Consider the following 61663-nt stretch of genomic DNA (forward strand, 5'->3'; position numbering starts at 1 on the left):
CGGTGAAGGTGAATCGAAGCGTCGATTCCCAACAGAACTCAAGGATGAAAATATTGTAAACACTACCTTTGAGGAGGACAAAATGCGTCAAGCTCAATGCCTAAATGTACGAGTTACTGGGCTCAAGGAATGGGTATCTCCCGACAAAAATGCACAAACATTAGGGAAAATGTTGGGGTACGAAGCCCTACCAATCACTAAAACTTGGAGGGTAGGACGTGACACCATTAGGAAAAGAGCTTTAGTCCTTCAGTTTAAGGACTCGGAATCTAGAATTGTCTTTTTTAAAAAGAGACCAATTCTTCGAGGATTGGGTGGGGACCCTATCTACCTTGATGAAGACCTGACCAAGATGCAAATTCAGTATCGTAAAACTTGTATGCCACGAGTCATACAAGCTCGTAAAGAGGGGCATCGTGCTTTTTACCCAGACGGATGTGTGATAATAAATTATCATGCCGCCAATTGACGGCGTGTGGCTCATGTGACAAATAATAAACTTAGGATGAATTTATGGAACTGTAACGGAGCACTTTGGACACACCCTGGCCATCTAGAGGAGATTTTGAAGGTATCTGATATACTCTTTTTAGTAGAAACACATCACAGTCCAAATCGAGGACTGCCACGAGTTGACGGTTTTCGTTGGGAATCTATCTTTAGACAAACCTCACGTCAACACACTACTAGAGGGTTTGGAGGGGTTGCGATATTATTTTGGAGAGAGATACGTAATAGCATAGAAATACTAAAGACAAACCTCGAAGCCCATTTTAAGTGGGTGAAAGTCCTCACTAGCAAGGATCAAGTGATATTTATCGTCGTTTGTTACTTCCCCCCGAAAGGATCCCGATATAATATGGCTGGAGAGGCGAGTATAGTTGATGAAGGAATGCCACATGGGCCTTCTCCATACGAACCTTTATAGGATGACAGAATCCGATATTCTTCTCAAGGGGAAGTCTTCCTTGTAGGAGATTTCAATGCGAGAACCCAATCCCGACAATGTACAATATTTCAGATGGATAGAAACCTAGAAATGGTGAATGTCGACCCTTAAGCCTTAGGCATAACACGTACATCAAAGGATCAAGGTGCGTATGCCACAAGCTTTGTGTTAGGAAACAGGTCCCTCCGAATGGGAAGTGAGAAAAACCAGATGACGAGTACCCGGCAAGGAAGACCCAATGAAAACTGGATGTGGAGTACCCGGCAACGGAAGACCCGGTGAGAACCGGATGACGAGTACCCGGCAATGGAAGACCCGGTGAGAATCGGATGACGAGTACCCGGCAAGGAAGACCCGGTGAGAACCGGATGTTGCAGGCTTGGTGAGAACCTCTCATCGCATGGAAGGGACATATATGTAAATATGTTCCAGAGAGCCCACTAGGGCTATATTTGTAAATAGCCCGAAAGTCATATTAGTATAAATATGACCTAGGACAAACTTAATATGATGATGATAGAGTTATTGGTGTAACTTCTCTACAATGCGTAAAAGAGAGAGAGAGAGAGAGAGAGAGAGAGAGAGCGATATACAGAGATTGTGTCTCTGTTGTAACCGCCGCAAGGCGAAGATTCTGAGCAAGAGGTCGTTGCCTCTGTGCTCCCTATTGTATTACTTTACATAGTGATAGTTTGGAGTCTGTGGACTCCCGTGGTTTTTCCCTTTTAGGGGTTTCCACGTTAATATCCTGCGTATTCTCTTTTTGTTTTGTGTACTTACCTCCATTCCCATTTCGTCTGTGTTTTTTTTATTATCATCAAGTGATCTATGCTTCAGTTGTGGCCGGAGATTAATCCGCATATTTCGCGTCAAACTGGTATCAGAGCGAAACGACACAAAAAAATGGACAATTCGTTGGGAGGCATGTTCAAGCTCACCGGCTCCAACTATTCCGTGTGGAAGTCGAAGATGAGGGATATGCTCGTGGTTAAAGATCTTTGGTTGCCGGTTCAGTTCGAGGACAAGAGACCGACAAAATCGATGCCACGATATGGGAGGTGATGCACATGAAGACAACAGCGCACATACGGTGCTTCATTGACATGAGTCTATACAACAACTTCAATGAAGAGAGCAAGGCTCATGAGCTCTGGGAGAAGATCGACATTATGTTTCAGAACAAAAATATTGTTAATCAGGTTTCGGTATTTCGGAAGCTAGTAACACTCTGGTACCAAGATGGCTCCAGCTGTTGAAGACAAGGTCGTCTATGCGGAAGATCAAGAAGCATTCGATTAGGTTTGAATACCTGCGTATGACAGTTTCTAGGTCGTTGCACAGAGAGAGAGAGAGAGAGAGAGAGAGAGAGAGAGAGAGAGAGACAAAAATACTTTCTATTTCCCAAAGCAATAATACAACACCCAACCTTACAAAAAGGTTACAAGGTCACTATATATAGTGACCGACTTAGGGCAACTACCCTTTATGCTAATTACACAAATGCCCCAAACTTGGGCTATACAAAGGGATAGTGTGAATACGTCCATTATACACTTGTATTCGACACTCCCCCGTAATGGGCGTATACATGGGTTATCTAAGATTACAGGTATAAACCTAGGTTCTCGGACATATCAGTTTTTGTTCGAGTCGGCAGGGTCCGAAGGCAGAAGACCGAACTGGTCGAGTCCGAAGAGTTGAAGCCGATCATTAAGGAACTGATGTTGGTTGTCCGAAACCATCCTGTGCTGTGTCCGGCTCTAACCGGACTGGTTTGTCGTTACGCCCATCTGATGCCGAAGGGACCGAAAGCGGTCTGCCGAAAGACACTTGGTCATTCCATCTGCGACATTGTCGGTTGTGGATATTTTCTCTAGACCGATTTTCCCTGAAATGACGCAGTCCCGAACGAAGTGATATCGAACGTCGATATGTTTGGAGGCGTTGTGGTGAACCGGATTTTTCGACAAGGCAACAGCACCTTGACTGTCGCTGTAGACAACTGGGGCCGAGTCATGGTTGACTTGTCGAAACGTGTGCGCCAGCCGACCGAGCCACAAAGCTTCTTTTGCTGCGTCGGACGCAGCTACATATTCTGCTTCGGTCGTTGAGGTTGCTGTGCACTCCTGAAGTTTCGACTTCCACGAGATTGCTCCATTGCCGAATTTGAAGCAGTATCCGGTTGTTGATTTCCGACTGTATATACAGCCGGCGAAGTCCGAGTCGGTGTAACCGACTACGCCTGAGGTTCGGTTCGGACCGAAAAGAATGTCGTGGTCTTTTGTGCCAGCCAGATATCTGAACACATGCTTGACTGCGTTCCAATGCGATCGGCCAGGATTGTGCATAAATCTGCTAACGACTCCTACGGCATGAGAGATATCAGGCCGTGTCACGACCATCAGGTACATAAGGGAGCCGACTGCCGGTGCATACGGTACCGACTTCATATCTTCCCCCTCCGGACCGGATGTCGGGCAGTCTCGCTGAGAGAGCCGAAGATTCATGGGGAGCGGGGTTGAAGCAGATTTGGCTGATTGCATGTTGAAGCGTTCCAAGACACGTCCGATATAGTCGGTCTGAGACAAAAAAAGATGTCGTTTATCGCGATGCCGACTAATCTTCATGCCAAGGATGTGTCGTGCCGGACCGAGGTCCTTCATGGCAAACTTCAACCGCAGTTGCCGAATGAGATCGGCAAGTTCGCCCGCGTGGCGTCCAGAAATTAGCATGTCGTCCACGTAAATGATGAGGAAGATGGGTGATCCATCTTGAGCTGTGTTGGTGAAAAGACAATGGTCCTCATCGCTTTTTGAGAAGCCGATCGATTGGATGAAGTCGTCGAACTTCTTGTACCATTGTCGCGGTGCCTGTTTGAGGCCGTATAGACTCTTCCTGAGTCGGCAGACTAGATGTTCTTGGCCAGTTGCCACGAAGCCTTTGGGCTGCTCCATATAAATTTCCTCTTCAAGATCACCATGGAGGAAGGCTGTTTTGACATCTAGCTGAATCAACTCCAAGTTGTCGGCTGCCACTACGCCGAGTAGAAAACGAAGGGTTGTCATTTTCACCACTGGTGAAAAAATCTCGTCGAAGTCGACGCCATATTCTTGTCGGAAGCCCTTCGCAACTAATCTGGCCTTGTACTTTGGGGTGGTCGAATCAGACGTCTCTTTTAGTCGATAAACCCACTTGCAAGGAAGAGCACGTCGGTTCCTAGGTAATTCGACCAGATCCCAAGTCTTGTTTGCCCGAATGGAGTGCATTTCCGACTCCATCGCCAGATGCCAGGTGGCTGAATCGACAGAAGTCGATGCTTCTTCGTAAGACGTCGGTTCGCCGGCGTCGGTGAAGAAAATTCCAGGAGAATACCTCTCCGGAGGTTGCGACAGTCTCTCGGATCGTCGAGGTATGATTGGACTGGTCGCATCGGGTATCGTGGTCGGATGGTCCGAAAGCGGATTGTTCTGTTGTGCCGAGTCGGGGTTGTCCGAGTCGGTAGTGTAAGGTTCAGCTACCCGTGAAGCTGACCGTGTGTTGAGAGCGGGGCCTTCTTGAAGGGTCGGCACATCGGAAAATGTTACCCTTCGGACTTCGATCGGTTTTTCGACTGATGGATTCATAGCCGACTCGTTGAACACAACGTCCGAACTTCGAACGATTTGTCTGCGTTCGGGGTCCCAGAGTCGGTATCCCATTTCGCCGTCGGATCCATATCCAAGGAAGATGCATTTCCTGGACCGAGGTGCAAGTTTTCGGCGATCATCTTTCGGAATGAGGGCGTACGCCTCGCATCCGAAGATCCTCAGCTTGTCGTAATTCGGCTTATTGCCGATCCATAGTTCCTGAGGAATTTGAAGTCCTAGAGGTCTACTTGGCGACATATTGATTATGTGTACTGCCGTGAGTAGAGCCTCTGCCCAGAAGCCATCCGACAGTCCGGAGTGTTGGAGCATGGAAACTATCCGTTCTTGGATTGTCCGATTCATTCGTTCTGCAATCCCGTTTTGCTCCGGACTGTGTGGTGCCGTAAATTCACGTCGGATGCCGCGTTGTCGGCAGAATTTGACGAATTCTTCTGATTTGAACTCTCCCCCATTGTCTGTCCGAAAGCATTTCAGTTTTTGGTCGGTTTGATTTTCTACCATAGCGAGCCAATCGGAGAAGATCGAGAAGACACGATCTTTGGTGCGAATTGGATACGCCCACACCTTTCGAGTCGAATCGTCAATAAAACTGACGAAGTAAGAGGCACCACCAAGAGACTGATGCGGCATTGGGCCACAGACGTCCGAGTGGACTAAATCGAGGGGTCTCGTTTCTTTTGGTGCTGATGTCGGGTGTGATGTGGCTGCTTGTTTGCCATACTGGCAATGTTCGCAGAATTGATGGTCGGAGAAGGAGAGTTTAGGGATGTATCCGGCTCTAGATAGGTGCGTGATGCCGGCCTTGCTGAGGTGTCCTAATCTTCTGTGCCATAGTGATGACACAGGAATATCCACCAAAAACAGGTTACCCTCTCTGAGCGTAACATGTAACGGATACAGGGAGTGTATCTTGGGTCCTCTAGCAAGCAGAAGGTTCCCCATGTGGAGTGTCCACCCTCCCGAAGAAAAACCGGCACGAATGCCGTCTTCATCTAGTTGTCCGACTGAGATCAATGGCCTTGAGAGCTCGGGTACATGTCGGACATTGTGGAGTACAAGTGTAGAGCCACCTGCAAGGTTGAGCTCTACTGTGCCGATTCCGATGATGTCACAGTGTTGTGAGTTGCCGACTCGAACTGAGTCGGAGTGACGGATCGTATATTGCCGAAATTGGGATCGATGAGGAGTCACGTGAAATGACGCGCCCGAATCTAAGAGCCATGTGCTCGATTCTTCAGTCGTGAGTAGAACTTCTGATCCGACTGGATTTTCGATTGATAGTATATTCGGGTCGTCTGGTAGCACATCAGCTGAGAAGCTGACGTAATTGATCTCCTCATGCCGGCCACTCTTCTTGTTGTTCTTGTTCTTGAGTGCGCGGCAGTCGGCTTTGATGTGTCCGGGTTTCTTGCAATAGTTGCAGATTCGGTTATCCCGTGACTGGCTCCGTCTTCGCTGATTGTTCGGCGGCCGTGAGGAATCTCTTCCTCGTATGTTCGATCGGTCTGTCGAACCTTGTACTACATAAGCGTCGTCTGTTGAGTCTTTGGCGAAAGACTTTCTCCGAGCTGCTTCGGTCAGGATTGCGCTCGTGACTTCGGAGTATTTAACAGCTGTGGTTGACGCGTTGCACACGGTTGTGACGAAAGTTTCCCATGATGAGGGAAGGCTGCTCATGAGTATCATTGCTCTGAGCTCATCCTCGATTGCCGTCCCCTGTGACGAGATTTGGGAGCTTATGCTTTCGTACTCATTGAGGTGTGCTTGAACCGAGTCGGATTCTTTCATCCGCAAGTTGTAGAGGCGCCGGATCAGAAACATCTTCGTTGCGGCGACCTTCTTTTCGTAAGTGTCCGACAGTGTTTTCCACAGTTCGAATGCTGTCGTACACGATTGCACCGTAAAGTATACCGATTCCGATAGGTGCATCCGAATCGTGGCGCGGACGATTCTGTCCAGCTTCTGCCACTCAGTTGGTTTGTATCCTTCTGGAGGTTCTTCATTTTCGATGGGATCGATTTGCCCCTTGACTATGAGATAGTCCTGCATTTGCTCCTTCCAGAAGTTGAAGTTCGATCCATCGAACTTTCGTAGACTCATTTCTGACGAGCCGGATGTTGATGCCATCAAATTCGGTTTCGGTTGGCGAAGCTCGGTTCGGAGTTGACTACGAACCTTGTTGGAGTGCAGCCGGTTGGCTCACCCGATATCGTTCTAGTCGGATTTGAACCCGAGTCGGTTCGGCTTCGGAACTTGCTCGAATTGACTCCGGTAGCTTGAGGGACAGAACCGACTGGTCTTCCCGAATGTTGCCGAGTCGGAGTGAGCCCGGTTCGCTTCGGATATATATGCCGAATACCGATTATTGAAACCGATTATCTGGACCGATTCTGCTTCGGTTGACTGCAGCAACGAGAGAGACGGATCCAACTGATCCTCCCGAATGTCGATCAGCCAGATGAAGCACGAATTTGGGTTGTTGTCTTGAGACCGATCTGCACCGAGTGGTTACAATGAGCGGCGAGCAGCGTTTGATGACCTCTTCGGATGCCGTTTAACCGAATGGAGCACGATCGTGTCAATGTTGCACAAGGGGATTTCACCTCGAGCGGTTACGATCACAAGGGACAGAGTACAACCTGCTGGCTTACTCCAAGCGAAGATGATCTAATGCGATGAGATGCAAACCTCGTTTTTCTTCTTCTTCTCTCTTCTTCGAATGACGCAAGAAACCGAATGCTGTGCAGGCTGAGACGACGGCCGACAGCGGGATGAAGGACCGAATACTGTGCAGGCTCTGATACCAGATGTTGAAGACAAGGTCGTCTATGCGGAAGATCAAGAAGCATTCGATTAGGTTTGAATACCTGCGTATGACAGTTTCTAGGTCGTTGCACAGAGAGAGAGAGAGAGAGAGAGAGAGAGAGAGAGACACAAAAATACTTTCTATTTCCCAAAGCAATAATACAACACCCAACCTTACAAAAAGGTTACAAGGTCACTATATATAGTGACCGACTTAGGGCAACTACCCTTTATGCTAATTACACAAATGCCCCAAACTTGGGCTATACAAAGGGATAGTGTGAATACGTCCATTATACACTTGTATTCGACACCAGCATGGCGGAGCACATGAATGCCTTCCACGGGCTGATACACCAGGCAACATCATTACAAGTACCTCTCGCCGATGAGGTACTAGCACTACTCTTGCTCGGTTCCCTCCCAGATAGTTGGGAGACGTCGGTTGTCACTTTGGGCAACGCCGGGCCGAAAGGGAAACAGTTATCCCTAGCCAGGGTGAAGTCGAGCTTGCTAAATGAGGAGGCTCGTCGGAAAGACAAGGAGACGAACTCCGACTCCAAAGCGCTCATTACCGAATCGGAACGCGGAAGACAAAGGAACCGTAGTCCCCAGAACCAGGAGAAGTCGGGGACACGGTCAAAGTCAAGGAGGAGGCCTACCTGCTTCTATTGCTGCAAGCCGGGACACTTCCAGAAGAACTGTCGGCACTTCCAAAAAGACAAGGAAACCGACGGTACCGATTCGAAGCGGACACCGGACCGGAACGGTAAAGACCGGAGGGGAACGGACCGAAAGGGAACGACGACAATCGTGGCAAGTGAAGAAGAGTTGATGCTCATCACTGAGGAGAGTGAGTTGAACCTTGCCGGTGACGAGACAACGTGGGTTGTTAATTTCGGAGCGTCATTCCACCTTACCCCGGACCGTAAATACTTCTCATCCTACACAGCCGGTGATCACGGTTGTGTCCGGATGTGGAATGAAGGTACATACCGAATTGTCGGCATAGGAGACGTGTGGTTGACAACACCAACCGGATGCAAGTTGCTGCTAAAGGATGTCCGACACGTTCCGGAGGTTCGACTGAACCTGATATCAGTCGGTCAGCTAGACGATGAAGGCTACACGGGTAGCATCGGGGACGGAGTCATGAAATTCAGCAAAGGGAGCTTGATAGTGGCTCGGGCCCGGAAGGTCAATACGTTGTACTTGATGAATGCCCGGTTATGCCCGGAAGAAGTGAACGTGGCTTCCGACACTGCCGGTGAGCTGTGGCACAAGAGGTTGTGTCACATGAGTGAGAAGGGGATGAAGAGGCTTTCAGACGACAACCTCATTCCAGTGAAGAACGTGCACTTGGAGAAGTGCACTGATTGTCTGGCCGGTAAGCAAAATCGGACCTCCTTCCGACCAAGGCCACCGATGAGACATAATGCACCACTGGAGTTGGTGCATACTGATGTGTGTCAAGTGGACACGAAGTCACATGCCGGATCGCAGTACTTCGTGACGTTCATAGATAACCACAACCGGAAGCTGTGGGCCACACTGTTGAAGACGAAGGATCAAGTGCTATCCGTCTTCAAAGAACTCCATGCGAGAGTGGAAAGAGAAACCGGCCAGAAGTTGAAGGCGGTTCGAGCAGATAACGGAGGAGAATACAGGGGGCAGTTCGCGGAGTACTATCGCTCGATGGAATCCGGCTCAAATTTACCATGCCGAAGACGCCGAAACTAAACGGGTTGGCCGAGAGGATGAACCGGACCATAATGGAGAGGGTCCGGAGTATGCTTGCACATGCAAAATTACCCAAGACGTTTTGGGCTGAGGCACTGTCAATGGCGACATATGTGATAAACAGATCACCCTCAGTACCCTTGGACGGAGACACGCCACAGAGAGTATGGACCGGTAAGGAAGTGTCCTACTGGCATTTGAAGGTGTTCGGGTGTCTCGTGTACGTGCATGTAGCTAAGGACCGGAGAGGAAAGTTGGATCCAAAGACCCGGCCATGCACATTCCTCGGTTACGGCGACGATGAGTTCGCCTACCGAGTGTGGGACCTGGCCGACAAGAAGGTATTCCGGAGTCGAGATATTATCTTCATGGAGGACAAGACGCTCGCCCACTGGGAGTCGGAGAAGAAGATAATGAACTCCAAGTCGACCAGTAAGGATCGATTCTACGATGAGCAGACCCAACCGGCAAGAGACCGGTTAGCACTCGATGAACCGGCCGGTGACGGTAAGGAGACAACACAGGCCGAAGAAGAAGGAATAGGTGAAATCGGAACTAGCCAAGACCCCGAATCGGATTCGGATGAAAAACAAATAGAGGAGCTGGTTGCGGAAAGCCAAAGACGGAGATATCCTCTCAAAGAGAGAAGGGCCCCCCAGAGATTTCCAGATGCAGAGCATGTGCTGCTAACCAATGCGGGGGAGCCAGAAAGCTTCGAGGAAGCTAAAAGTGACGCCCATAGCCGCAAATGGTTACGTGCCATGCACGATGAGATGGATTCCCTGCATGAGAACCATACGTACGAATTGGTGGAGTTGTCGAAAGGAAAGCGGGCACTCCGAAACAAGTGGGTGTACAAGTTGAAACCGGGAGATGCCGGCAACCCCCTAAGATACAAACCCAGGATCGTGGTGAAGGGGTTCCAGCAGAAGAAGGGCGTGGACTTCGACGAGATATTTGCCCCGATAGTAAAGATGACTTCCATCCGGACGGTGCTTATCATAGCGGCAAGCATGGACCTCGAGGTAGAGCAGCTAGACGTGACGACGGCATTCCTTCACGGTGACCTCGAAGAGGAGATCTACATGCAGCAACCGAAAGGATTCGTGAAGAAAGGGAAGGAGTACCTAATTTGTCGGTTGAAGAAGAGCCTGTACGAACTGAAGCAGGCTCCCCGACAATGGTACCGGAAGTTCGACTCCTTCATGACCGATCAAGGGTACCACAAGACACAGGCCAATCACTGCGTGTTTGTGAAGAAGTTCGAAGGAGGCGACTTCCTGATACTCCTCCTGTATGTGGACGACATGTTGATCGTCGGACGGGACCAAGCCAAAATACAGATGCTGAAGAAGGCTCTCAACCGAACTTTCTCAATGAAAGACTTGGGCCTAGCAAGACAGATACTGGGGATGCACATCATCCAGGACCGGTCAAAGAAGCAATTGTGGTTGTCACAGGAGAAATACGTGACAAAGGTGCTTCAGCGGTTCAAGATGTTAGAATCGAAACCAGTCGGATCGACACTCCCGGCAAACTGCAGACTATCCGGTAAGCAAAGCCCGAAGACGAAAGCAGAGAAGGCGGATATGATGAAGGTGTCATATGCCTCTACCGTCGGGAGCTTACTGTACACAATGGTGTGTACTCGACTGGATATTGGATACGCAGTCGAAGTGGTGAGCCGGTTTATGAGCAATCCCGGCAAGGAGCACTAGAACGCGGTCAAATGGATACTCTGGTACTTGAAGGGCACTTCGAATATATGTCTCCGATTCAGCTCCGGTAAACCTCAACTTGACGGTTTTACCGATTCGGACATGTCAGCTGATGTGGATACCAGCCGGTCTACATCTGGGTATGTAATGACATATGCAGGGGGAGCTGTTTCGTGGCAGTCAAGGCTGCAGAAGACGGTTGCGTTGTCAACCACGAAGGCGGAGTACATGGCGGCTGTGGAAGCTAGCAAGGAAATATTATGGATGAAGGACTTCATCGATGAGCTCGGTATTCAGCAAGATGAATATCGCTCTATTGCGACAGTCAAAGTGCCATCCACCTTGCTAAGAACGCAGCGTACCATTCCAGGACGAAGCACATCCAGCGTAGGTATCACTAGATCCGGGAGCGAGTAGAAGATCGAGAGTTCGCGCTGACGAAGATCCACACGGCCAAGAACGGGTCAGATATGCTGACCAAAGTACTGATACCCGACAAGCTGGATGCATGTCGGAAGCGGATCGGACTAGTAAGACATCCCATGCCGGAGTGAAGGGGGAGTTTGTTAGGAAACAGGTCCCTCCGGATGGGAAGTGAGAAAAATCGGATGACGAGTACCCGGTGAGAACCGGATGTGGAGTACCCAGCAATGGAAGACCCGGTGAGAACCAGATGACGAGTACCCTGCAACGGAAGAACCAGTGAGAACCGGATGACGAGTACCCGGTAAGGAAGACCCGGTGAGAACCGGATGTTGCAGGCCCAGTGAGAACCTCTCATCGCATGGAAGGGACATATATGTAAATATGTTCCAGAGAGCCCACTAGGGCTATATTTGTAAATAGCCCGAAAGTCATATTAGTATAAATATGACCTAGGGCAAACTTAATATGATGATGATAGAGTTATTGGTGTAACTTCCGTACAATGCGTAAAAGAGAGAGAGAGCGATATACAGCGATTGTGTCTCTGTTGTAACCATCGCGAGGCGAAAATTGTGAGCAAGAGGTCATTGCCTCTGTGCTCCCTATTGTATTACTTTACATAGTGATAGTTTGGAGTTTGTGGACTCCCATGGTTTTTCCCTCTTAGGGTTTTCCACGTTAATATCCTATGTATTCTCTTTCTGTTTTGTGTACTTACCTCCATTCCCATTTCGTCTGTGTTTTTTTTATTATCATCAAGTGATCTACGCTTCAGTTGTGGCCGGAGATTAATCCGCGTATTTCGCGTCACTTTGGCCATCATCTGCTTGAACTTGGAAGCCGATACCAGATGATCATATATAATGTTTTAGCCAAGTGGTCGGGCTCAGAAGAGTTCACATGTTTCCCACATGGAGGAGGGGAAAGCACAGTTGATTACCTAATAGGACACCATGAAGCCACCCACATGGTTATCTCCTTCCAAGTGGCCAGATGCCCCATTGGTGCAGACCATAGTTTCCTATACTTTGAGCTAAAATGTGACACCTCCCACTCCACCAACTCTAATCAACCAACCCATCACACCATAATACATTTCACGCATGGGCTCGTTGACATCTACTCTCGACATGTTCAAGCCCATCTCTCCTCTTTTGATTCTTCCTTGCCTTTAGAGAACCTCACTACAGAACTCACACACATCCTTCACTCAGCAACAATTAGTAGCTTCCCATACACGAAAGACTCCAATCATAGTAGAATAGGGTCTATGCCACATAACAAGTAGTATGATGAGGATTGTAGAGAGTTGTATAGACAACTTAAAGTGCCGCGACTTAGTGGTACTATTTCCTGAGTATAGGCTCGCAAAGAGATGCGCAAGATGACACGTCGTAAAAGACGAGCTTGGGAAGCATCTCAATATTGGGAAATCTACCATATGCTCATGAGTAGGGACTACGCCCTTGCATGGAAGAGACTACGGGAACAAAGACCAAAAACACCCATCGAGGATCCCAATATTTGGCACACATATATCGAGAGACTCTACCATGTCCCGAACCAACCACCCATTCCAATGCCTTCCACACCTCGACCTACCATGGGGACATTTTTCACGACCTCTAAGGTCACAAAGGTCATAAAAAAATTACAACATAGGAAATCCATGGACCACACAAGATTGCGAGCCAAGCACATCATATATGCTTGAGAGTGCCTAGCGCCTCTTCTCACTCTAATCTTCAACCACGCCCACGCCGAGGGTTTTCCACCACAATGGGCCATGAACACAGTGGCCCCTATCATAAAGGAGGGGACCCAATGGACCCAAATACATATAGGACCATTATGATAGGTCATACGCTCGCTAAACTATATGGTGTTGTAATGGAAGCGGAGCTCAGCGATTATATGGAAACATTATGTCTTCGAGCACCTGAGCAGGCTCGCTTTAGACGAGCCTTCTCCACTATTGACCATATTTTCACACTTAGGTGCTTAATTGACCAGACGAAGGCTCGTAAGAAGAAACTATATTGTTGCTTTGTGGACTTCTGCAAAGCCTTTGACACAATTCCTAGGGAGAGGTTGTTTGATAGACTTAAGAGCTTGGAGATACCAAATGACATCATCTGGGCCATTTATGCCCTATATGAGCAAGTCTTTGGGTGCATAAGATGCCCAGGTGGCCTATCTGATTGTTTCACTAGCACCATTGGTGTAAAACAAGGTTGCCCCCTATCACCGACTCTTTTTGGGATCTACATTGATGAGATCAATGATTTTATTGCTCGTAAGGAAGGCAAGGGAGTAGCTATTGGGGATATGCAAGTTAGTCTCTTACTCTACGCAGACGACATTGTCTTGCTCTCGGAGTCGGAACACAACCTACAAAAGCATCTTAATGCCCTAGATGACTTTTGTACACAACGAGGATTGGTAGTGAATCTGGCGAAAACTAAAGTCCTTATCTTTCATACATCGTCTCGAGTTAGGGGTAAATGTCACCTAATCCTCTCTCATAAACTAGTTGAGGTCGTGGGATCATATGTATACTTGGGAGTCACTTTTAGTGCCCGCTCAGGTAAATTCTCGATGACCCAAGCAGCCAAAGATAGGCTAACAAGAGATTATGCACCCCTCTCACTCTTAGAGAGGCAATGCCACCATGCATACTTTAAAGAGCCACGGACTAAGGGATGGCTCTTCGACTCATTAGTGACCCCTTCCCTCATGTCTGCATCAGTAGTATGGGCTCCAGGTCTACCATCTTTCATGTGGACGCAATTAGAGAGACATTTGGTGACGATGTTATCGCGTCAATTCCGAAGCAAATCGACAGTACCACATGACATTATTAGTGCAACGTCACACATGTACATGGTAAAAATGTAAATAGAAATAAACTGGATATCTGCTCCAACCAGTCAAAGAGACGAGTGCAAGGACCGAATCTGATGGATCGGGTGGAGTCGGTGGTTCAGCGAGTCTGGTGGATCAGGTGGAGCCGGTGGTTCCGTTGGAGAGGTTGGGCGAGCTCGAAGTGGAACGACAATGGAGACGAGATCCCCGACCAAGGATGTGGTCAGCCTGGGAGTTGACGGTTTAGAACTGGCAGCGACCAACGCGGAAGTCGACTGTCGATTCGGTAGGAGACCCGGTTGATCACCGTCGCCAAAATCCTTAATCTTCTTTTCCCTTTCTTGGCATATTCCAGTGGATGTGCAGTTTGGTGGGGGTAGATGTCGTGAGGATTTCCGGAAACGGTGAGAAAACCAAGTGGATGTGCAACGTCGCACATGCTAAATCCAGCATGATGTCGTGGATATCCACGTGGATGTGTAGAAACGGGGTGGGACCGCCGGGTTCTTGGACCAAGGAGTCAGTAAGGGGAGGAAGAGTATCTGGATCAGTCTCTGGATAACTTCACCGGATCGCGGTCCAAACACGTATCCGATCCGAACCAATCTCTAGATGTCGGATCATGAGCACAATGGCTCAGACGTTGTTGTGCCTTTCGGCGCCGGATCGTTTGCATGAGTCGGGTGGGAACCGCTGGGAGGAAGAAGAATTTGAGGTTAATTTAGTTATGAATGGATTTTAAGAGATATAAAAAACCTCGTGATTCCCACGAGTATAATGTATTTTATTAGATCAATATTAAGATAAGAATATGAATTTGGATTGAAAGAGAGAATATAGAAACCTCGTGAATCCTACGAGTATAAATTATTAACTGGTGTTTTAGAAATATATCCAATTTCCAAAAGATTTCACACTTATTACATTGTGCTCCCCATCCTTATATACTGATGAGAGAGTCTTAGCAATCCATGCTTTTTCTCTAACTATAGACTATATGCTTTCTCTAACATGCTTTTTCTAAAAGTGATCATGTTTTTTTTTCTAACCTCATGTGTTTTTATCGACTATAGTGTTCATGCACACTAGATGTGCATGTGTAGCTTTTTTCTATCATGCATTTTTCTTCTAACTAAAGCTTTTTCCAAGAAAATATGCGCAAAATAACCTTTCTATGTGGGATACTTTTTTAACATTCATGATGTATTAGTGTAATGGTAAGCCTTCAAATTATTAACATGGAGGTACAAGGTTTGAATCTTGCCCTATGCATGTAACACGTATTATCATTGTTTCTTCGTTTTCTTCATATTTATTAAATCGGGTACTTTATACATTTTTCACGTAGTGTACGAAATACACTACGACACTCGCCCCCTCCGAACCCACACATCCTCCGATATGTGCCGAAATTGTCAGAGCTCGTTATTCTCCATCCGTAATACCCTCTGTTTCTCTCGCTATGTCGACTTTGTCTCTCCATTTTGAGCACATCCATTCTTTCCACCTGAACCATTATCGCCATCCGATCCACCATATTCTTCGTTCACTCTTTGCATGGCCATGACCAGTTGTCATGACTCCTTGTCCTCTTTTTGAGCTTAGCCCTTCATGTCTCGTGCATGTGGCACCTTCGTTCCGACTATCTCCTTGGTCAAGACACTTCGCACTTTGTCCACCTTCATCGTACAATCTCGCATTAGAGTTGACAATCTTCATGTTAGAGCCCTCTTTCTTTTTCGAGATCTCATCCTTAGTAACACCCTTCAAATCCTCTTGGCCCGCTTGGTCCTTGCCATCCATGGTAGTGTCTTTTCTTGGCCTCTTCTTTGTCTTCATCAATCTCGACTTCTTTCCTGATTGGTCTCGTCCGATCGGCTTCCGATCGGATTCGTATTCGGCCGAATCGGACTCGGTTGATCGGTTTCGACTGAGTCGGCCCCCTTCTGGTTCGGGTTCGACCCATCAGTTTCGATCTGGGTTGACTTTCTTTTCTTCCATATTCGACCAGTTCGACTTTCATTTAGATCGGAATTTCGGACGGATCATCTTCCATCTGAATCGGCTTCTGACTTTACCTTCCTTACCATCACCTCCCGTCTCTTCGGTCTCACATTGGTTCTCGGACACAACCGCCGAAGTCTCTAGAATTAGTGGGCAAGAATCCTCAGTATTATCGTCCTCCATCGTTTCATGCAAAGCCGCCTTCGTTTTCTCTCCGCCACCTTCAGCAACTACCAAAATCTCTGGAATTAGTGCTGGGAGAGTCTTGCCTCGGCCATCCGCCATTGACTCATCCATAGCCACCTCCGATTCGATGTCATCTTTCGTGACTACCTCCTCAATCACGTCCGCCTCGCACTCTTTATCTCCCTCGATCATGCAAGCATCGATTATGCTTACCCCTTTTTCACTCGATGTTTCGGACACTTGTGTCCCGAAACCTTCTTCCACCCTTGAAGTAGCATTCGCCACTCTCAAGTCATTGACCTTATCCTTGGTCGTTGTTCTTTTGCAAGAAGAGAGGATAGCTTGTTCCACACCCTCTCCCGTAGTACTATCATATTGTATTTCGGCCTTCATATCGGCCACATCATTCATTCTCAATCGATCATCCCTCATGGACCATGTTGATGCCAACGAGATTCTCGTCTTCCTCTTATCATGTCTTCGGCTTTCGACTTCGACTTCGACCCAATCCTCGGTGAGGCCATTTGCACCATCATCGTCTTCAAGTTCAATCTTGATGGTCATCCTTTCTTTCTGATCAATCGATCTTACAAACATTAGGACTTTATCCATCCCCACCAATCATTGTTCCCGCTCCGAGAGTTGAGCAAAATGATGCTCGAACTCTAGGAATGCTTTGTGTCATGCTTTGGTGGTTCTTCATCGATGCCACCCACAGGTCAAACTCGTGTCGATTTCGTCCCTTCAGTTTCTCATAGTCATATGCCTCTCGTAAAGCTTCTTCAAAGGACCCCCATGTCGGTTTTTGTTGTCGTATCTTGTGGATTCTCTCTTGTAGCTCATCCGTGGCCACCCAACTGAAGGATATCACTTGCAATCCTTCTGGTATCCCACATCGCATCATCTCCGCCTTGTAGTCACATAGATAGCGTGACGCATCCTTTCCGTTGAATTGTTTGTTTCGTTGTACGAGCCGCTTTACTACCGTCGTGATCTCCGACATTGCTCGTTGTTCTTGTAGCATCCGCTCGAACATCATCATCATTCGTTTTCACCGCCTCTTGTTGATTCTCCATCTCCTTGCCACCCGTCTTCATGTCGGGTTCACCAACTATGTTGTGCCTTTCGGCGCCAGATCGTTTGCGTGAGTCGGGTGGGAACCGCTAGGGTTTTGGACTAGGAGGCAGAAGAATTTGAGGTTAATCTAGTTATGAATAGATTTTAAGAGATATAAAAAACCTTGTGATTCCCACGAGTATAATGTATTTTATTAGATCAATATTAAGATAAGAATATGAATTTGGATTGAAAGAGAGAATATAGAAACCTCGTGAATCCCACAAGTATAAATTATTAACTGGTGTTTTAGAAATATATCCAATTTCCAAAAGATTTCACACCTATTACATTGTGCTCCCCATCCTTATATAGTGATGAGAGAGCCTTAGTAAATCCACGCTTTTTCTCTAAGTATAGACTATATGCTTTCTCTAACATGCTTTTTCTAAAAGTGATCGTGCTTTTTTTTCTAACCTCATGCGTTTTTATCGACTATAGTGTTCATGCACGCTAGATGTGCATGTGTAGCTTTTTTCTATCATGCGTTTTTCTTCTAACTAAAGCTTTTTCCTAGAAAATATGCGCGAAATAACTTTTCTATGTGGGATACTTTTTTAACACTCATGATGTGTTAGTGTAATGGTAAGCCTTCAAATTATTAACATGGAGGTACAAGGTTTGAATCTTGTCCTATGCACGTAACATGTATTCTCATATTTTCTTCGTTTTCTTCATATTTATTAAATCGGGTACTTTATACATTTTTCACGTAGTGTACGAAATACACTACGACAATGCGCACACTATTCCGGACTGGTCACTGGGTGTCAGACGATGAGCACACTGGTTCAAACACGATGAGCACACTGGTTCAGACACGCACACTATTCCAGAATGGTGGCCGGATAGTAGATGAAGAGCTCATGGGCTTACAAACACGGACAACGCGCGAGGTGGATGAAAATAGAAAGGGAAATATGGGCTCAACACCGAGAAAAGAATTGAACACAATAGACAAATGGATTAAATACCCAAGGAATTGCAACAGGACTGAACTGGCAATAGAGCTATGCGCTCCCAAAAACACACACACACACACACACACCGACTCTAGTGGACCTCTGATTGGGAGCACACAGGCTTCCTACGCGAAACAAAGGCCTCACTACCACTCAACGGATACAAAGATTACGACACAAAAATCTGCAAAGCTCGGTTCGGCAGCACTTCGTTCTCCCAAATCGTGGATCCCCCCAAAAAGAGTTCAAATCTCCCCTTTTTATAGTACAAAGGGGAGGCCGTTAGATCATACATCAAGACATCTGATTCTGCCTGCGATTCCTATGGTCGTTCACATGCTCTCAGCCCCCTTTTCTTCCTATGTCCGGAATCCTTCATGTTACGAGCATGACCATACTTTAACCACGTGTATCCAAGATCCCTTTGCTCATGTTCCTCTCTTTCGGGAACAATTGTCGGTGTTGTTTGCAAAATTGACAGGCCTCACAAACACCTACAATCTCCTTTTTGGTGAATGTCGAGAATCCGATTACAACTCCTTTAAGCTTTTGGCGATTGATGTGGCCAATTCGCTTGTGCCACAGTTTCAAGTCAGTTTCGACTTTGAAGCCTTTGGCGAACATAGCCGACTTCACCTCGTTCGATTCGAGGATGAACATTCAGCCTTCTCTTCGACCGTGAGCGACTAATCGGCCTTCTTTCTCAATAAAGCACCCTTCATTATTGAATCGTACTTGCATGCCTTGTTTGACAATTTGGCCTATCGAGACCAGATATTTCGTGATGGTTGGGACATGTAGCACGTTCTTTACGTAGGTTTGTTTGTCATCCTTCCCGAATAGGACATTTCCGATATGCCGAATCCGGTGAGTTGTGTCGTCTCCGGTTTTGACATAGCTGGATCGATCGGGCTTTCTCAACTCTCGGAACCAGTCTTCATGAGATGTCATGTGATTGGATGTTCCTGAGTCCACAAACCATACATCTTTTGAGGATGAGGTGCTAGTCAGGTCCTGTGCTGACATCGAATGAGCTTTGTGCCTCATTACGAACATTCCGCCATGATCTTCATAATCAAAATTCGTGGTGTAATTTGTGAGTTGTCTTCTGATCAAAGCTGCCTCTTGCTTCTTCTTTCGGCACTCCTCTTCATAGTGGCCAAGTTTTCCACAATATCCACATTCGATCGGGTTGTACCCGGCTACGGAGAGCCGAATGGTGCATACCCGGTGAGAACCGGATGAGGAGTACCCGGCTACAAACCATACATCTTTTGAGGATGAGGTGCTAGTCAGGTCCTGTGCTGACATCGAATGAGCTTTGTGCCTCATTACGAACATTCCGCCATGATCTTCATAATCAAAATTCGTGGTGTAATTTGTGAGTTGTCTTCTGATCAAAGCTGCCTCTTGCTTCTTCTTTCGGCACTCCTCTTCATAGTGGCCAAGTTTTCCACAATATCCACATTCGATCGGGTTGTACCCGGCTACGGAGAGCCGAATGGTGCAGACCCGGTGAGAACCGGATGAGGAGTACCCGGCTACGGAGAGCCGGATGGTGCAGACCCGGTGAGAACCGGATGAGGAGTACCCGGCTACGGAGAGCCGGATGGTGCAGACCCGGTGAGAACCGGATGAGGAGTACCCGGCTACGGAGAGCCGGATAGTGTAGACCCGGTGAGAACCGGATGAGGAGTACCCGGCTACGGAGAGCCGGATGGTGTAGACCCGGTGAGAACCGGATGAGGAGTACCCGGCTACGGAGAGCCGGATGGTGCAGACCCGGTGAGGAGTGCTCACCGGACGAAGAGACATATTCGTAAATATGTTTCTGAGAGTCCATCATGGCTATATTTGTAAAAAGCCGAAAAGTCATATTAGTATAAATATGACTTAGGGCAAACTTTTGTTGTGGTCATTCTCGTTGGTGCGAGAAGAGAGAGAGCGTGTAACCGTGTACAGAGAGAGAGAGAGAAAGAGGTTGTTGCCTCTGTTGTAACCGCCGCCTATGGCGAGGATAGTGAGCACGAGGTCGTTGCCTCCGTGAACTCACTGTTGTACATTCTAACATAGTGATAGTTTGCAGCCTGTGGGCTGCCATGGTTTTTCCCTTAGTTTGGGTTTTCCATGTAAACATCCTGCGTACTCTTCTCTTCTTCGTGTCGTGCTTTATTTCCCGTTTTCTGTGTATGATTCTAAGCTCGGTTGTGGCCGAGCGTTGCGTATACGGAGTGTGCAGTTCTTGTCAAGTGGTATCACAGCGAAACGACACAAAAAATGGACGAATCGTTTGGCGGCATGTTCAATCTCACCGGCTCCAACTATTCAGTGTGGTAGTCGAAGATGAGGGACATGCTCGTGGTTAAAGATCTTTGGTTACCGGTTCAGTTCGGGGACAAGAGACCGGACAAGATCGACGCCACAATATGGGAGGTGATGCACATGAAGACAACGGCGTACATACGGTGCTTCATCGACATGATCCTATACAACAACTTCAATGAAGAGAGCAAGGCTCATGAGCTCTGGGAGAAGATCGGCATTATGTTTCAAAACAAAAATGCTGTTAATCAGGTTTCGGTATTCCAGAAGCTAGTAAGACTCCGGTACCAAGATGGCTCCAGCATGGCGGAGCACATGAATGCCTTCCAGCGGCTGATTCACCAGGCAGCTTCATTGGAAGTACCTCTCGCCAATGTGTTACAAGCACTACTCAATGGTGAGCCGGTTTATGAGCAATCCCGGCAAGGAGCACTAGAACGCGGTCAAATGGATACTCCGGTACTTGAAGGGCACTTCGAATATGTGTCTCCAATTCAGCTCCGGTAAACCTCAACTTGACGGTTTCACCGATTCGGACATGTCGGCTGATGTGGATACCAGCCGGTCTACATCCGGGTATGTAATGACATATGCAGGGGGAGCTGTTTCGTGGCAGTCGAGGCTACAGAAGACGGTTGCACTGTCAACCACGGAGGCGAAGTACATGGCGGTTGTGGAAGCCGGCAAGGAAATATTATGGATGAAGGACTTCATCAGAGAGCTCGGTATCCGGCAAGATGAGTACCGGCTCTATTGCGACAGTCAAAGTGCCATCCACCTTGCTAAGAATGCGGCCTACCATTCCCGGACGAAGCATATCCAGCGAAGGTACCACTGAATCCAGGAAAGAGTAGATGACCAGGAGTTCGCGCTGACGAAGATCCACACAGCCGAGAACAGGTCAGATATGTTGACCAAAGTGTTGATACCCGACAAGCTGGATGCATGCCGGAAGCAGATCGGACTAGTAAGACACCCCATGCCGAAGTGAAGGGGGAGTTTGTTGGGAGACAGGTCCCTCCGGATGGGAAGGGAGACGAACAATGCCGCAACCGTATGAGGAGTACCCGACTACGGAGAGCCGGATGGTGCAGACCCGGTGAGAACCGGATGAGGAGTACCCGGCTACGGAGAGCCGGATGGTGCAGACCTGTTGAGAACCGGATGAGGAGTACCCGGCTACGGAGAGCAGGATGGTGCAGACCCGGTGAGAACTGGATGAGGAGTACCCGGCTACGGAGAGCCGGATGGTGTAGACCCGGTGAGAACCGGATGAGGAGTACCCGGCTACGGAGAGCCGGATGGTGCAGACCCGGTGAGGAGTGCTCACCGGACGAAGAGACATATTCGTAAATATGTTTCTAAGAGTCCATCATGGCTATATTTGTAAAAAGCCGAAAAGTCATATTAGTATAAATATGACTTAGGGCAAACTTTTGTTGTGGTCATTCTCGTTGGTGCGAGAAGAGAGAGAGCGTGTAACCGTGTACAGAGAGAGAGAGAAACAGGTCGTTGCCTCTGTTGTAACCGCCGCCTGTGGCGAGGATCGTGAGCACGAGGTCGTTGCCTCCGTGAACTCACTGTTGTACATTCTAACATAGTGATACTTTACAGCCTATGGGCTGCCGTGGTTTTTCCCTTAGTTTGGGTTTTCCACATAAACATCATGCGTACTCTTCTCTTCTTCGTGTCGTGCTTTATTTCCTGTTTTCTATGTATGATTCTGAGCTCGGTTGCGGCCGAGCGTTGCGTATAGGGAGCGTGCAGTTCCTGTCACTCCCTAGGATTGTTCCTATCGTCTTGCCATTGGTGGGAGCTGCGTTCTCGGGTCGGTTGACCATGTCGTCCTTGGCCGAGTCCCCCTCTATTTCCTTGGCCGAATCCTCCTCTATAATCCGACTAGGAGTAGAGCATCTGACCGTCTGGTGTGTTGCTCCTTTGTCAAGCATGATTTTCCTCCACCAATAGTATAGATTGAAGGTCGAAAAAGCAAGGAGGATCTCCCTTACGAGAATGGCTGATTTGATCATGTTGCATCATGGTGCTAAACCGTTGAGGCATATTTGCATCATTTCGTCATCGTTGATGATGACATTGATTGGAGGGCATCACATAGCTCCTTGATTTTCAAGGTATAGCCGGTGATCGACACATCCCTTTGTTGTATGTTGTTAACTCCTATCAGAGTTGGAGCTTTCGTGCAGTTGTGTTGGCTGCAAAAATCTTCTTCTACTTGTTTCTCAACGTGCACAGTGTGTACCATTAGACAATATGACTATCTTAAAAGGAACTCAAGGTGATCAATTCCAACATTTGGTATCAGAGCCAGGTTCACTTCCGTCATCAACCACCTCACGTTTCTTTGTTTTCTAAGAGAATAAAGTGCCCAAATTTTATGAAGACTTCACCATTATGATCTCCTTGTTCTCACAAACCCATAGCACTTTCCTATTAAACATTTGGATCGACACAATGAGATGCAAGTGTTGTAGACACAAGAAGTCCTAGCCATGAGGGAAGCAAATAAGTTTTGTCGAAAGAAGAAATATGACTTTGACATCTGGATCATTAGAGATGAGCCTCAGGAAGTTCGATGGCATGAACTTCAATTTTTGGAAGGAGCAAATGCAAGCCTATTTGATCGTAAAAGGTGAGATAGATCCAATTGAGAATGATTTGATGGCAATTGGATATCAGTCCACAGAGTGGACAAAGCTAGATCACGTAGTGAGAGCTACAATTTGCATGCATCTCTCAGAGTCTGTGTACTACACGTTTTAGGCGTGCTGCACATACAAATTGTGGCAAACCCTATCCAACACCTGTGAGAAGAAGGTTGCGGCAACGAAAATTTATCTTATACGGTCTTTACAACCTTCGAATGGAAGAATTTTACTTGGTAACCGCACACCTAAATGCTTATGAAAGCATCATTTCCCGATTCTCATCACAGGGAATGATGATCGATGAAGAGGCACACGAACTATTATTAATGAGCACTCTGCCACCTTCATGGGAAACCTTTGTTACAACAGTGTGTAATTTGTCTACGTCAAACATCTTGTACGCCGTGACCACTAGTTCCATACTATCTGAAGACATTCGACGAAAATCGTTTGTGTAGACTTCAATAGGTGTAGCCTTCACCGTACAAGCTACAACTGATTGGTCATACAACCAAAGCCGCAGTTCATCTCAAGGACCAAATAACTCGAGGAACCAAAGTAAGTCTGGGACACGAGAATATGCAACTATTGCAAGAAGCCAAGACACATAAAAGTCGAATGTCGAGCCTTGAAGGCCAAGAATGATAAAGCTCAATGACTTGAGCAAAGAAATCGGACTGAAGAAGTCAATTATTGTGGCTCAACTTCTATGATTGGAAGGACTGTAGAGGATATGAACATTCTCGGCATAGAAAGCACAATCGAAGTAGAGGTTCTGCTGACAACCGAAGAAGCCACTAGCTAGCCCCCTAATTCTGGTGCCTCCTACCATGTCACTCCATTCTTATCTCAGTTCCGACAATACGTAGAACAAGACCTCAAACTAGTTCATGTCGAAAACTCACAGCATTGCGTTGTGATTGGCATTGGCACAGTAGAGCTCAATATTCTCGGAGACTCTACTCTTGTACTAGTGTTCATGATGTACGACATGTTCCCGAACTTAGCCGATCACTGATCTCAGTTGGACAACTCAACAAAGCTGGTAGTCATGCTAGCTTCTCAACCATAGGGTTGACATTTCCATAGAGGGAACCTCCTACTTGCCCGTGGACCGAAGGTATATTCCTTGTACTCGTTATACATCACCCTTAGAGAGAGATGGATTGTTTTTGGTAGACCTTCCAGTATCATCATTGTGGCACAGAAGACTTGGGCATTTGAGTAAATTCGGCATCACGCACCTATCCAAGGCCGGCTATATTCCCAAGCACTCTTTCTCAGATCATCAATTCTACGAACATTGCCAATACAGAAAGGCGGTTGCCGCAACACACCCAATTAGTGCACCAAGAGAGTTGAGCCCTCTCGACTTGGTCCATTCAGATGTCTGTGGTCCCATGCCACATCGGTCGCTTGGTGGTGTGTCGTACTTTTTCACGTTCATTAATGACGTGACTTAGACGGTGTGGGCATATCCGATTCGGACAAAAGATCCCATTTTCACGGACTTCACAAAATGGCTCGCAATGGTCGAAAATTAGACAGATTGTAAGCTTAAGTGTCTACGATCGGATAACGGGAGAGAATACAAATGTGAAGAGTTCGTCTGGTTCTGTTGACAACACGACATCAAATGTGAATACATGGATCCGTACATTCCAAAACAGAATGGTATTGCCAAAAGAATGAATCGTACAATTCAAGAACGAATTGTTGCCATGTTGCACCCTTCTAGACATACAAATGGCTTCTGGGCCGAAGCACTACATATGATTGTGCATATTATCAACATGTCGCCGAGTAGGCCTCTCAAATTCAAAATTCCACAAGAATTCTATACTGGCAGGAAACCAGATTACGAAAGCTACAAATTTTCGGATGTGAAGCATACACACTTATACCAAGAAATGAACACCGAAAACTCGAGCACGGTCATGGAAATGTATTTTCCTCAGATATGGACCTGACGGAAATTTCGGCCACATACTTTGGGATCAGACACTCGACTAGTTGTTCGAAGTTCAGACTTAGTCTTCAACAAGTCCACGATGCACAAGGAAGCCGAACGCCAGATCCCATTACGGAGAATTACATTCTCGGATGTGACTACTCCTTCGGATAGCCCAACACAACACACAAGATCGGCTTCATGGTTAGCTGAAACTTTAGTTCTTAATATGTCTTTGACCAATACTACAAAGAGAGTTGAACCTTCAAGACATCCGAGTAGTACGACTACTACGGATTCAGCTAGTACACCCGCAAGAAATACGAAAGTACCGAGTACAACTACATTAGAACTGGCTAGTCTAGTCTTACCCCATCGATTTGAAAGACCGTCACAACCACTTGAGAGGTTCTCTCATAGACTCTTTTTTACGGACATCGGTGAAGCGACTACATTCGAAGAAAGTACGGCATGTGCCGACTATGCTAATTGGCAACTTGCGATGAAATCTGAGATGAATTCCCTCGAAGAGAACAAAAGTTGGAACCTTGTCAAACTTCTGAAGAATCGACGAGCATTACAGTGTAGATGGGTATTCCAACTCAAAGAGATATTTGATTCGGCAAGTCGGAAGTACAAGGTTAGATTCGTTGCAACGGGATTTCGACAAGAATACAATGTGGATTTTGGCGAAATTTTCTCACTTATAGTCAAAATGACAACTCTTCAATTCTCGTCGGAGTCATTACGATAGAGCATCTGGAGCTTCTTCAACTTGATGTTAAAACAACCTTCGTCCACGGTGATCTAGAGACGAGGAAATATACATGGAGCAACTGAAAGGCTCCGCATTGCCCGACCAAGAACATCTAATATGTCGACTCATGAAGAGTCTTTATGGCCTCAAGCAGGCACCACGACAATGGTATCGAAAGTTCGACGACCTTATACAATCCATTGGGTTTCTTAGAGTGATGAGGACCAAATGTGAAACTTTGAATTTTGACCTACCTAATTTGAAAACCAAAACCGAACCACGAAACCACGGTTTTAATGGTTTAACGGTTTGAAAATCTCTAAAGCCGTTTAGTTTGAGCTTGAAATTTTTGTAAACAATTCGGTTTAAATGGTTTCATGGTTCGGTTCCACTTACGCTTTTGGCACAATTGGAGGAACGCGCCATCGATGGTGATGAAAGGAGGAAACGGGTCAAGGTGGAATTAAACAGTTCGGTTTTAAATGGTTTGAGTTTGACACTCTTGGAGGGAACCGAGCTGAACGGAACCATTTAAACATTTGAAAATATCTAAACCCATTTATTTTGAGCTCAAATTTTTTGTAAACAGTTTGGTTTAAATGGTTTCCTGGTTCGGTTCTGCTTACACTTTTGGCAAAAAAGGAGGAACACGCCATCGATGGTGACGCAAGGAGGAAATAGCCCAAGGTGGAACTAAACGATTGGGTTTTAAATGGTTTGAGTTTGACACTCTTGAACCGAACCGAGCTGAACGGAACTGTTGCCGCCGATTGTTACAGTTGGGAACTAGAACCATAACCTAACATGGCATACACAATGCCGTCTGCTTCTCTTGTGTGCACAAGCCTCTCTCCGAGAGTCCTTCTCAATTTATTTATTTATTTTCCAAAAAAGAGTCCTTCTCAATTAATAATATTGTGGTGTCCCTTGGATGCAAGTGCATGCCTTCATGTTGGGTGTGCATGTGTTCCTTTGTGCCCCTTTTAGTATACCCTTGTTTAGCATGCATGCCTTCATGCTATGGTGTACATGTGTTCCGTTGAGCCACCCTTTTAGCATACCCTTGTTAGGATGCATGTAGCTAAGTAAAGCCAACCCAAATGGGTACCTTTGTACGACTATAAATTGAATAGGAACTAAGAAGCTAAGCAAGCTGGTTTGGATTCCATTTATGTGCATTTCACATAATTGGTGGAGAAGTGGGGTAAAATTCTAGCCACTATCACCTCGTTCATGGCGTCCCAATTCCCTCCTGTCACCGTCGAAGTCGATACCCCTATGCAATCTAAGTTCCCGCAACCTCCTGAGCGGCCACCCCCCTTCCAAATGGAGCAACTCCTGCAAGTCCTCTCCAACGCCATGCTTCAAATCCGCCACACAAACCAAGCTATGCTCTCCTTCCTCTCCGCTACCAACGATCGGTCTCCAGATCGGCCAGATTCCAAGGTTCGCCCAAAGTCCTTCTCCGGCTTGCCCTCTGAGGATGTCTTAGCGTGGTTGGATCACTTTGAGATGATCTCAAGTTACCACAAATGGGCTGACGAGCGCAAGGCTTTTGAAGTTCGCACCTTGCTCGAAAATGTCGCTGCCACTTGGTACGTACAACAAGCCAACGAAGTGATGGAGAACTAGGTGATCCTCCGGGATCTCCTCATGCAAAACTTCACCCATCAAAATTCGGCCCAGACGGCATTGCAACAACTCGAGACGTTGCAATAGCAAGTGCACGAACCAGTAGGCCAATTTGGTGTTCGCCTAAATCAGCTCCTCATTCGTGCCGATCCAACCATGCCCGAGCATGTCAAGCTTTTCTTCTTATGGCCCCGTCTGCACCCTAACATCACTCATTGTGCCCGGGACCAAGGTCCCAAGACCTTCAACGATGCGATCCTCATTGCCCAACGTATCGAAGCTTGTACGCTATTTGACTCCCAACCATGATGGCCCCCTCCACCATCGACCAACTTGTGTGCGCATTACCAAGGAGTGACCCCCATGGACATTGACGTCCAAAACGCGTAGATGTAGACTCGCCGAAACCTTCCTAATCACGATGCCCAAGGACGCCCGAAGTGTTTCTACTACCACAATTATGGACACGTCTGACGTTATTGCCGAAAATTGCAACAACAATCTCACAAGCAACAAGCCCAGATAACCATGGTTGACGCAGCATCGTTGGCTGAGCTTCCAAGAAACTAACTTCCGGGGTACTGATGGAAGAGCAAGCCCCCCACGTCCAAGCATCCGCCTCTTCTAGTTCTCAGGTATGCACCGCTCTCGCCACCATTAATCACTCCACACACATCATCCTATTAGACTCTGGTAGTAGTATCTCTTCAATTAGCACTGCCTTAGTTCACCAATTAGGCCTCCCCACAACCACCGCTCCTTCCATCCAAGTCCTTTTTGGCGATCACCAACATCTATACCACTCTCGCACACAAGCCCACTGCACCGTTACCTTAGGCACTCTCACATTCTCACACCACTTTTATGTCTCGCCCCACCAACTCTTCCCCCTCACCTTAGGTTGCGATTGGCTCCTCAAGTGTCGTGCTATGATTGATTTCGATGCTCACAAACTTATTGTCCCACAAGCTCCCCCTATCCCCCTCCTACACGATAGCCCCCATGTTCCCCACCTCAGCCATGTCATTCGTACCGGGGACGCCGCTCTCATCCGCATGGCTACACGCCGATGTTCCCCCCTCGACCACGATCGCATCGATGCTGCCATCACCGATATGCTCACCAAAGGTATTATCATTCCGTCCACCAGCGATTGGGTTTTGGAACCCCACCTCGTCAAGAAGGATGATGGCACCTTCCGCTTCTACATCGACTTTAGGCCTCTCAACAAAGTGACGATCCATGACCTCTACCCGCTCCCTCGTGTGGACGACCTCTTTGACTAGCTCGGGGGCTCCCGTTATTTCACCTCCCTTGACTTAGCCTCGGGATATTGGCAGATCCCCTTAAAGTCGTCTGACGCCCACAAGAACGCATTCCGCACACAACGTGGGCTGTTCCAGTTCACCCGCATGCCGTTTGGCCTGTTTGATGCCGGCAGCACATTCCAACGCATGGAAAACACCATCTTTGCCAACCGTATCAATAAAGACGTCCTCCTCGTTTATCTCGATGACATCCTTATCCACACGGCCACTTGGGAGGATCATCTACAAACTCTCGCTGAAGTCCTCGCTTGCATAACTAATCATAACTTGCAACTCCAATGGAAGAAGTGTCGATGGGGAAGCACCAGCCTCCGTTTTCTCAGCTCCATCATCTCTGGCGATGGAATCCGTATGGACCCTGCAAAGGTAGTTGCCATCACCGACTACCCCCGTCCCACCTCAATAAAAACATTGCAACGTTTTTTGGGCATGATCACCTTTTCCCTTCGCTTCATCCCGAACCTCGCCTTGGTCACTTTCCCCCTCCGTCATCTCCTGAAGAAAGGTGTGTCATTCGTTTGGGATCCTGCTTGCGAAGATAGCTTTCGTCGCCTCAAAACAATGGTCCAGGAATCAAGGTTGCTCGCCCATCCTAACTTTGACCAGCCGTTTACGTTGTAGACAGATGCCTCTAACCATGGTCATTCATTTGGGATCCTGCTTTCAAAGACAACTTTTGTCACCTCAAAACAATGGTCCAAGAATCAGGGTTGCTCGCCCATCCTAACTTTGACCAGCCGTTTACGTTGCAGACAGATGCCTCTAACCATGGGTTCGGAGCCGTCCTCCTGCAGACCGATTGCCACGGGCAAGAGAAGGCGATCGCCTTCATTAGCCGAACTCTCACACCGGATGAACGGAACTACTCAACCACTGAGAAGGAACTACTTGCGATCGTCTGGTCTTTCCAAAGTCTTCACCCATACCTTCATGGCAGGCAAGTTACGGTTGAGACTAACCACCAGCCCTTACTTTCTCTTATTCATCGACCTCACCCCTTGGGCCGCTTGTTGCGATGGACATTGGCACTTCAAGATTATCAGTTTACCCTCTCCTATTGAAAAGGTGTAACCAATTTGGTCGCCGATAGTCTCTCTCGCGCCGATTTCCAAGCTGTCCAATTTTTACCCGCGACGTCTGACCTTCTGTGAAAGATTATGTGCGGAAGCAATAGAAAAACGAACACATAGAAAATACGCAGGTTTAATGGAGAGCTTGAATATACACAGTACGCGGGAGAGACACAGAGAGAGAACACACAAAACTAAATTCAAAAATAATACTCAATCTGTACATAGGATGTGCTCAGTGAGCACTTTTATACAAGCCCTGACAATCGGGTTGACACAAGTACTGACAGTACTTGACTGCTCATAAATGAGCCTTGACACTCACTCCCAAAATTATTCTTTACGAGGAATATTTCTCTAACGGCCTTGTGGTTTACGCACCGATACGGCCATGTTATGAGTACCAATTTACGCATCGGTCCGGCCTAACTGATCGGTCCCAACCAATCTGGTTCTCGTCTTGCACAACCGATCTGGTGTTGGCGCCTCTTCTGTTGCCTTCTCTTCCGCTTGGCCCTTGGTTGATTCAACGTATCTGAATCAAACATCCGAACCAACTCGGCTACCTCCGATCGGTTTTCCTCTCGTCCGAGTTGGCTGTCTCCAACTCGTCTTCGGTCTTCTCACCCTTGACGGTGTCATCTCCCCCATGCTTGGTTGGCTTCGGCTCTTTCTTTCGGCTGCTCCCCTTATGTCCGCTTTTGGACTTTTCCGCGGATCCGCCCTCGGCTTCTTCAGCCGATCCAAAATCAAATTCGTCATCCGACTCGGTGTCACGGTCTTCGTCTTCCTGACCTTCTCTCCCTCTTCCGTGGTCATTCAGGACGTCTCTCCCCCTCAAGTTTGGCACGTTGAGGTGACGCAACCCAAGCGCACCCGAGAATTGTCGCAACTTGTCCAGACCAAGAGGCTTGGTGAAGATGTCGGCATTCTGCCGATCCGTCGGAACATACCGAAGTTCGACTTCACCAGAAAGGACACGCTCACGGACAAAATGGTAATGCACCTCAATGTGCTTCGTCTGTGCATGGAAAACGGGGTTCTTCGCAGGCTGGATGCTGCTGAGGTTGTCGCAGTGGATCGTCGTCGGATCAGACACCTCCTCTTGTAGGTCCTTAAGTAGCCGCTTCAACCATATGGCTTCACATGTCGCGACAACTGCTCCTCGGTACTCCGCTTCGGTGCTTGACAGTGCAACTGTCGGCTGCTTCTTACTATTCCACGCTATCGCGGCACTCCCAAGAGAGAACGCGTATCCGGACGTGGATCGGCGATCAGCAGCGTTGCCAGCCCAATCAGTATCGGTGTAGCCGACCAACTACGAGGTTGTACCGATCCGATATAGCAGTCCCCGGTCCTTAGTGTGGATTACGTACCGCAGTACGCGTTGCGCACATTGCCTCTTCGGGTCGCATACCTTTCCGAAATTGGGGCGAAGCTTGACGGTTCTATCCAGAGGAGTCGAGACGGACTTACAGTCGTCCATCCCGAATTTGAAGAGCATACTCAACACATAATGGCGTTGGCTGATCAATATGCCTTCGGGGGTACGGATCACTTCGATCCCGAGGAAGTAATGAAGGTCCCCCAAATCCTTCATGTCAAATGATTCCGCGAGCTGGAGCTTCACGTGGTCTATCTCACCTAGGTCGACGTCGGTGATGACCAAGTCAATAACATAAAGTAAAATACTAACCGGCCCGAGTCGACCTTTCCGGATGAACAGTGAGGAGTCCGATTTTGACGTCGCAAAGCCCATCCGACGCAATCGTTGCATGATCTTCACGTTCTAGGAACGCGGGGCTTGCTTTAGTCCGTAAAGGGACTTCTTCAATCGGCACACTACCGACATGTTCGTTCCGGAGTGAAATACGGGGGGTTGTACCATGTACACCTGTTCCTCAAGCTCACCTTGCAGGAACGCATTCTTTACATCCATCTGATGTAAGTGCCACCCCTTGGCCGCAGCTACCGCGAGCAAAACACGGACGATCGTCATCTTCGCGATCGATGCAAACGTCTCATTATAGTCGATGTCGTGTTTCTGTGTGTAGCCTTTTGCCACTAACCGGGCCTTGTATCGGTTGACCGAGTCATCGGTGTTGTGCTTGACCTTGTACACCCACCTACATCCGATCGGCTTCACACCCTTCGGTGCATCAACCAGGTCTCAGGTCTCGTTTTCCGCCAATGTGTGCATCTCTTCCTCCATCGCGGCGCGCCAATTCGTGTCCTTAACCGCTTCTGCGTAGCTCTCTGGCTCACGCACTTTCGCTACACGGGTCATGTACACATAATGATGTGCCATGTACTCGTTGTATCCGAACCGCACAACTAGGTTCTTCTGGCGGGTAGATCGGCATAATCGGTCATTAGCCGATGTCGAGGTCTTCTCGGCCGACGCAGACTTCGCTCTTGAAGACCCGTCACCGTTTCCCTCGGAGTCGGACTCGCGTCGGTCTGACTCATTCCTATCCGTGTTGGAATCCGACACCTTCTTCTTCCCTTTCTCTTTGCGCGTAAGCCGTTTCCTCAGCTTCTTGCGTGGGGAATGCAAGGCCGAGTCTCCACTACTCACCAGCTCTTCATCGGAATGGTCGAACCGACTTAGTCGTCCATTTGGTCCACTTAACCGAAACGAAATCAGACTCTCTTTGCGGGTCCCGATTTCAGGCTCATTCGGAGGCATCTCAGTCTCGCTGACCTCATCGTCAGAGCTCGGATTGGAGTTGAGATCCAGAGTCGGAGGCAAGTACTAGGACGCGGACTCATCAAACACAACGTCGCGGCTCACGCGCGCTTGTTTGGTGCGTGGGTTATAACACTTATAACCCTTCTGCTCGTCCGAGTAGCCGACCAAGATACATTTCTCGGCCTTTGCGTCCAGCTTCCTCCGTTTCTCCTTCGGCACATGCACATACGCAATGCTACCGAAAACTCGTAAGTGTCGCAAGTTCGGCTTCATTCCAAAATATAGCTCGTGAGCCGATGCTTTGTCTCTGATCCGGTTCTGGATGTATACTGCGGTCCTTACCGCCTCGGCCCAGTAGAACTTGGGCAAGCTCTTCTCCTCTACCATTGCCCGTGCCGCTTCCACAACTAACCGATTTTTCTTCTCGGCCACGCCGTTTTGCTCCGGCGTGTATCTACAACTGAATTCACGTCAAATTCCCATCTGTTGTAGATAACCATTGAATTGATCGGAAAAGTATTCTTTTCCGCCATCTATCCGACCGTAGGCACTTGATCTTTCTTCTTGTTTCCGTTTCCACGAACCCTTTGAGGTCCCGAAAATAGTCAAAGACTTCGCTCTTCCTCTCAATGAGGTAGATCCACGTGTGTCGCGTGTAGTCGTCGATGAAGGAGACGAAATATCGGCTCCCGCCAAGACTAACGTTTTGTGTCGGCCCCCACACATTGGAGTGTATTAAGTCCAGCTTGTTCTGACTCCAGTTACGCTCGTTGGGGAAGGGAAGTCGGTGTTGCTTCCCAAGCTAGCAGGCTTCACAAATTTGTGCCTTCCGGCCACTAAATTTAGGCAATCCGAACACCACCTGTTTTGATTGCAGGTCTTGAAGTCGTTGGTAGTTGATGTGGCCTATCCGCTTGTGCCATAAGTCGATGTTCGACTTGACTTTTTGTCCCTTCGCGAACATTGTGGTGCCACTGTCAATAGAGTCGAGGATGAACATCCTCCCATCTCTGCGCCCTTGTGCAATAACACGGCCTTCTTCCTCAATGAAGCACCCGAGGTGTGTAAACCGGACCTCCATCCCTTGGTCGACGATCTGTCCGACCGACACCAAGTTCTTTGTGGTTGTCAGAACGTGTAGCACGTTCTTGAGTTTCCCTTTCTGCCCGACATGGCTTAGGGGAACTTCTCCGACATTCGCGATCGGATGCGGAGTGTCATCTCCGGTTGCATCGGTTTTTCTAGGTACGAGAACCACTCCTTATGGCTCGTCATGTGATTTGACGCGCCGGAGTCGACATACCACACCTCGTCCGATTTCGGGGTGGTCTGCTTCATTGAGTTTGCTTCGTGTCTCGTCACAAAGGCAAACCCTTTTCTGGCTTTTTCGGATCATTCGGCGATCGCTGCCGGTTTCCTTTGTCGGTATGTCCGGAACAAGATCTGGAACCAGTCCTCTCCGACTCGGCGCACTTTTTCCAGCACTCTCTCTCCCTGTGGCCTTTCTTGCCACAGTACCAGCATTCTGCGGCGGATTTCCCTTGCCGGTTCTCGTCGCCTCGACTCCCCCTATTTCCGGAGGGTCTGGAATTGCTGTCGGCATCACTTCGGTGCCTTCTTCCTTGATCCCATCGGCCGCCTCCATTGCGTACCGACCACGGGGCCTATCTCCCTCCGTGTACAACATCTTGTTGTCGGCATGCGTGATTGTCGATGCACCCGCGTGGTTCTCCTCTATAAGGAGCATCGATTGTAAGTCGTAAAACGACGGCGTATTCTCCCGTGTATACATAGCAATTCGGAACGCTCCGAACTTTGACGCCAGTCCCCCGAGACAGATTTGCACCATCTCGCCTTCCTCGACGTTCACATCGATAGAGGCTAGAGAGTCGCATATATCTTTGATCTTCGAGGTGTAATCAGCCACCGACAAGTCGCGTTGTCGTAAATTGCTCAGCTCTTGTCGGAGTTGAAGCTTCCTGGCTGTGGTGCTTGCGGCAAAGATCTTCTTCAGATTTCCCCAAGCATCCTTCGGGGTTTTCGCATCCCGAATGTAGCTTAGAAGTTGTTCGCCCACACAAGACGCGAAGTAGTACAGTACTCTGCTCGTCGACTGTTCCCACACCGGGAAATCTTTGTGTGTCGATTCGGGTGCTGTGTCATTTGCTCCGTCGACATAGCTCCAGTAACCGTGCCCGAGCAGGTACTGGTGCATCTTGTAGGGCCAAGATGCGTAGTTGTTTCTGTCAAGCTTCTCCGTCGGAAGCGAGCTAGCCATGCCTCTATCCATCGGTTTTACCTGTTCTTCTTGGTTGGTTTTTCTTTTCAAGCTATGTCGACTGCGAAGGTTCTCAACCCTCGCGCTCTAATACCATGTGAAAGATTATGTGCGGAAGCAATAGAAAAACGAACACATAGAAAATACGCAGGTTTAATGGAGAGCTTGAATATACACAGTACGCGGGAGAGATACACAGAGAGAACGCACAGAACTAAATTCAAAAATAATACTCAATCTGTACATAGGATGTGCTCAGTGAGCACTTTTATACAAGCCCTGACAATCGGGCTGACACAAGTACTAACAATACTTGACTGTTCATAAATGAGCCTCGACACTCACTCCCAAAATTATTCCTTACGAGGAATATTTCTCTAACGGCCTTTCGGTTTACGCACTGATACGACCTCTCGTTACGCACCGGTTTGCGTACTGTTTACGCATCCGTTTTACGCACCGATACGACCATGTTATGCGTACCAATTTACGCATCGGTCCAGCCTAACTGATCGGTCACAACCAATCTGGTTCTCAGCTTGCACAGCCGATCCAGCCAATGTTGAGCTTGTATCTCCACACCTTCCACTACCACTACCACAACTCGCTACACTTCAGCAACACGACCCCGCCATCCGAGAGATAACCCATCAATTGCGCTCCCTCCAACCATTTCCCTCACAATGACGGTTCATGCTCCGCGATAACTTGGTGTTCTTCATTCCAGCGCATCACGAGCCACGTCTCTACATCCCTCATGCCCTACAACAGACGTATCTCCAATTTTATCACGATAACCCATTGTCGGGTCATCTGGGTTTCCACAAGGTTCTTGAAAAATTACGTCTCAAGTATTATTGGCCCAACATGCGACACTTTGTCTCTACCTACATCAATCAATGTGCTTTGTGTCAACACATCAAACCCGCGAGCAAGCCTGCCGGAACGCTCCAACCCATCACCGTCACATCGCCTTTCGAGCTCGTCAGATGGGATTTCATGAGACCTTTTCCCGAAACCCCCAATGGCAACAAGTATATCCTGATCATAACAGAATACCTCACCAGATGGGCTGAAACTGTTGCCATCCCTGACGTCACTGCGCCAACAATCACATCCCAACTTTTGCACAAGGTAATTTTTCAGCATGGTTTCCTTGTCCAACTCTTATCTGATCAAGGCTGCTAGTTCCATGGGGACGTCCTCAATGCGGTTGCAACTCAACTAGGGGTCCAGTAGGTGTTTACATCCCCGTACCATTCGCAAACAAACGGCCTCACCGAACGCCTCAACAAGACCCTCAAGCAGGAGATTGCCGCTTACATCGATCCATGCCACAAAACCTAGGATCAAATCTTGCCTTTCGTCAGCCATGCCTACAATACATCTGTTCAGGCGTCAACACGGATCAGCCCTTTTCGAGCACTCTATGGGCGTGACCCTCGGCTCCCACCATAAGCGTCCATTGACGTCCATTCCAAACCTACCAACATGGATGGTGCCACTTGGGGGCTCTATCTCCAACAACTGCTACCTCTCCTTCAACAAGCAAGCTCTCGAAACCTACAAGTCGCACAACAAACGCCAAAAGCGATACTACGACGTGGGTCGAATTACCCTGACTTATGATGATGGAACCAAAGTCCTTGTTTACTTCCCCGTCCGGCGGCGCGGTCTCAGCGAATCACTCATGCACCGATGGATCGGCCCATTCACCGTGATTCATGCAATCAAATCCACGACTTACTTGCTCCGACGCGATTCCAATGGTCGATTCACCTCCGCCCATGTTGCCCGCATCAAGCCCTATGCTACCCTAAGCCCATCTTCTAGCGCTCTTCCTTTCCCCATGTCGTAAAACTCCTTGTTTCTCTCAGGGGGGAAATGTGGTGTCCCTTGGATGCAAGTGCATGCCTTCATGTTGGGTGTGCATGTGTTCCTTTGTGCCCCTTTTAGCATACCCTTGTTTAGCATGCATGCTTTCATGCTATGGTGTACGTGTGTTCCGTTGAGCCACCCTTTTAGCATACCCTTGTTAGGACGCATGTAGCTAAGTAAAGCCAACCCAAATGGGTACCTTTGTACGACTATAAATTGAAAAGGAAGTAAGAAGCTAAGCAAGCTGGTTTGGATTCCATTTATGTGCATTTCACAATATTATTATCCCGATAAGACAATACATATTATTGAATTAAACTTGGTATTATATATTATTTGGATTCCATTTATGTGCATTTCACAATATTATTATCCCCATAAGACAAATACATATTATTGAATTAAACTTGGTATTATATATTATTATAATTTATCACTGAAGATGACGAAGAAGACGTAGAAGTGGAGGAGATTTCCGAGTTCGATGAAGCTATGGCGCTTCTTCATCCACTTCTCTGTGCTCAGAATCCATGGATCTCCCCTTCCTCTTCCCACAAGGAGAGTTCCCATTCCTTCTCGTTCTGCGTCAGACATCAGCATCGTTGCTTCTGCAGCTTCAGATCGGCTTCCTTCATCACTCGTTTATACTTTAGCACGGGTAAAGTTTATTTACAAGAACGTAGATTTCTTATTCCACATTCTTTTCCCATTCATTCTCTATCAGTAAATTCAACCGAAGAAGAAGAAGAAGAAGAAGAAGAAGAAGCTCAATTAGCTTCAGACTCAAATGAATTTGAATGCAAAGAGGAAAAATATCCCATTGATGACGATGTGAGTGATGATGACAACGATGCTTTTTTTGATGATGATGTTGTAATGCTAGAGGATCTTTTGGATTTGGACGAAGAAGATGAAGAAGAAGAAGAAGAAGAAGAAGAAGAAGAAGAAGAAGAAGAAGAAGAAGAAGAAGAAGAAGACGAAGAAAATGAAGAAGAAGAAGAAGAAGAAAATGAAGAAAAAGATGAAAAAAATGAAAGAGAAAGTATGGAGAATTTTAGTGATGACAGGAAGTTTCAATCAGTCAACAGGAAAGGGGAAATACACAGAAAAGTAAAAGAGTTATGCCGTATAAAAGAAGAGGATCCGGATCGCTGCATAACTTTCCAAGATCTTTCTACGCTATATGAGTTTCGAATGGATAAATTTCAGGTGCTTTTTTGCTTCTAAGTTCATGGCATTAAGCGCTTTTAGACTGTTTTAGTCAGATGCTTTTTTCCTCAATAATATTAGACTTTTTTAGTCAAGTTCTCTTTTTTATTCAAGCTCAATACATTGAGTTGTTCAGGTGGTTCTGAGACGTTCATATTCGTTTTCTTTTTGCTTTAAATTTATGGAAATCAGTTATTTAGATTTTTTTTGGTGCGCTCTTTACTTTAAGTTCATGGAATTCAGTTCTTTAGATCTTTCCTTCAAGTACATGGCATTCAGTTCTTTAGAATTTTCTAATTGTGTAATTTCACTTCAAGTTCGTGGCATTCTGTTTTAGACCCATATAATGGTGTTCTTTCTACTAAAGTTCATTAGAAAGGCTATATAATTCAGTTCTTTACAACTTTTCTTCAAGTCCATTGTATTCATTTTTTAGACCTGTCTATTCAAGTCTTTACATTTGACTTCAAGTTTATGGCATTCAGTTCTTTATAACTTTCTTTTCAGGTGCTTTTTAACTTAAATTCATGAAAACAGCTCTTCAGGCACTAGAAAAGAACACCACTTCATGTGCACTCACAACTATTAGGATTGAATGAAAGCTAGAGATTGTCCCATTAAACATACTGATAGGAATGAATGAAGGTCAGAGATAGCCACAATTTAAGAAGGATCAACGAAGGCCAGAAATATGCAGATTCAGCATAATAACGCAAGTCAATGAAGGCTAGAGGTAGGTTCATTTGACGTATTAATTGGAGGAAATGAAGGCTAGAGATGGGTCCATTTGTCATTCAGCATATTAATAGGTATCAATGAAAGTTATCATAGGTCCACTTTATTTCAGTTGATTATATCCATAATTACATTCATATAATAGCATGAACTTTGAAGGTTAGAGGTAGTCTCATCAGACATACTTTGTTGATAGTGGCTGGTTAGATGCTTAACTATGTCCCAGACCATAGCTGGATGCGTTTACCACTGAGCTGAGAGGAAATACCAATGGACTGATTCATAGAGTATTCAAGAAGAAGGATGTTTAAAAGGATAAATAGCTTTTTATATACCTATCCCAAGATCTCCATGTCAGACCACAACTATCCAGATGGTATGCGTAATGAGCCTATCTCTTGTGTTCATCGACTTTGTTTAATAACAGTTATGTCTGGGGCAAAGAGTTGGAGAAATGGTCTTATAATAGAGTATTAAAATTGTATAGAAATGGATATTTCCATTTTGTGATCTGCATTGCTGTGAAAGGATAGTTTAAATGACCAAGGCATTTGGATGCATTTCTCAGAGATTGGCTGTGGAGGGATTTTTGAAAGGCTCTTCAGTAGTGGTATGTGCTCCCACAAGTAGTGGGAAGACTTTGATTGCAGAATGTGCTGCAGCGGCATTGCTTGCAATGCAAAAAGGATTAATTTATACTACACCTCTCAAGGCTCTTTCCAATCAAAAATTTCGTGAATTCAGGTACCTTGTGATTCTACTAGTGTTCTTGGCAATTTCTTAACTTGGTTTCATAGGTCTGCTATATAAACATTTCAGGGACATATTTGGAGAAGATAAGGTCGGCATTCTTACTGGCGATGCAGCTGTAAATAGAGATGCTCCAATTCTGATAATGACTACAGAAATTCTGCGCAATATGCTCTATCAAATGTCTGTGAGTTGTTTAAAAAAAAAGTCACGCATAATCATACCTTTTTATTTAGAAAGACAAACATATAGGGAAATAATTCATTTAGTTTTCTAATTGGCGTTTATAAGCAAATAACTTGGTTAATCATGCTTTAGAAATAACTGATCATAATCAATGAGATTGTTGTTTCTGATTACAGTATTGGAACACCCAAGCAAGGAGACCAATTTCAGGGCGTGTCTGCAATTGTGCTTGATGAAGTTCATTATCTCAGCGACACTTCACGGGGTACTGTTTGGGAGGAAACTGTATGCTCTTTGAATCCTTACATACTTGATGGGATAGTCGTTTACTTGCATGCATAATCAAAATATGTTTACTTGCATCTACAGGTTATCTATTGCCCAAAGAATGTTCAACTGATCTGTCTTTCTGCAACTGTTGCAAATCCTGGTGAGCTTGCTGGTTGGATTAACCAGGTGAATTTTAGTTTGAGTATGCCATAAATTTCCACATTCAGTTAAAAGATTCTATATGGGGCCTAATCTCATGTAGATTGACTTAATGTTCTCTATCTCTAGTTGTTCTTTATAGGTGCATGGTCCTACTGAATTAGTTACTTCAAGACGAAGACCTGTGCCTCTGAGTTGGCACTTCTCGACTCGCTTTTTATTATCGCCCTTGCTGAATGAGGAAGGCACAGAGATGAATAGGTGAATTCTGTATTCTTCTTGGTTGAAGTTCTACCATTTATTCTGTTGTAAAATGCACATGCATATTACACCTTCAGCTATAAAGAAGGGTTGCAGAAGGAGGTCTGATGATCCTAAATTCTTGTTCAGAATGGCTTGGTTTGACTAAATCCAGTATTTCCGAAATTCTCATTATGGGATCTGGAAGAATTGGAATCTCATGTCTGTTTTTTTTCTGTTATGGCATTGCTTAGGAGCAGGTAGTAAATTTTCTTTTTCTACATCTGCCAAGCACAATTCATACAGAATGTAACAGAATAGACTGAGAAGCATTGGATCAAATTCCTCACTTTGTGAAATCTATTTTACAAGCCAATTAAATTCTCTACTCTTGTGTAATATAGAACACAAAATCTTAAATGGACAGTTATGAATAAGAAGAAGCTCTTGTTTTATTGCTTACGCTATAGCTTTGGAGTGACTTTCTAACAGTATGTTGGTATTATATTATAGGAGATTGTCCCTGGCTCATTATCTACCTGATGAAGGCAGGAGAAGTGCAAATGTATACAGCTCACATGTGGATAACATTACAGACCAAAAGAGTGGCCAAAAGAGTAAGCAAAACAAGAGTCGTCAGCCGAGGACAGGAGAAATAGTGAAATCTCATATCTTATCTGATGATGAAGTACAATTTCTACGACGTAGGCAGGTTAGAAAGTCACGTCTACATGTTTTTTCTGCTTGTGACAGTGGACATTTTATACTCATATCATAGCATTTACAGCGCTGTCAAACTTTTGTTGTGCATTTTTCAGCTGAGATCATATTCTAGTTCTAACAAACTGGGAAAGATAGCACTTAATTATTTGTCTTAATGGGGATCCTAGAAATTTCTAAAAAGGAAACATACTAGGCTAAAGAAAGGGTCAAAGCGAAATAAAAAGAAATGTTATATTAACATCTTCGAAAGGCTATAAATGTGACTCTTATAAATAATGCAAAATTGATATGTCCCTAAACTAGGTAGCTTTTGAACAAACTAGGCTGTGATCAAAAGTACAATGATATAGGAATCATGGGCACAAGTAATGTGTAGGATACACTGTATAAAATAAATGGATGTATGTCTATGAAGTTGAAGACTGGATTGGATCTGCCCAGCTTTCATTGGATGATGCTATACATCAATGTCCATCTTATATGAACATACATCCATAATATGAGTTGTGTTGTGTCATAGGGCAGCTGCAAACTTCATCCCATCAATTAGAGATTGACGTAAGCAGATATACACGAATACCTCTAGAAGAAAGAATATGCTAATTGTGTCATCAAGCAGTGGAATCAGAAGAACACTAGATTTGTTACTGTAGTGTCTTTTATGAAATCAGAGGAGATACCATTGACTCTTTAAACAAAGCTTTGTCCTGTTACACAAGGTAATGGAATATGAGGAACAACGGTTCATAGGACTTTCCTTGCTAGAACTCAAGAGACATAGGGAAAAGTTGTTGAAGGACAAAAGTACAGCCACACAAGTTCATCCACAAAGAACAATCACAACTTTCTTTAGCCCCATCACTCCTAATGCTACGAGTCAATCAAGGGCTACACAAATGGGCTCCCGACCAGGACATAACAAAGGGGTTACAATAAATCGAGCAATAGCAATTGTGCACATAGGCCCTGGCCCCATGGATCATGATCTTACCACCCTCGTCATCGACAAGTAAAGGCCATTATCTCTCACCATTGCAGGTGCTTCCCGTGTTTCAGAGACCTCACCATTCTGGATTGACCTATGCTAGAGATCTTTCAAAGACAAATGTTATAATATTAACTTGCGAATCTTACATGTGCCGAAAACCAAATTCCTTGGTCTCTTTTTATCTTATTTACTTAGTAATATTTATTTTATTTTGATTTGTTGTTCTCAAAGACAAGACAGCACTTAAGATGTAATCTCTTGTTTGGTTTTATGGGCCATTTTGGCCTCTTAAAAGACATTAATATATCTTTTCTTCACCCTCATATGCAGATATAAGTAAATTTGTAATTGTGATGGCTAAATATGCATTCAGAACAGTAGTTTGACAAGTTGTTTCAATATATTAAATTTACATTGACATTATCATTTATTCAATGTGATTTGAAGGTTCCTCGAATAGAAGAAACATTGAAGCAACTGAAATACAGAGGAATGTTACCAGCTATTTGGTTTATTTTCAGCCGTAAAGGTTGTGATACTGCCATTCATTATGTGAAAGATATCCAATTGTTATCGGATGCTGAACAACAAGAAGTTTACGAAGCCTTGGCTATTTTTAGGAAACAGCATTCTGATGCTGTGAGAGAACCATCAGTATCATCTTTGTTATGTGGGTTTGCTTCACACCATGCTGGTTGCCTTCCACTATGGAAATCATTCATTGAAGAGCTTTTTCAAAAAGGTTTGATCAAAGTTGTGTTCGCAACAGAAACCCTAGCTGCAGGCATCAACATGCCCGCTCGTACGACTGTTCTTTCATCACTAAGTAAAAGAGGAGACACTGGTCATGCACTTCTCAGTTCAAATGCAATGCTGCAGATGGCTGGTAGAGCAGGACGAAGGGGGTTAGATGAGCATGGTCATGTTGTATTGGTTCAAACACCATTTGAAGGAGCAGAAGATGCATGCAGATTGCTCTTTGCTGGTCCAGATCCTCTTGTTTCTCAGTTTTCAGCATCTTATGGCATGGTCCTTAATCTTTTATCGGTAAGTATGTTTCTTTTCCGTTCTTGTAAAGTCAATATGGAATCATTCATAAATTAGATGATTGCAAAGATTCTTGTCTTTTGCTCAATAAATGGAGACGTGTTTTCACCAATTCCCCAATTTCCTTATTCCAGGTCACCCTTCCAATAAGGTTTTCCGTTTGCATGTGAAAGTGCGAATAAATTAACATGGCCCAAACATTCTCCCTCCCTCTCACATGGTACATGCCCATGTGAGTTGACCTTTTATTACTACACACAAGATCAACTACAATCAACCGGTTACAATTTTGAAAGGCCCAAGATCAGCATGGATTGGTAGGTGCACTTCATCTATGTCCATGACACCTTGGTGTCAGTTTTCGCACAATCTTTGATAGAGTTAAAGGTTTCCCTACTAGCGGGATAGAACATACCATTGTATCGATCTTGAAGAACGGAGATCTTCTCATACCCAGAGCACAATCCTACACATATCTAGGACTAAGATTCATAGGGCGGTGATTATCCCTATGGGCGGCTGTTTGTGCTTGACTTTCTCATGGACATACAACTCTTAGAGTCCTTCTTGAAAGACAATGTACCCATATACAGTTCATATCCAGTTCTAACAACCATGAACAAAATTTTGGTCTATTGATATAGTTACAACATCACCGCTTCTCAATGTAATTTCTTAATATCTGGTTATTCTCTCTGATCCTCTGGGTTTTCTGCAATAGCCATGTCTATTTGCGTTTTCTGCAATAGCCCTGTCTATCTGCGTGTTCTACAATATCTGATCCTCTGCATTGAACAATAGCCATGTCTATTTTCGTTTTCTGCAAAATATGATGTTGGCATAAAAGGTTGACTCTGTCCACTTTGTATCCTTAGTGTGAACACACTCTCTAGCTAGGGCTTGAGTATATAAGCTCAAGCCTAACGTTGTAAAGATAGTCCTGGAGAGAAAAGAGTTACAGAGAAGAATAAGAGAGAACTTCCATTGAAGCTTAATCTTTGTCTATCGTCTATCTTTCTTCCTCTTCTTCTTGTTGCATATCTGTGTTGTTTGCTGTACACATTTTACCTTGCAGGTCCTTACACACTCTTTCGCATTCATCTGATATATCAAACCAACAAGTGGTATCAGAGTGACCTCGCTGACAAGTGGCAATGAAAAGCAGAAAAGACTGAGAAGAGAAGCTATCCGGCTGAAAGAAAAGACCTCGCTAGCAAAATCTACTTTCCAAAAAATGGTGACACAGTCCGCGACAAATATGGAAATCCAGAAGTTCGATGGGAAGAATTTCGCCCTATGGAAAGAGATGATGCAGGATGACAACACAACAAACTAGCCTCGATGACAACAGAAGAATGGCGTTCACTGGACGAGATAGCCAGGTCGACCATTCAAATACGTCTGGCTGAGAATGTCTATTTCAGCATGGCCAAGGAGACAATAACATTCTCTTTGTGGGAAAAGTTACAGGCTGTGTACGAGAAAAAGTCCTCTTCAAAGTTGATACTGATCTAACAGTTATTCAACATGAAGATGAAAGAGACAGATCCAACAACCTCCTACATCAACACTTTCTGTTGGGTATTGTCTGAACTCTCCTCCCAAGGGATCAACTTCGAAGAAGAAGTTAAAGCCCTTGCCCTCGTTTCGAGCTTGCCGGCAAGCTGGGAGGTATTTTGCACGACATTCGCCAACAGCTACCGAAGCTGAACTTGGACGAAACAATCGGCCAAGTCCTCACTGAGGACATTCGGTGAAAATCGGTGGGACTCACCATCGATGAATCTGCAGAAGCCCACTACTCGACTGAGTCGATTGGATGAACCGGCCAATCGAGCGAACAAGCCGAAAGAACCAGTCGGAACACTAGTCAACCGAGGAGGGAAGACCAACACGGTCGAAGTCGAGGAATAGTCGATCAAGTGATTTCTGCACTCTCTGCAGAAAGACTGGTCACAAAGTTTCCGACTGAGCGTCCATAAAGAGAAAGGAGAATGGTCGGCGATTCAATCAGACACAAGGACAATCCGATTTGAACCGTTCTCCAACCGGCAACCAAATCAATGTTGCTGAATCCCAATCGGGAGAAATCCTCTCCCTAGAGGAATCATCGACCAGTGAAGTTCTCTACAGTGCACAAGACGCACGGACGTGGCTGTTGGACTCCTGCGCCACATTTCATGTAACCCCCAGTATCGAATGGTTTTCGAACTATTCTACCGGAGCCAGCGGCACTATCTAACTGGGAAATGGGCAGGAGTGCGCAATAGTAGGGATCGGAGAGGTCCTTATCCAATTGCCAAATGACAATACCACCACCCTGCACCAAGTCTGGCATGTACCCGCACTGAAGAGGAGTCTGGTCTCCATTGGCATGTTAGCCGAAGCCGGGTACAAAATGACACTCAATGATTCATCATGGACGATCAGCTAAGGAAATCTGAAAATCAAGAATGGATACAAGTACAATAACTTGTACCCACTGATGACGATCAATCCAGAAGGGGTTGTGAACGTAGCCGAATCACAGGACTCAAACCTATGGCATGGCCGACTAGGCCATATGGCTCAAGCTGGACTAGACCGGTTAATGGTGATTGGTTACATCCCGAAGCTCCAGACAAAGATAGAGTTTTGCGAGCATTGTCGTTACGGGAAACGGACCCGAAGTCTGCACTCTCTCCACTACGAGACGGTACGACATCCCCTAGAACTGGTCCACATAGATATATGTGGACCGATGCCTAAAAGGTCAATAGGTAGCTCCCGGTACTTCATCACATTCGTAGACGATAGTACTCGGAAAGTTTGGACCTATTCAATTAGGTCGAAAGACGAAGCGCTCGAGGTCTTCAACCAATGGTTAGCTGAAGTGGAGAACCGATCAGGATACAGAGTGAAGACACTCTGATCCGACAATGGAGGCGAATATACCTCCCGAGCCTTCAAACAATACGTGTCTGACAAAGGGATCCAGCACCAAAAGACCGTTCTTTACACACCCATGCAGACTGGCGTGGCGGAACGGATCAACCGAACGATCCAAGAGAGGGTGACGGCAATGCTCTAGCAATCCGGACTAAAGCTAGAATTCTGGTCCGAGGCATTGCAGACGACAGTATATGTGATAAATCTGTCACCGTCGAGAGCAATATGGCTTGAAGTGCCACAGGCACTACGGTTCAGCAAAACGCTGACCTACAACAGGCTTCGTATATTCAGATGCGAAGCCTACGCCTTCATACCAAGGGACAAAAGGACCAAGTTGGCATCCCATGCACTTAAGTGTATATTTCTCGGTTATGGAACTGATGGGGATTTCGGCTATCGGCTAGATCCAGAGAACCGGAAATTAATCCGGAGTAGTGACGTTGTCTTCAATGAAGACTTGATTCTCTCTTAACAGAACCAACCGAAAACGGTCGGCAAAAAGGTTTCCTTCGAAATTAACAAAGATGTCGTAGAAGGACTGGCCCACTAGGCAGAATCGGAAATTTGACAAATAGTCGAAATCAACAAATCGGCAAGAGGCCCGCTAGTCGAAATTGATTCGACTATGAGATTGACAAGAGGTGAAAGAGAGAGAGTCGAAATGAACAAATCACCCAAACAGACCAAGGCACCAACCCCAATCAATCCCGAAGAAGGGAAGGATGATTTGACATCGCCGAAATCCTATTGCAGGGGTGAGTCATCCAAAAGGACAGCTAATGATGGTTCAACTAATGCCGACTGAAGGATCTGAACCAATCAACTCGGCACTCAGGAGATCCGGACGAGTTCGAAGGCCAACAAAGTTCTACCAACCGAGCCTCGACTACGTTAATTACATGTACGCAGGCGAACCGAGCTCTTACGAGGAAGCTTTAGCTGCGCCAAATACCAACACATGGCTACAGGCCATGAGATCCGAGATGGACTCGATCCATCAGAATCAAACATGGGAGCTGGTCGAACTACCAGCCAGAAGGAAGCCGCTATCTTGCAAAGGGGTCTTCAGATACAAATATGTATATGATTCAGAGAAGCTCAAATACAAAGCTCAGCTCGTCGCAAAGGGATTCAAACAAGAACATGGGGTCGACTACGACCAGATATTCTCGATAGTAGTCAAGATGACACCCGTCAACTCCTATTAGGGGTCGTGGCGACCGAAGACCTAGAGCTCAAGCAGCTGGACGTCAAGACGGGATTCCTACACGGAGACTTAGAAGAAGACATCTATATGTCTCATTCGGCAGGCTTCACGGCGACGGGGGAGAAAGGTCACCTCCTATGTCGATTGAAGAAAAGCCTTTATGGCTTAAAACAAGCGCAAAGGATGTGGTATCAGAAACGTGATACCTATATTCGGTAGCTCGGCTACCGCTGGTCCGACTCCGACCCATGTATGTATATTTGGCAATTGGCCGACGAGTCCAGGATCTATTTGATCCTATATACCGACGACATGCTCATTGTAGGGAGCAATCGAGCAAAGATCGGAGAACTAAAGCAGAGCCTTCACGACAAATTTACAGTGAAGGAACTCGGACAAGCCCGACGCATACTGGGCATGAGGATCAATCGAAATCGGACGACAAAGACTCCCAATCCGACTACATTCAAATGGTGCTGAAGCACTTTAACATGGAGAATGCAAAGCCAACATCAACTCCGCTTCTAACATCGATCCGACTAGCGGACAGAGACTCTCCTTTGACAAATGAGGAGAGAAAGCTCAATGGAAAACCCTACACATCGGCCGTAGGAAGTGTCATGTACGTGATGGTGGCGACCTGACCCGACCTTGCATATGCCGTAGGGGTCAGGTCGTCAGCCGGTACATGTCAAACCCAGAACGGAAGCATTGGGAGGCCGTCAAGCACATCTTTAGGTATCTGAGAGGAACCAAGGATGCAGAGCTGATTTTCAGATCAGCCAATCCAACCGAAGTCGAAGGCTATACCGATTCCGACTACGCTAGAAATACGGATAATCGAAAGTCGACATCAGGCTGTCTTTTCACCTATGGTGGCGGCACCATATCATGAAGGTCAAAGTTTCAAGAGTGCACGGCCTTGTCTACCACAAAGGCTGAGTACATAGCAGCATCGGAAGCCATCTCGCTGCACCGACTATCAGCCGACTTCTCGGCGACAAGACGAATTGACCATCCAACGTTGACCATCTATTGCGACTCTCAGGGCGCAATACACCTCATTTGGAATCTAGTCTATCATGCAAAGATGAAACACATTGAGGTGCGGTTTCATCATTCCGGGAGCTTGTAACAGACAAGAAGCTCGAAGTCCGGAAGATTGACACCGAGGTAAATATTGTTGATTGCCTGACGAAGCCACTCCCAGAACAAAGATTCGGAGCACTAAGGACAATGATGGGACTATGACAAGCGATCGAGCAGAAGAAAGCTGAAACATGAGCAGAAGGTAAGTCGAAGACCAGCCCGATCAAATGAGCCGAAAAGGCAAAGTCCATAGAATCGGAATGCCAAGAGGCAGCACTGAGCAAGGATACCGCTGGAGAAGAGACAAACGAGGGGCAAACGAACCTGAAGACAGATCGAGGATCCAGTGGGGAGCACAAGAGCAAGCACGAGTGGAAAGCAAATGATCGACCAAAGGCCGAGAATCAGAATCGGACACAAGCCAGTTCGAATGAACAAGCCGATTCAGACGAAATTTGATCCAAATCAGTCAATTCAACCGACTCAAACAAGCCAATCTGGACGACATACGATTCGGATGACTAGCCAAATCAGGCTAGATCTTGACCTTACCCCCTTTCCCACACAACATTACAGTTGTGTGTACACTACCCTACGGACATTTTAGAATAACCCTCATGATACTTTTGAACATCACACCAAAAGATTGCCACATGCCAACATGAGTTCATAAAGGAGGCCACAGTGGAATCATTTAAGAGAATTAGGAACTGTAGATAAAGTTCAACCATTGTTAGCAGAATTTTACGTCCTTTTGATGTCTACATGGGCAGTTATTATATTGCAAAGGATCATAAAAAGATATTGGATCTCTAGCATATGAATGTACTCTTATGTTCGAAGGATGTTCCATAGTACCATTGTTAAAATTTGGAGAGTCTTAAAGTTGTTTCTCTCTATGTATTTGTCTTTCAAGTTTCTCTTTGTCGATTGCTCTACGTATTTAGATATGTATTGATAAGTTACGTCCACTGTTATTTATTGACCAAGAAATACCACCAAGATCATTTTAAGAAAACACATTTATAATTCTGCTTTGTTTACAATGAGACATGGAAAGTCAATTGATTTCAACATTTCATTGAGTGATAGATGAGATGAAAGTGCCATCAGAAACTGGCTCTTTTCTTCCTTAATTAGTTTGTGGAGCATGCAAATTCTTTCTATAATCACCGTGGTTCATATTTTTTAAATATCATGCTTGGGTGAAGAGTACTGATCGACAAAATGGTTGGGTTCACAGAGCATGAAATCACCTGATGGAAAGCTGCTCAGGAAAGGGAGAACATTAGAAGAGGCACGGGCTTTGATTGAACAAAGTTTTGGTAATTATGTTGGCAAGGAAGTGAAAGTGGAATCATTGGAGGAAATCGCCAGGCTTGATGCTAAAATTGCACAACTGCAAAGTGAAGAAATTGCAGATATTCAGAGTTTTCTTTCTGATAAGGAAATTGAAGATTTCATGGTGTTAAAAGAAAGGAAGAAGGTATCTCTTTTTCAACATTGGAATGTTACTTAAATCTTAAAAATCTTGAGCTTACAAATAATGGAAGTATTTGCTTTATTTCTAGGTAGAGAAGAACCTTATGAAAGAACTGCAGTATCAATCTGAACAAAAGAAACTGTTACTACTGCAACCACTTCTTGTGGACGCTCTTTGTCGGAAAGATTATCTGCCTCTGAGCATATCATATTTTGATACCCTTACTGGAAACGAGACTGTAGTATCAGTTGTATGCATAAGTGTCCTCACAAATTCATCCTTCTTGATCCAAGAAGCATCGGTATGTCTTCTTTGATATATGTTCCTCTTAAAAGTGGAATGAGAAAATAAACATTCTAAATTCCTGGACATTTAGGGGGTTTCTTGCTGCAGGATAACATTCACATGTCAGCATTTATTCAGATAAAGGATAGTATTGATGTAGAGGTTTACAGATAATTGGCTATATATGAGTATTTAGAATCATTAGTAGGATTATTTTGTTAAGAATTTAAAATGTTATTCAACATCATATATGGCAGATGGACTCCAAACTACATGAAGATGAAGATGGTGCATCTGATTTGTCTTTAAAGCTGTCAACATTTTCTAGTGATGATGGAAAACAATTGAATGAGGACATTCCTTTATTTCTAGGACTTGGATCCGACAATTTCTGGTATGCATTTAGTGCTGTAACTGTCCACAACATGTTTCAGGCTGAAATGAGTGATGCTTTCAAGAAGAGTGTCCAAACCATTCTCACAGATAAATTTCCAAAAGAATCTGATCCATGGGAGATGGTGGGGAAGTCTGGAAAAAGTAAATTGACACAGATATGGTCTTTGAATGGTTCTTTGGATACACTGTCTTGGAGTAAGAATGTGCCAATTGATGCTAGAAATAAAAGTACATTGGTAAGAATGCATTTTCTGTAAAACATTATATATTTATTATCAATTCTCGTACCTCAAGCTTCACAAAAACAAAATTAAAACTTTTGAATAGATGCCTGAAGATGTTACCAAAGCAATAAAAGTCTATAGAGAACAGCGCATAAAGCTTCGACAAATCAAGAAGGAGATGAAGGCAACAAAAGCAAGCAGAGAGTACTGGCATATTGCAGGACAGAAGAAATTACGAGATGCAAAGATAGTTCAACTAAAGCAAAAGAAGTCAAAGCTAGAAGCAAGAATTAATGAAATGCAGCCAACAGGATGGCAAGAATTTCTACAGGTACTGTAAATAATTTTATGGTATGCATTCTTATGTCCTTTTATTATCTCATCATAATAACTGGCATATATCTTTGTCTACACAGTAAACCTCTTTGTCAACTGTGATCGCATGATCTTTCTGACAGCATTGTACTTTTACAGGTTGTGAAGGTTCTTGAAGAAGTAGAGGCAATTATGCCTCAGACCCATGAGATGTTGCCACTTGGAAATGTTGCTGCATCTGTACGGGGAGTGAATGAACTATGGCTGGCATTGGCTTTCACAGGATCCAATTTCAAGGAACTGAATCCTGCTCAGCTTGCTTCTGTATGTGCGACTTTTGTTTCAGAAGGTGTTAAGATTCGATCTCAAATGGGGATGAGGTATCCTTTGATTTAACAATAATTGATCTGTTGCATATATATACATATTATATTTATCCCCTTTTGATATATACAGTGATATATACCGACCTTCACCTGTGGCTCAAAATACAATTGATGCACTGAGAGAAAGACAATCATGGCTACATGATGTGCAACATAAGCATGGAGTGAAAGTAAGCACTTATGGAGTTGTATATGGGTTTGCTGGTTTCCCAGTGGAAAAGATTCATAGCAACCACTATTGAATCATGTGTATGTTACAGATCCCTTGTGAATTGGATGATCGATTAGCTGGTTTGGTGGAGGCTTGGGCTTCTGGAGTAACATGGCAAGAGTTGCTGGGTTGTAAATTGGATGAAGGTGATCTTGCTCGATTGTTGAGACGCACAATCGATCTTCTTGCACAGGTTTGTTATTCACTGTGAACTATAGTATATTAGTTATTACATCCTGTGTTATTTTCAGTCTTCAGTATGATTCTAAGAGAGCTTACCCATTTCATAGGTACCATCATTACCGAATATGGACCGATTGCTTCAAAGGACAGCTATGTCAGCTGCAGATGTTATGGATAGGAGCCCAATAAGTGACCTCATAACATAATCTTTAGTCAAATAATAAATTATAATATAATTGCTATTACATTTTAACACAGCTAAAATCCCAGTCTGTGTTTCCATATTAATTGTTATAGCTGGGCACACCCTATTTTGTGTACTATGGCATTTGTGTTTCATTCATTCTTTGTGTAATAATTCAAAATCTGGAAGCTGTAAAAAGACATTCAGATCTCCTGGGTTGTGATGATTATTTAATAAAGCTGTAGTATCGAAATCATATGCGTGGAATCTGGAGCTCTCAGATTATGTGTAGTATCATTTACTGGATCTGTACAAGCTTAATGAGAAATTAAAACAGATTCAAATTCCTCTGAATAAATTAATGACAATCTCTCAGCAGTGTGACGCTGAACTGAATTGGTTGCAAGCATTTACTTAGAAAGTCATCCTGAACCACATGAAGATGAAGATAATGCCTATCATTTAGTCTTCATGAAACCTACTCAATTTTCTTTATCATCAACTTCAGCCCAAACAATATAACGACATCCTCAAAGATCCGTGCTCAATCTCTTGTACACTTGTATTAAGGAGTTGTAAAAAGGGGGGAGCAATATAATGCATTGGTCCTGATGAGTTTCTTTGCCAAAGTAAATATAATTCAGTAACAATTGTAGAGTTGAATCAAGGTCAATATATAATGCATTAGTATTTAGTAGAGCATTGTCAAAGGGGGAGGAACAACCTAATGCATTGGCCCTGAAGGATTGCGGTGCCATAGTAAATGTAATGCAGTAACATTTGTAGGGTTGAGTCAAGGACGATCAAAGAAGTTAATACAGCTAAGATTGACCCTGGCAAACGCAGGAGGCAGTTAGTGTATGATAAAGCCTTATTTAAGTCATGAAATATTCTTTTCACCACTCAATTGGTTTCAGATTACCATAAGATGGGTTTGGTCCATAGTTGTTAAAAAATGCGTATTCTACGTTTAGAATATGCTTTAGAATACTTTGAAGTATTCTACACATATTCTACTTTTTAGGTCTGCCGTTTTTAAAATTTTGATGTATTCTACAGATTCTATATATTTAACAAGTATTTATCATTTCAAAAAAGTTTTAAAAAAAACAATTTTAATTTGAAAAAAAAACTTTGAATTTTAAGAAGTATTTAACGTATTTTCCAAGTATTCTAAGTATTTAACAATATGTAACGTATTTTATCTATAAAATATGTATTCTAAATCTTTTTTTTAAAAAGGTAGAATACTTAGCATACGTATTCTACACGTATTTAATGTTACGTATTCTACAACAATGGTTGCGTCTAGATCTGGTGCACGTGTGGTTGTTTGAAAGCAACTGTTTGAATCTAATCAGTAGATTACCTTTATGTTAAAATCATTTTCAAACATTTTGGGTTTCTCTTCCAGGTTGAGCTTGAAGTAACAAAGCACAACAGTCAAGATTTCAATCGCAAACTTTGTAGGGAAGTATGACGATGAGCAAGCTTGAAGAATTGATGGCCACCACTTCAAATAATTTGGCAGGCATCTTCGTGGATCCCACATCAGACATTTGTTACCTATACAGCTCTCCATTTAGGATTTTCTAGAACTCTACCCTTGCCTCATCCTAGTCTTGAATCACCTCACATTTTTTATAGTTTTGCTAATTTATCCTTACTTTCCAGTGTCTTTTTGTGTGGTTTTGGTCTGTTAAACCACATGTACATGCTACCTCATTGGTTAGTTTTGATGTATGAAATCTTTGTTTCTTCTTTCATCCTACCCAACATCATGGTTGTGGAAATTGCCTGAATGATATTAACCACAATGGTCGGTACTCGTAAATGGAGGAGGGCTCAAAAATGTGACCCTAATCTGCAATTTGATAAGTTCCTTGTCAGTGGTAGAGGACAACTTGAGTGCACTGAGAAACAAAGTTAAACTTACTAGTGAGTTGTGAAACTGTGTTATCTTCTCTTGAGACAATCTTATGTTGTAGTCTCAATTCCTTGTGCATTTGCATGCGTTGCGCACATGTATCACTTATAAACTTACAAAGCTAACATAATCACGTTCTTTTGTCCACACCCCTATCTCTTGTCTGTTAGTGGAAATGGTTTTGGTGTGTTGAGGTGGTTAAATTATTTCTTTATTTGATGGTATACAAATTTGCACAATGGCCACTAACATGCGATATCAAAGTTTAATATAAAATAGTTGAATGAAGAAGCCATCATGAGAGCATCCTTTGAAATGATAGGGAACGAATGACTATCAAGACATGCACTTACCTTAACAAAAAAGGGTCACCCTGTATGAATAAAAGAAACGTATTTGGTATCATTTCAACATGCAAGAAAAGGTTTCAGTTATATTATACATCTTTTGACTAAAAATCATATGATACCTGTGTAGGTATGAATAGGCATAGACATGGACTACAAGAGATGCTTCTTGGGCTACATAGCCAGTAAGTTTCACTAGAAGTTTATTTTCTAGTATTGAACGTCCTTGGTTCATTCATTAAACTATAACTGAATTCTCTCTCATACAAATCAACTTCAACTTAATCCCCTTCTAGTGCAGTTTAACCCACTTTTATAACACAATTTTTTGTATTATTACCGTTATTTTAGAGCTCAACTCTTGGTGACTAATTTTTGTACATTCATAAATCAATTTTCCACATTTTTTCCATTCATTTATACAATGTACAGATCATAAATATGTCCTTTCTTTTGCCTTCAGTTTTTCTTTTAGTAGAGTGGCAAATTGATTATTGTAAGTTTTTCACTTTAGATAATATTGAGGGTTCCCACTTCAATATATATTCAATTGAAAGCAGAATATTCTCTTAAGCTTGATAAATTACAATACAGCAACATCTATCGTAAACTTAAATAGATTTGTATCTTACTGCAAAACATTAAAGATTAAGGAATAAACCAGACATTCTTTTCTTTAGCCTAGCTGCCTATTGAAAAAACGCATATGATAGTATAAGAACAAAATTCATTCTTGGGATCAGAAAATTTACTAATTCCAGAAGCATAGCTATTTTGATTTCATCATAGTTCCAAAAGCATAGCCTAACTATTTTGTTTTCATATGACTCTGAAGCACCACACACTTCTCATCAATTTTCTTCTCTTGCTCTTGTAGCATGTTGCTGAGTTCAGATTTCATTTGTTCTAGATAATAATCTGCCAGAAAATTTACTAATTCCAGAAGCATAGCTATTTTGATTTCATCATAGTTCCAAAAGCATAGCCTAACTATTTTGTTTTCATATGACTCTGAAGCACCACACACTTCTCATCAATTTTCTTCTCTTGCTCTTGTAGCATGTTGCTGAGTTCAGATTTCATTTGTTCTAGATAATAATCTGCCAGCATCTTTGTTTTCTGTGCTACAGTTTCAGGCACAGCATCTGCTAAAAAAGTGGAAATTTGTTAGCAAGAGACCATATATGTGTCCCTGTGTGTGTCACGCACATACATACATATAAATACATATTTATCTACGTAAAGATCATATTCCACGATACATATACCTCTGAAGGCTGCTTCAATCCTAGCCTTTTCAGCTGCTTCTTCAGCCAATGCTTGTTCTGCCATTACTTTTGCCTCTTCCTCCTGTACACAATTCAGTTACCCCAAATTAACTACAATTTCCAGAAGTTCAACGAGAGGGGAAAGACTTAAAATAGAAATATTTTCAGGGAAATGACAAATTCATCATATTGATTAAATGATATAATGCATTAGATTTTTTATATATTTTTCTGAGATTATCAATGCATAGCTATATTACAGACGTCCCAGACGTCCTCAATATGAGGTAGAAACTCACATATCTATGCTTATGATATAATGATAAATTCATTGCCATGCACATGAATATTTTTCATTCAATTCACAAGATCAGAGAGAAAGGCAAAATACTATGCTGACCTCTCTTTGTTTCCTCAAACTTTCTTGTTCCATATTCCATTGTTCTTCCGTTATAGCTTCATTCAAGGATGGAATGTTGGGAAACAGTTCTATGTCATCCTTAAATGTCTCCAAATCAAGAATCAATGTCGGAAAAAACGCATATTGGTAAAGCTTATAGTGCCTGTAATACCTGTTTTAACTGAAAAAGATAGGTTGATATTTGAATCTTAACGATAGAAATCCCAAACAGAAAGCATTTCAAAACATGATATTACGTGTTCAAGAGGTAGCTTGTAATGGCTTGCAAATCAGCCCAAGAGAACACTTGAATAGAGAAGGGTGGCCGCTGCACACTATGCACTAGCAAGAGTTTTTTGGTTCTCTCCCAGCTTCTCTCAAAAGTTAAATGCTCATCTGATGAAACAAAGCATGCGTTGTGATAAGCTAAAAAATATTCATTTTAAATACATAAAATAGTAGGATCGAAAAGTGTTTATACTACATCGAACACGAAGAGACTAATGTCCTAATAAGAGATATTTTAAACTATCAGCGATGGCACTAGATGCCGATGTTTCTCACCTAGCACCTTTAGTAGAAGTAAGAGACTGGTCAACACATAAATTCCACAATGAGAAAAAAAAAATGCCACAATTTGGAACCGTGACATTTTCAGACTTTAAAATAAAGGAAACTATTTTAAACACAAAACAAAAGAGTTTGTTATATGGAAAACATAAGCTACCAACATTCTATTATTTTGTCAGTTACAGGTTTTCCAAGTGAGAAAATTATTTAGCAAAAATAAATTCGAAACTGTTTTCTATTTAAGTGTATGAATTTAAGTGATTTACCAACTGCCTCTTTATGTAAAGTTTTCACAATTGAGATGATTGCAGAGGTCTTCTCTGCAGTGAATCGATTATCTTGTGCAAATCTAGTCTCGTCTTAAGAAAAAAATACAATTGGAAAAAGATCATGGAAAGAATAATGAAAGAAGTAAGAAAATGATCTACTGTGCATGCAATATACTATCTACGTGTTGCAAAACCCATACATAAGGCATAGCCAACTATCAATGAGACTCTCTCAAAGGACATCATTTAGTTATCATCCCAGAATAGCTTGCAAGTTAAATACATAAAGGTACTCAAAATCAAGATGAACGATACATAACCTAAGTCCTCAACCCTTACACCCAAAATCGAGATGAAGGATACATAAAGGTACTCAAATACATGTCCAATAATATTTCTGAATCAATATCCAAACTATCTTCCAGTTTCATGTATTTCTTCAAATGCCTGGACAAAGGTACATAAAACTAATAAATGTTTGTTCATTGACTAATATTTAGAAATGTTCCTCAGAAGTAAAGAAATTGTTCTATTTCTAAATACTCATACATGTTTTATTCATGGATGTGTATTCTTCCACATACACAATGAGTGCATTTTGAACAAGTTTAACATGGATGGACTACTACTACCTTTTCAAGGAAAATCAGTGAAATTTCGGATGGCCAAATTCACTTGTTAAGGATATTGTGGTGAACAAAAACCAGTTAAAAGCCAATTGAAAGGAGTATAACCCCAAAAATATGCAATATTCCTTCATAGATAAGAAATAAAACGTCATTGGAAACCTCTCTAGAATTCCATCACATGCCACGAAAAACTCAGGTTCCTTCTACGCACTATTAACATTACTTGATACGAACTACTTACTTTGTCTGGCAAGGATTATTCTAGAAGTAATATACTATTGATAATCTGCCCTACATATGGAATCTGGATGTCTAGACATATCACACAATGATATTGGCAAAAAACTTCAGTGCTCTGCAACGTCCTCAAAGAAAAACTACCATAGTCTATGATGTCTCATGACTACCACTGTCATAATGCAAGTGAGAACTAAACATGCCACTGTGTGGGTTGGGATCATGAGGTGTGCACATGTCTGACAACCGAATCGACGGGATTTTTTCTTTTCAAAACTAGACTGCTTGGGATTTCGATTACAAAAGTCCAATCAAGTTGTCATATTGGTAATATCACAAAATCGGCCAGGTATGAAACATGTAAAGAGTTTCTGTGCACATGAAAGAGAGGCATACGTTTATAAAGGATTAGATTTTTGTAATGGGGCATGCACCCCCAATCAGGTTAGATGAAAAATACATTTCTAAGCATGAATATCACCTCTCTGGACCATGAGATCACTGCATTTTAGCCTTCAGAATAGCCCATCAGTTCAAAATTCATGAAAATAGTAGACATATGTAAGGGGTACATTTCGTCTAGAAAGCATATCCCGTGTGAACACATTCAAAATGACACACCTTCGAATTGCTTGTGGTGTGTCGCATTCATCTTGGATACTTTTTATTTGTCCCTCAGACAGATCATGCCAAACTAGTGCTTTTGCCTGCATGGATATATGAAATTTTTTCAATTTTGAACAAATCATATAATGACAATTTCAACAATCTCTCTTTAAAAGAGTGTAGTATACCATATTTGCGTGATGTAGTTAATCAGAAATGCAGCATTTCCTGCAATAACAAACAGAAGACTTGTACTCAAGTATACAAGGCTAAAAATCATGCATTTCAAAATAGAAAGTTAGATGAAATAGATTCGCATACCCACTCCATATGAATTGTTTGAGGTTCTTATATCAATATCTCTTCAAGATTAAATTTGTAATATATTTTTCTACCAGATTTGAAATCATTCTGCATAGGCAAAACTTCCAAAAGTGAGTCAGCATAAATTCAAAACAGTATGTACTGTATCTGAAAGTTTTTTGCAGTCACAGCTAAAAATACGTGTAAAGTAAAACATCACTTGCACTTGCATCAGTACTTCAATTTTTCAATTCTTTCCATATAGATGCATATGTGTATACATGCATGGATGTATCAATGTATGTATATACGTGTGTATGTATTTAATGATTGTTACTCATGTAGAATTAACTCCTCACCGTATAGTAAGACCCTCTAAATATGAATGAAAAATATTCATTCGTTTGAAACAAAAAGAAAAATAAATCATGAGAGGTCCAACATTGTAACTTTTTTATTTAATTTGATTCTATCTTTTTATCTTAAAAAAATTCTTCACCATGAAAGCTTTCTACGTTGGCTTTCACGTTCTGACACCCAAAATTTGTTCACATATGAATTGAGTCAGAAGGAGGAGGAGAATTATGTATTTGCAAAACTTTGAATCTTAACTCCACAACTTTCTGATGTCCTAAAACAATTCCAGAAGTCTCTCATAGGCCTCCAAAGAAAACTCCAGGTTTTATTATGTTCATTTTGTCCTGTTCTTAGAAATATAAGGAAAGCAGTATGGTATAAGTAGTCCTCATCTCAAAAGAGAGGAAGAAGATGATGATGATTAACAACATCAAAACAGGTAGGAAGCTTTATCAATTGAATACCTTCAAAATGTATCGGTAGCGCGGGCGTTGTGAGCGTGTGTGTGTGGGGGGGGTTGAGAGATAGAGATAGAAACAGAGACAGGAGGGGCAGGGAAATACAGTGCGACCCAAGGAGAGATGATTACATCTTCGAGTTCTTTGTCTTGTCTCTGACAGAACAGAACAGAACAGAACAGAACAGAACAGAAGAAACCCAAAAAAGACCTGAAAAATAAAATGGAGAAGAACGTACCCATCACAATGTGATGATTCCCCAACTTCTTTCTTCTTCTTCTTCTTCTTTTAGCCATGCATTGCAATGGGCAATTAAACAGTCATAGTATAAACCATACGTGCATTTTTCGCATTCGTGTATGTTTCAATCATTCGAGTATGGTAACCACCCTCACGGTATAGTAAATACTAAACACCATACTTTTTTGTATTCATTATTTTGATTATAAGGGGAAAAAAAAAATTTAAGATAAGAAATTTAAGGTTAAAAAAAAAAAGTATGTTTTTCATAACATACGCATTCGTTTTCAAACGTATAAACATGAATGCTTGCAAATGCATTCGAGTATGCTACGTACTATTGCATGCATGTAGGTGCGCTCTCGATGCCTCGATCCATCGGTTTCAAACCCGCTCTCTTCGGAAGATCCCCGATTGATGGTGAGGACCGGAGATGGAGGGGAGCATTCTCGTTTGTTTGTCAATGAAGAGGTTGGTAATAGTCTTTTCATGCGCAAGACGACACTTCCGTCATTACAGCTCCTTTCCAAGTGGCTATGCTCAAGACTTGGCCTGGACAGGATAGCCAAGAGGAGAAAACACATTCATGCCATGATTTCGGACGCTCGTCTTCCATTGCTTGGAGTGTCCACAGAGTACCACAACCATGTACGTTGGATTGAAAGGAAAAAACTAATTTGATAGTTTCGACAACCAAGCTCATTGTGTGTGCACCTTGTCCTTATAGGAGTAGTTACTTGTATGTCAACCAAATCCTATATCAACTTAGAGGGTTTGCCTTTCCCAATTATCCTCACTATTTGCACTGTTTTTACGACATACATATATAGATAGATTGAAAAGGTCAAATATGACCTATGGCTATGGAAACAAAAGTGAATCATTTCACAATGTATGTGTGAAACTGAATTGTACCCTCTCAATGTTCAAGAATTTACTAGCAAATGTTGTAATTGCAAGTGCATATTGAGCTTGTGAGAGGATTTTGTGAAGGGAATGGCCTATATTAAATGTGTGTAGGGAGTGGAAAGCAATCTCAATGCATCTTGTCAACGGTGTTAGTTTGACTCCCACACTTTAGAGCAAAAATATACATAGTCGATGGAGTCTCCTCACGCCGATGCTTTATCTCACATCAAAGAGAATGTGAGCTAAGGCATATATGAAGCAAGGGTGTAGATGGCGGATGAATGGACCAACAATAGCCTGTGCCAATGATCGTGGTCTCCATGTTTCGAGAAGAGAATGATTTTGTAGTTTGGTGCAAAGTGTGTTTATATAAATGTGCAAAACATGAGCCTCCACATCTCTCTAAAGCTATGATACATTGATGTTGCAAAACACCATCATTCACAAAGGAATCTATGAACATGTCATGAAGTAAATGTGATGCATCCCAATATCCAAAATCATTTCTTCATACCTTCCATCCATATGAAACCCAAATCTTTGAGAGAGAGAGAGATTCTATGTCCGTGACTATTCTTACCTTTTGGCAATTTAATGTTTCACACTACCTATGTAGCAATGTTGTGTTTTATACATGCAATTAAACTAATTGTATGTTTTCATCAAGAGAGAAGACTGAGGTTAAAATCTTCTAATGCCCAAAAGGATCCATGATCATTATCTTAACAAGATCTAATGAAAACAAGGTTCTTGTATTTTCATGTTGTTTTAATAAATACACTATTTTTACTAAGAAAAGCATGAATGGTTTAGCTTGAACTAAATCGAACCATGGTTCCATTTGGGCAATTAACAAGTTGGTTTTATTAGGTTTGACATTGCAGTGGTCTAATTGGTTATGTTTTATAAACCCTAAAATTTTATAAAGTTGATTGTTTTCAATTTTATTT

At 44.0% G+C, this 61663-nt stretch overlaps 2 protein-coding genes across 3 annotated transcripts; one reads left to right on the forward strand and one right to left on the reverse strand.

Moving 5' to 3' along the window:
* Positions 1–37445: 37445 nt before the first annotated feature.
* On the forward strand, positions 37446–52448 carry LOC147850537 (DExH-box ATP-dependent RNA helicase DExH15 chloroplastic-like). Of its 2 annotated transcripts, XM_087336220.1 has the most exons (17): positions 37511–37650; positions 38060–38201; positions 39505–39680; positions 39756–39869; positions 40049–40155; positions 40240–40328; positions 40444–40562; positions 41055–41253; positions 42700–43299; positions 49770–50012; positions 50098–50310; positions 50552–50926; positions 51018–51245; positions 51389–51609; positions 51686–51785; positions 51876–52019; positions 52117–52448. In XM_087336220.1, exons 2-17 carry the CDS (start codon positions 38187–38189, stop codon positions 52213–52215), a joined length of 3042 nt encoding a protein of 1013 aa, XP_087192346.1. In that variant the 5' UTR covers positions 37511–37650; positions 38060–38186; the 3' UTR covers positions 52216–52448. The 2 variants fall into 2 exon arrangements, with proteins under 2 accessions (XP_087192345.1, XP_087192346.1); XM_087336219.1 differs by having other exon boundaries at positions 37446–38201; positions 40049–40157; positions 40242–40328.
* Positions 52449–55402: 2954 nt separating this feature from the next.
* On the reverse strand, positions 55403–58901 carry LOC147850538 (uncharacterized). The gene is made up of 9 exons (XM_087336192.1): positions 58768–58901; positions 58635–58674; positions 58462–58547; positions 57338–57421; positions 56972–57054; positions 56393–56531; positions 56136–56307; positions 55736–55817; positions 55403–55612 (listed from the first exon to the last, which is right to left on the reverse strand). The coding sequence occupies exons 2-9, from the start codon at positions 58635–58637 to the stop codon at positions 55458–55460; spliced, it is 804 nt and encodes a 267-aa protein (XP_087192318.1). The 5' UTR covers positions 58638–58674; positions 58768–58901; the 3' UTR covers positions 55403–55457.
* Positions 58902–61663: the final 2762 nt, after the last annotated feature.

The sequence above is a fragment of the Azolla caroliniana genome, unplaced genomic scaffold, assembly GCF_043228905.1.
Source record: "Azolla caroliniana isolate FFs.n. ecotype wild unplaced genomic scaffold, voAzoCaro1.0.p SCAF_21, whole genome shotgun sequence".
NCBI classification, from domain to species: domain Eukaryota; kingdom Viridiplantae; phylum Streptophyta; class Polypodiopsida; order Salviniales; family Salviniaceae; genus Azolla; species Azolla caroliniana.

Excerpts from the sequence above, each read along its gene's own strand:
- LOC147850538 (XM_087336192.1), bottom strand. Across the intron at positions 57,422-58,461 it reads ACACCACAAGCAATTCGAAG|GCATTTGAAGAAATACATGA; the intron begins GTGTGTCATTTT and ends ACCTTTGTCCAG. Across the intron at positions 56,532-56,971 it reads TTTACATAAAGAGGCAGTTG|ATGAGCATTTAACTTTTGAG; the intron begins GTAAATCACTTA and ends TTGTTTCATCAG.
- LOC147850537 (XM_087336219.1), top strand. The coding sequence starts at position 37,485 with ATGGCGCTTCTTCATCCACTTCTCTGTGCTCAGAATCCATGGATCTCC. Across the intron at positions 40,563-41,054 it reads GAAGGCACAGAGATGAATAG|GAGATTGTCCCTGGCTCATT; the intron begins GTGAATTCTGTA and ends ATTATATTATAG. Across the intron at positions 51,610-51,685 it reads CGATCTCAAATGGGGATGAG|TGATATATACCGACCTTCAC; the intron begins GTATCCTTTGAT and ends TGATATATACAG.